Source organism: Tamandua tetradactyla, chromosome 2, assembly GCF_023851605.1.
Source record: "Tamandua tetradactyla isolate mTamTet1 chromosome 2, mTamTet1.pri, whole genome shotgun sequence".
Taxonomy (NCBI): domain Eukaryota; kingdom Metazoa; phylum Chordata; class Mammalia; order Pilosa; family Myrmecophagidae; genus Tamandua; species Tamandua tetradactyla.
Window position 1 is genome coordinate 4068330 of NC_135328.1, and position 72089 is coordinate 4140418.

The window sequence follows — 72089 nt, forward strand, 5'->3', positions numbered from 1 at the left end:
AGTGTTTTGCAAATGTTTTCTCCCAATGAGGGGCTTATACTTTCATTTTTAAAAGAGTCATTCACAGAGTGGAAAATTTTAATTTAGTAAGAGCCAGATTATTATTGTTTTTTTCCTCATTTATCATGCTTTTGAAGTTGTATATAAAGCCAACCACAAAGCTAAGTTCACATAAAATTTACCCTATATTTTCTTCTAAGTTTTTATTGTTTTGCATTTTCCACATAAGTCTTGAACTGTTTTTGTGAATTTATGTGTAAGGAGTAAAGTTTGTATCATTGTTCATTTTTCCCATATGGTCATACATTCGTGCTGTCACCATTTGTTTAACAGACTTTTCAACCAAGATAATTTTGCTTTATTTGCATGGACTCTATTCTGTCCCAATTATCTATGTATCTATTCTTTCTCCCATATTATGCTCTCTCAGTTACCGTAGATTTATATTGTATCTTGGAATTCGTAAGTGTGACTTCCTCAACTTTGTTCTTTAGTTGTGGAGACTACTCATGGTATAAAAAGCAGTTTGTCCATACGTACAGAATAGTTTGCTGAGATTTTTATTGGGATTATACTGAATTTATAAATCCAGTAGGAAGAATTTATATTTTAGCACATTGTGTCTTGATCATGTACAAGTAGCACATCTCCATTGTTTAGATTTTCTTTTGATTTATTTCAATAGCGTTTCCTAGATTTCTGCATACAGATTTGTACGTTTTGTTGGATTTATACCTGAGAATTTCTCTCTTTTTTTCCTTTCCTTCCCCTGAATTGCACATTGAGTTTGCACTCAGATTGTTCATTCCTGGTGTATGGGGAAGCAGCTGACTTTTGTATCCGGAGGCTTTGTGCTCTGCTCCTCGTTCTAACTTCATTGTCATCCGGACACAGGACCGTAGCTGCGTTTCGTTGTGAACGGAACCATGGCGCTGCGTGGTCTGGACGCGGCCTCTCAGCGGCTCCGCGGCCCCTGCGAAGAGGGCGGCTCCGCGGCTCTGGGACCCGCTGGGGCGAGCAGCCCGGCCCGCGTACCCGGGGCGAGAAGGCCCCGCCGCGGAGGGGGAGCCTCGCGCGGGCCGCTGCCCAGCGCCTGCTTAAGTAGAGAGCGCGAGAACCTGCATTTGTGGGCTGTGCCCGTGTGTTCTTTTCAACTTTCAATTTTGAAACACTTTGGAACTTACAGGACAGTTCCAAAAGCAGCACACCCCTAAACAGAGAGCTCCGACACCCCTTACTTCCCAGGTACCCAGATCCACCAGTTTGCGTGGTCGTTCTGTCGATCCATCCATCTATCCATCTGTCTTTCCGTATATTTTGATCAGTCCATTTCCTGAACACTTGAGTGAGAATTGAACAGGTCATGCTCCTTTAACAATTATGTACTGCTATGTACATTTCCTAAGAACAAGGGGATTTACTTATGTGGCTACCTTATGTGAAATCAAGTTCAGTAAATCTAAAATTGATTCAAAGCCACAATAATGTCCTTTTGAGCTTTTCTCCTCCTTCATTAGATCCCATCCAGGATCACAGATTGCATTTGGTTGTTGTCTATTCGTTTTTTTTTAAGTCAAGATTCTGTTTTTGCATCTATTAGAGGAATGACACAAGTGAGACCTTATTATGTGATTAAATGACTTTTGTCAGAATGTTTTATGACATGCAAGTAGACTTAATATTTTCACTTGTTGAAAGTATATTTCCCTCGTAGTGATGGCATCATCAGTATTCCATTTTTTATTGGCTTGAATTTTTTTATTAATATTTTTTATTAGTAGTGAAAAACCTTTTCACTACTAAAAGTAGTGCATAATCTTTTTTCTTTGTTGTGAGAACATATGTCTCATGTGTTTCTTTCTTAATTTAAGAAAGAAACCTCTCTCTGTACACTATTCTGGAAAATTGTGAAGCCTCCCTTCCCTCTGCCAGCTCTTGCTTCTGTTCAGTTGTGGAGTGCTCACCTGTGGGGACTCTTGTACGAGGGCTGTGCGCCAGCACCCTTTATGTGAACACAAACACACTCTGAGTATTTGTTTTCAGTTCTTTCCCTGCTTTCTAGTACTTTTTCCTCTCATCAGTGTTCTTGCTGGTTTGAAAGGATTCACGTACCCTAGAAAAGCAATGTTTTAATCCTAATCCCATTTTATAAATCCAGCCGTTTCTTCTAATCCCTATTCAGCACTATATGTTTGAATCTGTAATTAGATTATCTCCCTGGAGATGTGACTCAGTCAAGAGTGGTTGTTAAACTGGATTAGGTGAAGACATGTCAGCAACTCTTCTTCACTGATGCCAGGTACGACAGATGTTCCATCAACCGAAAACTTGCAAAAAGATGCAAATTCAGAGAGTTGGTGATGGATAGGCCTCCTGGGATGGTGATCTGTACTATTAAGTGGAAATGTTTTCACATTGGGCTCCAAAATCCTGTCTTTGAAGGCTGGGCCTCGTTTACTGCTTAAAGAAGTACTCTGTTAAGAAGTGCATATGAAGATAGGCTTTGGCCAAATGTGGCCGTTCTGGCAGGCTCATATGTGTATTTGCTTGTTTGTTTTTACTATGAAATTTAGGAAAGAAGAAGACATAAATTCGCCTATCTCCATCTTGGTATTTCTCTTGAAGACTGGTGATAACATAGGTGATAGCATGCATATATATATATATATATATATATATATATATATGTTCAAATTCAGAAGCATGGGGATGCTCACTCTCTTTTGTGTGAACTAGGGCTCACTCTGTTTTGATGTCTTGCAAGGACCATGTATTGGCAATGCTACATGAGCTGCTGTAGAAATCCTTACTGACAATGCTATATGAGCTTCATTAGAAGTCCTTACTAACTTCCCAGACATTAGTTCTTGCAAGTATTTGTTGGCAGAAATAATTCTTTAAGCATCTGAAGAAGGGAGGGCATAATAAAATTCCTTTTGAAATCCTGAGGATTATATCTAAGAAGTTCTTGGTATATGTGCATAAGTAGGATGTGGCCATGAGTGTTAAGTGTACCATAACTAATTCATGATAAAGATCTTCACACATAAAATCGTCCATAAGTACCCATTACTTGCAGAATATTATACCTGTTTTTCACGGAATCTTCCTAGAGTCCCAGCTTAGCATTGCTTTTGTATCATCCAGATTTCACCCCACACATCAATCCTCCTTCCTTCTGTCAGCATGATGGTATCTTGACAGTCGAAAAGAATCTTCCTGCATTTAATTTTCATTTTATTATGTTATGCTCTTCAAGTTAGATGGCTTCTACTGTCTTCTAGGAATTTTATAATCCTTTTCTTCTTCTAAATTTCATTTCATATACCATCTCCATGATATCTACCTTGATACTCTTAAAGAAGTTATCTCACTATTCTGTAAACTTTTATTTTTGCCTTTAAATATCATATTTTATTTTTTCTGCAATTTCCACATAGACATCCTTTGGCAAAAGTCATTACATCAAAGACTTTTTAACGTGACTGCTTATGTCAAAATCATAGCTCAACTACTTACTTGCTATGTGACGTTATTCAAGTTACTTAAGTTCCTCTTTTTGTGATCATTTTCTCTCTGAAGTTGGTGCTATCATTAACCAACTTTAGAGAAGAACTGGAGAATTTGAATTAATCCATGTCAAGCACTTATGGCAGTGTCTACCATATAGTAAGCAATCAATTTATTATTACATGAGCATAAGTATCCTGTTCATCTTTGTATTTCTCCCAGTGCTAACATATTACCCTGAACATGAAAATCACTGAATATATCTGAATATGTTTAAAAGTAGACATGGTTATGTATAGTTATAGATAGATAGATAGATAGATAGATGAGATAGATAGATAGATAGATAGATAGATAGATAGATAGATAGATAGATGATAGATAGAAGATAGATAGAAGATAGATAGAAGATAGATAGAAGATAGATAGAAGATAGATAGATGATAGATAGATGATAGATAGATGATACATGGATGGATGGATGGATGGATGGATGGATGGATGGATGGATTAGATAGATTCGATAGATTGATTACATATAATTTTTCTCACCAGGACAGGGCCTGCACATTTATCAGTAAATGGTGAGTAAACTAGCTTGGCAAAATAGTGTTTGTACTTATTACTTTTATTCATTAAGTCGGTGTACCTTGGGTCTTTTCATATATTGGTCTCACTCTTAAAGGTCTTATAAGGTCCTCTTACCCTCAATCTACTTATTAGTACCTTTCTCCCTCACAGGAGAGTTCTGAAATGGGAATGGAAAGGAGAGGATAAATGTCCATTATGTTCATGTTTTGAGTGAAGAGAATGTGGCTTGTGGTGGGGCAAAGGGTAAAAACTCATTCTGAGAAATTGGGGATAGTGATGAAGTTTAGGAAGAGTTGAATCAGTACTGAGATATTTCACAGTCATTTCCAAGAGAAGAAAAACCATCATTCTGTCAGTTGTATGTGTTTCCCTTCAAACTGACCTGGTTACCTAGTTGGAATGAATGACCTCAGAGGATTCCAGTGGTCCTGATTGTAAGACTCAAATTCACTGGCAGGGACAACAGTTTCTCCTCAGAGCTCTTTCCCACTCCTGTCATCCTCAAACTGGAACAGTCATAACGGGCTTAGGCACACCATGATACGAAATCAGAGCTTGGGAAGATCAGATGCCTAAGTGTGACCAGGGAGGGAACAAGCAGTTAGGGAACAGTCATGGCTGAGCGTCTTCCATTAGCCACGTCTGTGAACGAGTTCCCAACCCGGCTGCACAGAGCATATGGTGGAGATGACGGTGAAGGAAGAAAGGTGGGTTTACTAGTAAAATGAGAGCACGGAAGTTGGGAATGAGTTCCTGAGTCAGTGTATGAAATAGAGGGGAGTATCAGAAACCAAGCCTTTGGGAAGAAGAGGTAAAAGATCGGGAGAAGAGGACATCCAAATGGATGGAGAGTTTGGGTAACAAGGAAGGAAGGTTAAGAAAAGAGATCCAAAAAGGGGGAAATGTAAGATGGAAATCATGTAGGGGCTTTATTTTTCTCTAATGGTAAAATTTAACTATAATGACTGAGAGTTTTGAGCACTATGGAAATATAATAATTTCCAGATAACTGGAGCAGATAGATGTCAACAAAGGAAAAAGTGTGAAAGAGAGTGGAAGACCCAGAATCTGAAAGGTAGGTGGAAGTTAGGGGAGGGCATAGGTGTGTGATTACTGACCGAATCCTTATGAAAAAATGCCTTATGTTGTCATCTATTTCTGTACACAGTTTCCTCTATAGACTCCATTCCCCTGCCTGAGGCTTGTGGCTGTCAGAGGGACTGGGCAGCATCTTTCATGAAGGGGGCAGCCCCTGAATCTAAGGACAGCTGGGTCATGGAGGACATGATTGGTCTCCCAATGCAAGTGGAAAGAAAGCAGGCATCAGCTGTAGAGCCTGAGCATCATGAGGTCTTCAACAGGCTTCTTGGTAGGAAGAGGCCCCATATACCTAAAATGTTCTTTCTAAAATGAAGAAATGTCCAGTAACTCTACACAACCACTAAGGAATAGGGGTCTGTTTTAGATAATGAGCTCTCTGTTGCAGGGAATGTGCAAGCAGAGACAGCGTATTTATCATTTGTCAGGGACATTCAGAAAAGGATACAGGATAAGAGTAAACTGGAGAAGTATCTGCACTTTCTTTTATTTCTGAATCTAAGTGTTTTTTTCCTATACAATGGGAACAATTACACCTAATCTAATTATATCAGATTCTAAAGAGAAAAGGAATGCAAATTTACATTTTATCCTCTGAAATGTTACATTTCTGTATGAGGAACAGTCATTATCATCTATTCTGAAGTTTTTGCAAACACATACATTCTATGAGAGCACAACCCAACATATAATCACTCCACATGACTCCCCAAATAGAATTCACTCTGTGTTACACAGTGAATTTTTTTCTCCCTGTCCCCTCCTCTGCTAACAATTGGTCAGAACACGGAATCTTCTTTTTTTGTGGATTTCTGCAGGCTGTCTCTGTTCCTATTCTCAATCTTAACATGTGCCCTCTTTTAACAGAGGATCCTGTTGTTCAACGATTTCTGGCGTGGGACAGAAATCTGAGGGTATCTGACAAGGTAACATTTTTCATCAAACTGTTGCTGCCCCAGTCTGTGGGGGTTAGGTTTTTCAAAAGCGAAAGCTACCATTCTCTCTATCCTTATTTTGTCCTTTGTGTCTCAGAAACCTTGCTCCTTCTCTAACTGGCAACACCTCTGTCTAAAATCCTATTGCTTCCTTACAGGGTGGCAGGGTCTTCTGGAATCTTAAGTGCTAGTTCTGTATTTTGCCTCACTGGTGATTGACACTTTCATTTCACAGAAACTCTCCTCTCAGCCCTTCGAGACACCTTTTTGTTTATAAATTATCACAACCCATCCCAATCTCAACCATTCTGAGCACACTCTGTCAAACACCCACATCTTGTTATGTTCACACCATCCTGCACTTCCCCTCCCATATCTTCTGTAATATGGAGCTACCCTGTTAGTATACCTCTGTTGCTTTCACTGCTCCCCACTGATCACCCTACCCCAAGGAGTATTCTCCTCTCCAAGCTGTGATCTTGTTCCTCCAGCCTCTTCTTCCTTATTCCAATATTTTTCCTCTTCCAGGATGTAACCATTCTTTTATTGCTTTTTATCTCCTCATTAGTATCTCCTGTCCATGGTAATAGCTTATTTTAGCCGGGCTGGCCTCTTCTCTTGGCAGTACCAACAAATTCATTTTTTCCTGGCTCTGTGAGTACTTCCCTTAATCCCATTACTCAAACTTCAAGTTGCAGAGTGAATAAGAGTGGTAGAAGGGAGCCTCTCACTATTCATCTTTAAAAAAAAAGACTATTTGTAGTGTTTCTCTGTGTTCAAAAACAATGGGAGATATTTTGGTATGGAAATTATGGTCTGAGTTTGCTTTCACCTTATAATGTTCAGCAAAAACAAAATGAAACAGATCAAGACAAACACAGCATAAAACTCTTCTAAGTGGAGAAGAAAGACTTGACTTTACCATGCCCCAAGCAAATAGTTTTGAAACCTTAATAATTTCTGATCCCTATGTCAGTGCAAATCTAATCTGCTCTTTCTTCTCATTTCAGAACCTCCTTATACACTGCAATCTATTGCAGTGCACTCCCTGCTCGTCCTCATTACTTTAACATCTCCCATTCAAGTCTAAAACACAAAGACACAGATAAGATCCTATAAAATTGGCTCGCAGTTCCCCCTTAATCAAAACCAGAATTTCCAGTTTGAATTCACCAGTCTGTAATCTCTATGAACCTTGTTTGCTATCCTGATACATCTTTTTCTTTGTTTTTAAGGAATTCTTCTTTGTATAGAAACTGCAGTTATTTCCTTTCAGTTTTTCTTATATATGCTGTCTGGAAATATCTCAGTCATGTATAACTTAATAAAGATATTTTATCAATTAAGCCATTTCAGACACCAAGCCTTGCATGATGTTTTCCCTGAACTTCACAGTCAGATGAGACCAGATCTTCTGCATCTCAATAGCATTTCAGTGACATCGTAATATAATAAATCATTTTTAATTAAACTTGTTTGTTATCCCTTCCATTCCTCTTATACAACCCCATTAGTCTAAACACCACTCAAAGACAGGGTTGTTAGAAAATCACTGTGTCCTATAAAGCATTTAACAAAACAGTTTTTATTTTGTGTTTGCATGAGTTAAATAAAATCTGTAAGTTTTCATTCATTCATTCCATCAGTTATTAAATGCTTCCGAATCCCAGGGACTATGAGGGGATGGAAAGAAGCACAAAAGTGGAGATTAAGAAATGCTCATTAAATTAATGTAAACAGGGTACTGTATTACGCATTTGGTGATCTTGTGGATGGTGCAAAAATAAGGCAAAATCAGTTTTTGTCCTTGAGATTCTTACAGTGTAGTGAGGAGACAGTTATTAGCAAGTACCACAAGGAGGAGTGAAGGAGATGAGAGGATTGTGGTGGAAGATTGTAATGCAAACTGCCTGGCAGAATACAGCCTCAGGTTTCCTAGTGTGACCCTTGTCATCAGGTTATGACGGGGTCATTCAGAATGTTTCTGTCCAGAACCAAGCTTCCCAATTAACGGTTAGGTGTTCTGACAAATGAATAGGGCTGATAAAAGGTCATGTGCTGAAGGTGGTCAGTCTATAGTCCTTTCCGGTGAGATGACCTTAAACAGAGTTCTTTCTGGCTCTGCTTCTGAAAGCAAACCTGATTTCTTTCCCTAGCTATCTGGCCAATGACATGGAGGAGGACAACCAGGCCACAAAACAAGCCATATTTTCCTTCCTCTATGGAAAGAACTGTATCCAGCGTCCCATGTTCCATAAGCTACAAATTCAGTTCATTCGTTCCATGCGCTGGAACACTTGAGTTTTCCGGGAGGAGTGTGAGTAGGTACAGTAATGAGGATTTTGAAGAGTGGTTGGATATGGGACATTAAAGTTTGGATCTGAGAAGTGGAAGGGATTAAAGCTTAAGAAGAATTGAAAAGACTGTATCATTCTGAAGGGTCATTATCTTAGTTGTTGGACATTTTTCTTTCCAGATCCAAGCTTATGACCCAGAGCACTGGGTATGGGGAAGAGCTCGCACGCTCATTCCCTAGAACTCCCAAAGACATCAGAGACTGAAGACATTGGCCTGAGGAAACCAAAAGCTGCAAGTCTCTTCCATTCTGTGAACTTTGACCATCCCAAGACTAAGAAACAAGCAGTACTCTCGAAGAAGAGGTGGAGAAAATTAGTAGTGAGGGAACAATTATATTGCAGTTAATTAGGACATATAGAGAGGGGCCATTTTCCTTTGAGGTAGGATAATTTTACCTTACATATTCTCAATTATATTTTTTAAACATGCTTTAATTAAAAAGTGAGATATTATTGACTCAAATAGGCACTGAAAACCAAAAAGAAGAAAGTGAACACATAATGATAGAAATAGGTTACAGGTATAGGAGATTAGTAGGAATAATGGCACTTGGGACCAGATAGATAATAAACTGTCAGAAGTGTTTTATGTTGCAGTTGAAAATATTTACTTTTAACAAATTGCTGTGACAACCACATTAAAAGCAGGATTATGGAGAATCAATATATGTCAGATATTTCACTAATTTGTTTTGAAAATATTGGTCATGCACTTACTATATTTAATGCAAAAGTAAATTGTATTTTGAATTTATGTTATTCCTAAAAAATTTTTGTGATTGATGTTATACATGTTATGTGGTTATCTTATTTTCATCTAGGCAGTAATTCCCTAACGTTTTTGTAAACACACATGTTATATTTTATTTTCAGTAGTGAAGTGTTTGAATTTAACTGCTTTATCTTGCCTTGATGTGATTGCTGTATATTTTAGATTATGGTACAGGACAAGGTTTTGAAACGACTTGGAAAACTAATAAGAGGCATTATAAGAGTGTATTGTGTATCAATATAATAAAGAAGAAAAGTCTTATGACCTTCAATATTTGTGTGATATAACTTGCCTCAGTTACTTATTGCTAAGTTAAATTGGTGCTCAAAGGGGATGTTGTGGTTATTGCTGAGGAAGATTCCTTCTATTCCTAGCTTTCTAAATGTTTTTATCAAGAAGGGTGTTGGGTATTGTCAAGTGCCTTTCTGCATCAATTGCGATGATCATGTATGTTTTCCCTTCACTGTGTTATTGTGTTATTCATTATTATTTTCTTATGTTGAATTACCCTTACATACCTGGGATAAATACCACTTGATCATGGTGTATAATCCTTTTAATATGCTGCTGTTGGATTCAGTCTGCTAGTATATTGTGAAGTACTCTCGCATCCATGTTCATAAGGGATATTGCTCTGTAGTTTTCTTTTCTCATGGCATCTTTATTTGGCTTTCTATGAAGGTGGTGATGTCCTTATAGAATGAATGATGGAGTGTTTACCCTTCACATTTTTGGAAGAGTTTGAGCAAAAATAGAGTTATATCTTCTTTGAGTGTTTAGTAGACTCTACCTGTGAATCCATTTAGTTTTAACCTTTCCTTTGCTGGGAGATTTTTGATGATTGATTCAGCCTCTTTTCTTGTATTTTGAAAACAGCTTGTTTATGAACATAGACAATGGCAGGATAAAGAATATTTAACACATTTAACTAATATGACAATCAATTCTGCTTTAACTTCAGTTTGCAATTATTTTATAATGAATTTATTCCCAAGCAATAATTTCTTTTTCTCCAGTTTTTTCTCAGCTGTCTTTTTCTTCTGCGCAACTCCTCTTCTGGTTTATGAACAATTTGTTCTTTTCAGTAAGGATCAACTCAAGGTGGCAAAGGGAGCTCATGTATGGGTTAATCTGACCATGAGTTCTGTAAGTTCTGCCATGCATCTAGGGACTTTGTTCACCTGGATGTGCTCAGTGACCAGAGAATCTACATATAAACCCTTGAGTTCAACATAACTCGGCATTTTTAAGCACGTGCAACAAAAATTCAGCACTCTCTTTGGGCCGCTGACCAGCCCCCCTGTTTGGCTTGACCACATTTACCCACACCACCATTGTAATGAAGGAACGGCACACATTGCTTCTGTAAAGTGGCATCTTTCAGATCCTTGGTGACTTCAAATATGCATACCCTTGATGACCTGAGCAGCTTCTCGAGTGTTCTACAGCGAACATGAAGATTTGTACCTCTTGATTTGCATGATTTTGTAGGGTTTTTGGGTCAAGTGAATAGTGAGCTACTTTCAGAGGTCACCTCAGGCTGCTTACTGGAAGAGGAAGAGCGGTGGGAGAATCCATGGGAACTCAACTTCCTGCGAGACTTCCAGCTCCATTCTCTTTATTTATAATCGGTCTGTTGAGAGCTTCTATTCTTGAGGCACTGTACATAGTTTGTCTTTCTAAAGAATGTGTTTCATGTAGGTTATTTGTCTAATTTATTGGTATATAGATGTTCATGGTATCCTCTTATAGTCCTTTTTTATTTCATTAGGGTTGGTAGTAATGCCCCTTTTTTCATTTCTGGTTTTGTTATATGTATATTCTCTGTGTCTTTCTTTGTCAGTCTAGCTAAAAGTCTTGTCAATTTTATTGATCTTTTCAAGAAACCAACTTTTGATTTTGTTGAGTCTCTCTATTGTTTTTTGGTTTTCTATTTCATTTATCTCCACTCTGATTTTGGTGTTAGTTTTAGTTATATGTAGGGAGTTATGATTATGGATAAGGATAGATCTAAGGCTAAGTTAAGAGTTAGGGCTAGGGCTAAAGTTAGAGTTACAGATAGGGGTAATACCAGGTATACAGTTAGTCTTAATATTATGAATAGGAATAAGGCTAAAGTCATGGTTAGGGTTAAGGTTAAGTCTAAGGCTAAAGCTAAGGCTAGTGTTACGTTTTGGCTAAGGTTTGGTTGGGGTTTGGTTTAGGGATAGGGATAGATTAGGGTTGGTGGTAAGGCTTGGCCCTGGTTTATGGTTAAGATTATTGATGGGGTATAGTTAACATTAGGATTTAGGTTAGGTTTGACAAATTTTTAGGGTTAATGTTAGGACTATATGTAAGATTAGGTTTATGGGTAAGGGCAGGTCTAGTATTAAAGCTAGGGCTAGGGTTTGCTTGTGTTAAAGCTAGCAAGACATTAGGTTTAGTTTAACATTGGGTTGAGCAAAGTTCTTGAGTAAGTTTAGACATTGGTTTTTAGTTATGGGTTACAAAAGAAGTGTATCTAAGGCTATGGCTATGGTTTGGGTTAGTATTAAGTCTAAGACTACAGTTATGGATTGGACTAGTGTTAAGTTTAGAGGTAAGGTTAGGACTCTGTCTTGGTTACAGTTAATGATATAGCTATTCTTGAGATGGGCTAGGGTTAAGGTTAGATTTTTTTATAGGATCAGGGCAAATGCTACTGTATTAGTAAAGTTAAGATTAAGGCTAGGTTAGGATTAGGAATGAAGTTAGTGCTAGGATTAGTCTTATGATAGGGCTAAGACTAAGGGTAGGGTCAGGAGTACAACTTGTGCTAGGGCTAGGGCTAGGGTTACCTCTCAGGTTTATGTTTAGTTTTAGGTACAGGACTAAGGCTAACGTGGGCTTAGGGTAAGTGGCGGTAAAGGGTTAATGCTAAATCTAAGGCTAAGGTTAGAGTTAGGGTTAGGACTAGATATAATGTTAGATGTAGGGCTAGTGCTTGGTCTAGGTCTAAGTCTAGGGCTTGGACTTGTGTTAGGCCTAGAATTAGAGCTAATGTTACTGTTGGGTTAGAGGTAGGTATAGGTTTAGGTCGAGGGTTGGGATTAGGTTTAGATTTAGTGCTAGGGTTAGGATTAAGGCAAGTTCTAGACTTACGTCTAAAGTTAAAGTTAAGTTACAGCTAGGTCTGTGATTATGGTTAGGGCTATAGTTTGGGCTAGGGCAAATATTAGGGTTATGATTAGGGCTAGGTCTATGGTTATGGTTAGGGATAGGGTTTGGCTTAGCTTTCACCTAGGTTTAGTGGTAGGGGTAAAGGTAGCGTTAGGATTTGTGTTTGATGAAGGCCAGGGTTAGCATTAGGGCCAAATCTAGGGCAAGGGGTCTATCCATGAATAGGGCTTGGGGAAGAGTTAGTTTTAGGAGCAGGTTTTTTACTGTGTTTAGGGTTGGGGTTGGGGTTGGGTTTGGGTTATGAATGGGTTGCACTCAAGATTATAGTTAAGTTTATGGTTAGTTTTACAGTAGGGCTAGAGCTAAGATTATGGTTATGCTTAGGGTTTGATTTAGTGTTCAGGTTGGTTTATAATTAGTGTAAGGCTTAGGGTTAGGGTGAAAGCTAAGGATCTTTGTTTTAGGCTTAGGATTAGTATTAGAAGTAAGAATAGGACAGGATTTATGTTAAAGCTTAAGTTTAGAGCTAAAGTTAGTGTTTTATTTGGAGGTGTGGTTAAGGTTAGTTACTGGGATTGTGCTAGAATTAGGGCTACATTTAGTGTTAAGGCTAGGGGGTAATTTTGCTAAGGATTTGGCTTAGGTTTCAGTGTTTCAGTAATTCAGCCTTCTCCCTAATCTTAGCCTCAGCATTAGCCTTGGAACTAGGTCTAGGTTTAGTGATACAGTTTTGGCTAGGTCTGGTGTGAGAGTGAGGTCAATGTTTAGGATTAGGGGTTAAGATTATTATTTTGTGTATGTTTTGGTTATTTTGGGTTATGTTGGGGTTAAGTGTGAGGCTATGGTGAGTGTTAGATTTAGGTTCAGGTTAAGAATAAGTTAGGGTTAGAATTAGGCTTGGATATAGTGTTAAAGTGAATGTTATTAGATTTAGAGATAAGGGCTAGAGCTAAAATAAGGGCTAGGATTAGTATTAGGTTGAGGATTAGAATTAAGTTTAGGTTTAGCATTTAAATTATAGCTAGGTCTAAGTTTAAGTCTATGACTAGAGTTATGGCTAGGAGTAAGATCAGGCTTATGTCTAAATTGAAGGATAAGGTTATCCAGGGTCTGATTTATGATTTAGGCCAGGGCTGGGTTTATGGGTGGGAGCACAGTCAGGATTATGGTTAGGTCTAAGGTTAAGTTCAGGCTTAGAGCTAGGTTAGGTTGAGGATTGGGTTCGAGTTAGGGCTAGGTCTAAGGTTAAGTTAGGGTTGTTTAGATTTAGGTTTTGGGTTAGGGTTAGGATAAGGTTTTGGGTGGGGTTTTTGTGAGGGAAAATCCTACAAATATTTCTAGGACTAGGCCTAGGACTGGGTTGGCTTAGAGCTACAGCTAGGCTGTCAGTTAGGTCTAGGCTTAGGAATAAGAGAAGGGTTTGGGATAATATTTTGGCTTGGGATATGGCAAGGGGTATACCTAGACCTAGGATTAGGGCTCGGGAGTGCTCAGGATAGGTTCTAACTTATTTTTAGGCTTAGTGTTAGGGCTAGCATTAGGGTTAAGGTTATATGTTGGACTAAAGTTAGGGTTAAGTCTAGGGCCAGTGCTAGTGTTAAGGTTTAATTTAGGATAGGGTTAAGGTTAAGTTATGATTAAGTTATGGTTTAGAACTGTGACTAGTGCTAGGGATTGAGATATTGCTAGGGATAGGTTAAACATTAGAGGTGATTAGGACTAGGTCTAGAGCTAGGTTTAGGTTAATTCTAGGTGTAGGGTCAGGTTTAGATTTAGGAAAAGATGAGATTAGCACTCGATTTTGTGTTAGAGCTAGGGCTAGGTTTATGACTGAAGTTAGAGTTTGTGTTAGTGTTAGGTTTAGTTTTATATTTAGGGTCAGGTCACTCATTCTGGTGCCAAGTCTGGAAGGAACAGCCTGGTTTCTTCTTCTTGTCTATTGTGAAATGTGAAAGGAAGGGGTGTATTAGTTTGCAAGCTGCCAGAGTGCTATATACCAGAACTGGAGTTTAATAAGTTACAAGTTTACAGTTTTAAGGTAATGAAAATGTCCAAGTTAAGGCACAAAGATGAGGCTGCCTTAATTCAAGGAAGATCTGTGGGTCAGAAACATGTTGGTCATCTGGGAAGGTATGTGGCTGGCATCTGCTGATCGCTTGCTCCTGGGCTCCATTACTTTCAGCCTCTCTTCCTGTGGGGGTTCCTCACTTCACTTCTCCAGGGCTGGCTTTCATTTCTTGACTTCCCTTGGCTCTCTCCAGGTTCTGGCTTGCTTAACATCTCATGGTGACATCTACTGGACTCCAAGCATCTCTAAGCATCCGTGTCTCTATTCTCCAAGTGTTGGCATCTCGTGTCAGCTCTGCTCTGAAGTTTCTGTTGGCTCTCTCATTTCTGTCATCTCTTTTATTTCTGGCTCTCTCAAATGTTTCCTCTTCTAAACGATTCCAGTTAAACTAATCAACACCCATCTGAAATGGGTGGAGTCACATCTCCATCTAATCTAATGGTCATACTGTCTCTATGTGTGATAACTGTGTTCATGCAGATAATCTAATGTAAAGTTTCCAACCCACTGTATTGAATTAGGATTAAAAGAAACAGTTGCTCACATGAGATTGGGTCAGGATTAAAACATGGCTTTTCTGGGGTACATAATACTTTCAAACCAGCAGGAAGATACACTGAGAAATGAACTCAAAAGGACAAATAAGCCAGAAACTGATTGTTCTGAGCTTATGCAGAGAGTGTGCTCTGAGACCAGAGCCAAAAACGGCTCTATTGGGATGTCCCTGAGCTTCAAGAAAATGAATCTCTGGAAAATAGGGCTCTGTGTGATTGTTTAACTGAACATGGATCCAGTGGGCCATTTCGAAGGTTGTTAAGATTGGAGATGTATTTATGCAGGAAGGATCTATAGCTTTCTAAGGCAAACTCGTTTATCAACAGTGTTATTTAGTCAAGCAGTGCATAGAAGTGAGTGAAATGTGTTTTACTCAGATTCTAAAACTAAGTAACACAGTGATTCACACTTTTCTGATACAGTTTCAAGAAAAATATGTTAATGCAAATGAGCTTCACTCAATTTCTGAAGCTGTCACATAGCTAATTCACAACTAACAGAATCATGCATGCCAACAGTGTTAGAGAAATGTGCTACACTCAGTAGGAGAAACTTGGTCAAATAGGTGATTGACAGCTCTCTAAGAAAATTTTGCATGTCAACAGTTTCAGTAACTTAAGATAAGTGCATAGAAGTGAGTGATAAATTCCTTTCATTCAGTCTCCAAATCTAAATCACCTAGATGTTTCATAGATCTCTAGAATAAATTTGCATGTTAACAGCATTAATAACTCAAGATAAGTGCATAGAAATGAATGAAACATGCATTTCTCTCAGCTTCTGAAACTAACATAGGAGATTGGTAGCTTTCTAGGAAAACATTTAATCTACATAGTACTTTATAAGCCAAGATAAATGTGTAGAAGTGAGAGAAACACATGTTTCTCTAAGTTTCAGAAACAAAATAACATAGGTGATTCATACCTTCCTAACAGAAAATTCCATGCAAAGACTATTTGGAAAATGAGATAAGGGTACAGTAGTGAGTGAAAACACGTGTTTCATATATTTTCCAGAACTGAGTAACATACATGCTTACAGTTTTCTAAGATACTGTTTTATCTAAAGTGTTGTATAGGCCAAAATAAATGAATAAAAGAGAGTGAAACACGATTTCAGGTTCTAAAACTGAGTAACATATGTATTCACAGTCTTCTAAGAGAAATTTTCATGTAAAGAATGTCTAACAAGTTTGGATAAGTTCATAGTAGTTTGTGAAACATGTTTTCACTCAGTTTCTGAAACAAAGTAGCATAGGTGATGCATTGTTCTCCAAGGCAAAGTTTTATTTAGAACTGTATTGTACCAAGATAAATGCAGAAGTGTGTGAAACTTGAATATTCTTCAATTTTCAAATCTATGTACCAGGTGTTTCACACCTTTCTAAGCAAAATTTTGACATAAAGAGTATTTCAAAAACTGAGATAAATGCTTATTTGTGAATAAAATGTTTCACACATTTTCTGAAACAAAGTAACATAAGTGATAAACAGATTTCTGTTGAATTTCAGAAAAAGAATTCTAAGAAAAGGAACTCTTGATGTAGAGCCCCCTCCTCAGCATCCTTGGCAGGTCCAAGGACCCAGATATGAACCAAGTGCCATATTAGCTAGTATTGTATCCTCCAGATGGCGCTGCTGATAACACCCTCCCCTGCCAGCATCTTACCCTGCCTGATACATGCACCTGCACATCAAAAGAGAATACCTCAGCAATCTATCATGCCCTCAGTCAACAGGCCCCCATCCAATCATGGAACAACACACCACCTAGTGGGTACCCTCTCCTCCTGGCCTCTTTAAAACACAGCTCCAATAACAAAGCGTCAGAGCATTTTTCTAACTTCCACAAACCTTTGTGTCAGTGCCTCCCTTCTGCTTCTTCCTGCTTTCTCTTCCCCAATAAATCTATTAATCTTTAACTCGCTGTCTCATCCAGAATCCTTAACGACCCTGTACCTAACAATTTATAAGAGAAACTTGGATCAAACTGTATTATAGACTTCCAGGAAGATAGTGGAGCAGAGTGGATTGAATTCATTTCTGCTCCATGGAACAAAATAGGGGATGGGGAGATGACTGGATTGCAGTCCCAGGGTGTGAGTAACCAAAGAGAGTCTCTAGGTAGCTTTAGATCCTCACTGGGAGTGGGTTCTGGCATGAGCGGAGGTTTGGAACAGAGGAAACTGACCACCCTTCCACTCTGACATGCCCTACCCACTGGCTAGGAAAATTTCCCTGAGAAGCTTCATAGTCAGCAGCACCCATGGGGACCCCAGAAGTGGACCTAATCATCCACTGGGACTGATTGCCTCCCCAGGTGCCAGAATTAGCTGGCCCCATGCTAGCTGTGTCTGGCAGCTGCAGTGGGCCCGGGCGCTGCGAGTCAGCTGATCCCTCAGGTTCTGGTTGGCTGTCCCAGTCCTGCCCTGCCTTCATGAGACAGAAGCAGCCCCCATCCCCAAAGTGCATGCCCATCTTGCAGCAGCTACAGTCCAGGAGTGGGCCTGAGGGAGGTGCCTTAGGATCACCACCAGCTGGTGAGAAGGAGTAAGTGAAGGCAGGCTAATTCCCTATCTTCCTAGGTTTTAATTTTTTCCTAATATTATTTTTGCTTTTTCCCCTTATTTAAATATATTTTTCTATACAAAAATTTTTATTGGTAGTAGTACTGATATTTTAAAATTTTTTATTTTTATTACTTATATTTAATATATTTGTATTTTTATTGATTATTTTTTATTCCTTATATATATTTTTTTGGTATACTATTTTATTTTTATTTTTTTCTTAAATTTTTTCTCTCTTTGTTAGGAACCATCCTGAGTTCATTCCCAATATAATCTCCTTCTGACTTTGGGGCTTACTACTGTAGAAGTGTGTTTCATTGTTGTTGTTTTTCATGTTTTTATTATATTCTTATTTTATTTTCTTATTGTTATTTTTCTTTTTTGGTGGTGCATGGGGTGAGTTGAGCCTGGGTCTCAACCCACCTGAGATGGGTGGCTGTTCTACCACTGAAGTAAGTACCTATGCACCCTGGCCTAGCTTTTAATAGAACCTCAAGATGAAGTTTACATGAGAACCAAGCCTTGGCTTGGGGGAAATAACTGACAAACCAAGTGCAAAAGGAAACCTTCAACACGAAATCAAGTAAATGCAAAACTTTAGATGAGTGAAGAAAACCAACTTGCAAAATAACCTTATTAAGATAGTCAAATGCCTGAACACAACAGAAAATTACAAAACACATGAAGATCCAAGCAAAAATGGCCCAGCTAAATGACTAAATCAAAACTCCAGCATGGACACAGAATACGGAACAACTACTCAAGGATATTTAAAAGATATAAATTCAAAGAATAATTTGAATGATTTTGAGAAAAATGGTAGTTCTCACAGAAATGAAAGATACAGCAGACCAAATTAGAGATATGTTAGAGACAAGATAGGTTTGAAGAAGCAGAGGGAAGAATAAATGAGCTAGAAGACAACAACTGATCTAGAGGGCATAAAAGAACAAATGGGAAGAATATGGAAAAAAAACTGAAGTGGGTCATATGGAAATAATAGAGAACAAGAGGTGCAGAAATAGAATCATTGGTGTCCCAGAAGAAGAAGAGAAAAGGACTGGGAAAAGTAGTTGAGGATATACTTGGAGAAAACTTTCCAACCTTTATAAAAGACATAAATACACAAATCAAAGAATCCCAAAGAACTCAAAATAGAATAAATCTGAATAGGCCTACTCCAAGACATTATTCAAACTGTCAAACATTGAATAGAAAGAGAAAGTCTTGACGGCAGCATGAGAAAAGCAACCTACTAGATACAAGGGAAACCACATAAGACTGACTTCAGACTATGCAGCAGGCAAATTGGAAGCAAGAAGGCATTGGCATGATATAATCTAGATCCTGAATAGTAAAGGTTTTCAGCCAAGAATTTTTTATACAACATGCTATCCTTCAAAATTGAGGGAGAGATTGAAATCTTCAAAGACAAACAAAGATTGAGAGAACTAGTCAACAAGAGACCCACCCTACAAGAAATACTAAAAGGATTTCTATCAGCTGAAAAAAAAAAGAGGAGGATTGAAGGAGGGTACAGAATTGAAAAATACCAGTATTTTATCTCTTTTTAAAGGATAAAAAGAGAGCGAAGAAAAAGAATATATAGATCTGACAAATAAAATCCAAAGGATATGATGGTAGATTCAAGTACTGCTTTTACAGTGATTACTTTGTACAGTAATGACTACACTCACCAAGTAAAAGATACAGAATGGCAGAATGGATTAAAAAGTATAATCCATCTGTATGCTGTTTGTAACAGACACATCTTAGACTCAAGGACACCATTACATTGAAAGTGAAAGAATGGGAAAAGATCTATGAAAGCTGTAACCAAAAGAAAGCAGGAATAGTTTTTATTAATATCAGACAAAATAGACTTTAAATGTAAAGACATAAGAGACAAAGAAGGACACTACATATCAATAAAAGGGAAATGCGATCTTGTGGGAGCGAAACCAACGCCTGGCTCGGAGCAGCAGCACCAGCAACAGCAGCAGCCGCTGCGGCTGCCGAGGGGTTTCTCTGGCCAGTGTTGATTACACCAGTCTACACGCATGGGGAATATTTTTGCTAATCTCTTCAAGGGCCTTTTCGGCAAAAAAGAAATGCGCATTCTCATGGTTGGCCTGGACGCTGCAGGGAAGACTACTATTTTGTACAAATTGAAACTTGGTGAAATAGTAACTACTATTCCCACTACAGGTTTCAGTGTGGAAACTGTAGAGTACAAAAACATCAGCTTCACCGTGTGGGACGTGGGTGGCCAGGATAAGATTCGGCCTCTGCGGCGCCACTATTTCCAGAACACACAAGGTCTGATCTTTGTGGTCGACAGCAATGACCGAGAGCGTGTGACTGAGGTCCGCGAAGAGCTCATGAGGATGTTGGCGGAAGACGAGCTCAGGGATGCTGTCTTACTAGTGTTCGCTAACAAGCAGGATCTTCCCAATGCCATGAATGCTGCTGAAATCACAGATAACCTGGGATTGCGTTCTCTGCGCCACAGAAACTGGTACATTCAGGCCACCTGTGCCACCAGTGGGGATGGGCTTTACGAAGGACTGGACTGGCTGTCCAATCAGCTCCGAAACCAGAAGTGAACCGAGACCGTGTCCTCTTCCCTCTCCCTCCTCTCCCTCTTACTTCCTCCTCTTCGCCCTCCGCTTTACTCTCATGTGGCAAACTGTGCTACTCTGTGGTATTGAGTGCCAGAAGCTGTTTCCATGGGTTTTGGTCACAGTATGTATTGCACCATGCTGTAAATGTGGCAGACGCAGCCTGCAAACAGGTTTTTTATTTAATGTAAATAGTTTTTGTTTCCAATGAGGCAGTTTCTGGTACTCCTATGCAATATTACTCAGCTTTTTTTATTGTAAAAAAAAAAGGAAAATCAACTCACTGTTTAGTACTGAGAAGGGATTTCAGGCACTCTGGCACCTGGGCTTCCAGGGGTTACTGTGTTAGAAGAGCCAAGGGTGCCTCCTTTTGGCTTTAGGTCTGTGTTGAGATCTATTTTGGTGGTTTGTTTTTAACCCAAAAACTCAGTGCATTTTTTTAAATAGTTAAAAATAAAAGATAAGGAGAACACTTGAACACACAGAAGGGAGAAATATGCCTAATGTAGATTTTGCAGTAACGACCTGAATACTAGTCCATCTGATCGTCTGTATTTCCCTTTGGGAATGAGAGAAGGTGACACAAATCAAACCCACGATCAAATTTTGCATGGTCACAATAGAGATCCCTGTAATTACGCTTCGTCTTTGGATCATCCTGTATTTCATAGAGTTTGTGCTTGTACTTGTGCTCACACGGTTACCTAGGAAACAAGGTTTGAGGCTGTGGCGTGGCCCTGGCCACTATGAGACCAGCGTCCCTTCCATCGGGTCTTGGGCCCTAGACCCCCCACTGTGCCCAGACCACTGATGTTGGGCCTCTCGAGGCCCCACAGGAGGGCCTTTGCGCTGGCCTCGGGCATGGCCGCAGCCTCTGGCTCTCAGTTTAGAAGAAAGCAGGGAGCCACCAGCCTTTTATTTTGGTCAGATGTGTGGTGCTTTTGTTTGAAACCACTTGCCAGAGCAGAGAGCCTCTGTTATTCCCAGCGTTTACTCAGAGCAGATCTCGGGGCCCTACGGTCTCACCACCAGAAACGCATGCAAGTTTGGAAAGTCATTCCATTCTAGAACGCACAGCCCGTCTTGGAGCACCCCTGTCTGTATTTGTGTGAAGTAGCTTTCACTCCCTCCTCCTGCCAGAGTCAGATTTGCCGTCAGGAAAAGATGACCTCTATCCTTTTTTTCTTTTGTATTTTGATAAACACTGAAGAAGCTGGAGCTGTTAAACTTTATCTTGGGGAAAAACAACCTCAGAACTGGTTTATTTGGTGTTGTGGAACCTCTTACTGCTTTCAATACACAATTAGTAATCAACTGTTTTGTATACTTGTTTTCAGCTTTCATTTCGACAAACAAGCACTGTAATTATAGCTATTAGAATAAAATCTCAACTATTTCAAAAAAAACAAAAGGGAAATGCACCAAGAGGAAATAACAATCATAAATGTTTAGCTCCCAGTCAAGAAGCTCAAAAGCACATGAGGCAGACATTGGCAAAATTGAAGGGAGCAATTGATGTTTCAACAGTAATAGTGTGAGACTTCAATGTACCACTCTCCATGATAGATAGACTAACCAGACAGAGGATCAGCAAGGACATAGAGAACCTAAACAGTGGGGTAAATGAATTAGACCTAACGGACATATATAGGCCAATTAACTCCAAAACAGCAGGATATATGTTCTTCTCTAGCACACAAGGAACATTCACCAGGATAGATCATATGCTGGAACACAAACTGAGGTTTTATAAATTTAATAAGATTGAAATTATCCAAAGCACTTTCTCCAACCACAAGGGGATGGAAGCTTGAAATTAACAATCACCACAGAACCTGAGATTTCACAAATATATGGAGATTAAGCAACACCCTCTTGAATAATAGTGGGTCAAGGAAGAAATTGCTAGAGAAATCAGTTAATATCTGGAGACGAATGATAATGAGAATACAACACATCAAAACACATGGGATGCGGCAAGCAACAGTGGCTCAGTGGCAAGAGTTCTTGCCTGCCATGCCAGAGACCCGGGTTCGCTTCCTGGTGCCTGCCCATGTCAAAAAACAAAACATACAAACAAACAAACAAAAAGCACACATGGGATATAGCAAAGGCAGTGCTGAGAGGGAAATTTATTGCATTAAGTGCCTATATTAAAAATCAAGAAAGAACAAAACTGGAGGACTTAACTGCTCACAAGAAGAAGTTAGAGAAATAACAGCAAACTAACCCCAAAACAAATAAAAGAAGAGGAATAAAGATTAAAACATAGACAAACAAACTGGAAATAAATAGAACAATAGAAAGTCTCAGAGAAAAAAAAAGCAAATGTTCATCTATGAGAAAGTCAATAAAATTGATGGACCTTTAGCTAGAATAAAAAAGAAAAAAGTGAAGCTGCAAATAAAGAAAATCAGAAATGAGAGGGAGGTCATTACCACAGATCCTGAAGAAATTTTAAAAATCATGAGAAAAATATGTCCAACTACATGCCCACAAATTAAACAACTTAGATGAAATGGAAAAATTCCTAGAAATGCATGAAATTTCTATGCTGACTTGAGAAGAAATAGATCTCAACAAACTAATTACAAGTAAAAAGATTCAATCAGATTCCATTTTTCTTACCACTGTAAAAAGCCCAGGGCCAGATGGCTTCATAAGTGAATTTTATCAAACATTCCAAAAACAACTACCAATCCTTCTCAAACTCTTCTAAAATTTTTAGGGGAAGAAGAAAAGCTATCTAACTCATTTTATGAAGCTCTAATACCAAAACTGGGAGCTAGAAGGAAGAAAAATTACAGACCAATCTCCCTAATGAAAAAAAAAAGATGCAAAAATTCTTAACATTGAATCGAATTCAATGACACACAAAAAGAATTGTACATCATGACCAAGTGGGATTTGTACCAGGAATGAAAGGGTGGTTCAACACAAGAAAATCAATGTAATACAGTACATTAAAAAATCAAAAGGGAAAAGTTGACATGATCATGTCAATTGATGCTGGAAAAGCATTAGACAAAATCCATCATCCTTTCCTGATTAACAAAAATAGAAGGAAACCTTCTCAATATCATAAAGAGCATATGTGAAAAACCCATATCCAGCATGATGATGGGGAACAGGGTAAGACCAAGGGATTCCATGAGCATGTGCCCATTCCCACGCTTCATTTGCTGAGAAGTGGGGTCCTTGATCAGAAGCAATGCTGTGTGGAATAACATGATGATGGATAAGGCATTCTGTAAGTCCACGGATGGTAGTTTTGGCAGAAGCATTGTGTGCAGGGAAAGCAAACCCATATCCAGAGTATGTATCTATTCCGGTTAGAACAAATCACTGTCCCTTCCATGAAGGGAGTGGTCCAATGTAATCAACCTGCACCATGTAGCTGGCTGATCACCTCGGAATGGTGCCATATTGGGGACTGAGTATGGGTCTTTGTTGCTGGCAGATTGGGCACTCAGCAGTGTCTGTAGCCAGGTCAGCCTTGGTGAGTGGAAGTCCATGTTGCTGAGCCCATGCATAACCTCCATCCCTACAACCATGACCATTTTGTTCATGAGCACATTCAGCAATGACAGGAGTTGCTGGGGAAAGAGTCTGACTGGCATTTACAGAATGGGTCATCTTATCCACTTGATTATTAAAATCTTCCTTTGCTGATGAGCATTTACATGGGACATAAATATCTTCATATTTTTAGCCTGCTCAGAAAGATCTATCCACATACCTCTTCCCCAGAACTCTTTGTAACCAATTTTCCAATTATGGTCTTTCCAAGTCCCTGACCATCCAGCCAAACCATTAGCAATAGTCCAGGAATCAGTATACAAATACACCTCTGGCAAGTTCTCCTTCCAAGCAAAATGAACAACCAGGTGCACTGCTCAAAGTTCTGACCACTGGGAGGATTTCTGCTCACCACTGTCCTTCAGGGACATCCCAGAAAGGGGTTGGAGTGCTGCAGCTGTCCACTTTCAGATGGTATCTGCATAGTGTGCAGGGCCATTTGTAAACCAGGCCCAAGTTTTATCTTCCTCAGTCAATTCACTGTAAGGAACTCCCCAAGAGGCCATAGCTCTGGTCTGGGAAAGAGAAGGTAATGTGGCAGGAATGGGAATCATGGGCATTTGGGCTACTTCCTCATGTAACTTTCTTGTGCTTTCAGGACTGCTCTGGACCTATCTTGTATTTACCATTTCCATTTTATGATGGAATGCTGCTGTACATGCCCAGCTTTCTAGTTTGATGGGTCAGACAACACCCAACTCATGATAGGCAATTCAGGTCTCATGGTAACTTGGTGGCCCATGGTTAAGCATTAAGTCTCTGCTAAGGCCCAGTAGCAGGCCAAAAGCTGTTTCTCAAAAGGAGAGTAGTTATATGCAGCAGATGGTAAAACTTTGCTTCAAAATCTTAAGGGTTTGCATTGTGAATCTCCTATAGGGTCCTGCCAAATGCTCCAGAAAGCATCTCTATTTGCCACTGACACTTCCAGCACCATTGGATCTGCTGGATCATATGGTCCAAGTGGCAGAGCAGCTTGTACAGTGGCCTGAACCTGTCGCAGAGCCTCCTCTTGTTCAGGTCCCCACTCAGAGTTAGCAGCTTTTCTGCCACTCGATAAATGGGTCTGTGTAGCATGCCCAAATAAGGAATATGTTGTCACCAAAATCCAAAGAGACCAACTAGGCATTGTGCCTCTTTTTTTTTTGGTTGTGGGAGGGGCCAGATGCAGCAACTCATCCTTCACCTTAGAAAGAATATCTCAACACGCCCCATACCACTGGACACCTAGAAATTTCACTGAGGCAGAAGACTCCTGTGTTTTAGTTGGAATTATCTCCCATCTTCTGACAAGCAAATGCCTTACCAGTAAGTCTAGAGTAGTTGCTACTTCTTGCTCACAAGGTCCAATCAACATGATATCATTAATATAATGGACCAGTGTGATGTCTTGTGGGAGGGACAAATGATCAAGGTCCTTGTGGACAAGATTATAACATAGCACTGGAGGGTTGATATACCCCTGAGGTAGGACAGTGAAAGTATATTGCTGACCTTGCCAGTTGAAAGCAAACTTTCTGGTGATCCTTACTAACAGCTATTGAGAAAAAAGTGTTTGCAAAATCAATATAGCTGCATACCAGGTATGAGGAGATGTATTGATTTGCTAAGGCAATGATCACATCCAGAACAGTAGCTGCAATTGGAGTTACCTACCACCTGGTTGAGCTTATGATGATCCACTGTCATCCCCCAAGACCCATCTATTCTTCTATGTACTCCATGATCTACTAGCCAATGCCACAAGTCTCTGCGAGTTAGATTATTTTGACTCCTGCTTTGAGTCTGCTATTATGATAGCCACATCCACCTTGTCTTTGGCAATTAAGTTTGCTACACAGACCCCTGCCAACTCAGGATCTGGTCATCTCCATTGTGTTTAAGGATTCCAGCTCAGTGACAGCAGTTCCCACAGTAATACCTGACCTACAGAGCTCTTCAGGGATGATGGTGTTAATCTCACAAATTTGTTTCTTACAGTTCTGGTAAAAGGTGCATCCTCTGGACATTCCTGTGGTGTAAGAGCAGGCTTTCCATCACAAATTCACTCTAACATTCCAATCTCTCTAAGCCTCTGGATCTTCTCATCTACATTATACCAGAGCAGTTCTGGCATTTCAGCCTCAGGTAATGTCGTCCACCATTTGATCCATGTTTCAGCCAACCATCCAAACAGACTGTTAATGCTTTTTCTAACCCCTTGAGCTATAGCATTGCTTACAAAATCTCTGCTTAGTAGGTCCATATCAATAAATTCAACCTGATCCAGCTTTATATTCCTCCCACCATTATCCCACACTCTTAAAATCCATTGCCACACATATTCTCCTGATTTCTGTCTATATAAATTGGAAAACGCACACAGTTCTTTTGGAGTATAACATATCTCCTCATGGGTGATACTTCATACCTCACCTTTTGGCTCCTATTGGGACTTTTGTCTAGTTATAGTCCTAAAGAAATGAGGGTTGGTGGGGGTGGTTCATGAAAAGAATTAGAAGTAACTTCCATGCCCTTTGCTTCAGGGCATTCATTTGCAGTTTCATCTGGTGAAACATGATTAATCACTCTAGAGCTAATCCTTTCAGGTGGAGGTGGGGTGGCCAACTCTTCAGCGAAGGCTAGAGGTGGGGCGGCTATGACCTCAGGGCAAACTATTACAGGATTATCTAGAGAAGACTCAGCATGACCTAGGGTTTCAACCTCTCCACCAACATCATTATCAATCCATATGTCACCATTTTTTCAGGGTCCCTCACCTTTCCAATCAATGCCCTCACTTTAATGACAGACACCATGCAAAATTAAGATTTCAGTTTATGTTGTAAAGGTGCTACTCTAACAATAAGATTCTGAATCTGATTTTTGGAATTGCAAGTCTATGGCTATAAGAAATAAGATTTTTCCTTCAGGACACTCATAGAAACATTTATATCTGTCAGACAGCATGTAAGCTTCTCATTTGAAGACTTAAGCCCATTCCTTTCACTCATTAATGTATACAGTGTATCTAACAACAAGCAGCCAACATCTCTATGCCTCCTATTTCCACAAACTCCATAAAGGTGTCAAAAACATTATTCCCCAGAGCCTGGCTTCATACAAGTGAAGCATTAGAAGAATCGAATGGTGATATTTTGACTCTCTTTTGCCAACTCACCCCATGGATTGGCAGTATCATTCTGATTATGGGAATCAGAGTCCTTAGTGGCTTTGAGTCCAGTCAGAGTAGAAAACGATTCATAAAAAAACATTTCTAAGATCCGGTTTCTTAAGAACCACTCCTGGTACCAAGCTGTATTAGTTAGGGTTCTTCAGAGAAACAGAATCAGCAGGAAATATCCGCAGACACAAAATTTATAAAAGTGTCTCATGTAACCATGGGAATGTAGAGTCCAAAATCTGTAGGGCAGGCTGTGAAGCTGATGACTTTGATGAAGAGTCTGGATGGACTCTGCAGGAGAGGCTTGCTGGCCAAAGCAGGAAGAAAGATGGTCTCTTTTGAATCCTCCTTGAAAACCTTCCAGTGATTAGATTAAACATCACTCATTGCAAAAGACACTTCCCTTGGCTGATTACAAATGTGATCAGCTGTGGATGCAGTCAATGTGATCGTGATTTAATTCTATGAAATGACTTTATGACAACAGATGGGCCAGCATTTGCCCAACCAGACAAATGAGCACCACCACCTGGCTAAGTTAACACATGAACCTAACCATGACACATGCCATATTCATAGCAGCGTACTCACAATTGCCAAAAGATGGAAACAGTCCAAGTGCCCATCAACAGATGAGTGGATAAACAAAATGTGGTATATACATACGATGGAATTTTATGCAGCAGTAAGAAGAAATGAGGTCCTGAATCATACGACAATGTGGATGAACCTTGAAGACATAATGCAGAGTGAAACAAATCAGACACAGAAGGATAGATGCTATATGATTTCACCATTATGGCTTTGGTAAAGGTAATCTGAAAGGCTACACTGTAGAATAGAGCAGACATAGAGGTAAAGGAAAGATAGAGGAAAGGGTACTCAAATATGTTGAATCTAAATACAAGAAAACATTAAGGAATACAGATTGTGCAACAGGACTTATGATAAAAATTCAGAAATGGATAGCACCATACTACCTGATTGTAGCACGATAATGTAAGTACAGTGAATTAAGCTGAATGTTGATATAATTGAGGGAGAAGGGCTGGGACACTATGAAGCCAGAAGGAGAGAGAGAGAGGATAAAGGCTGAGATGGTATAACATAGGAATGCCTAGAGTTTTACATGAGGGAGAACAAATGAATGTCAACATTTCAAGTTTTGAAAGTGGATGATATACAGGAAAAAGCAAGCAATCTATAGTGAACAGTAACATTGCAGTATGCTTCCACTGAATGTAACAAGGGCATCATGCCAAAAGTAAATGTTAAGATTCAAGGTAGGAGTATGGATTCTTTGTAAACGCATGGGAATGGGTAGAAGTGATGGTAACTGATTAGCAGGTTTACAAGTAATGTTGACATATTGAAGGTGAATATGAGTGAAAGGGAATGTATAGTGCCGTGTGTCCCACTGATTAAATTTACAATTTAAAGTTCTCACATGACCTATTTCAATGGTTCAACAGTGGACAAAGAGTCAGTACTAGAGGGATATAGGGGAAAGTGAAAAATGCATGCTATGGTCAATAATTAACAGGAAGGCATCAACAAGACTATAGTATGACCAGGGGCAACTAATTGGGGGGATAGGGACAAGTGATAAAGGATAGTTTTAATTTGATATTTAGTGATGCTATGTTTGCAGATCTTTGTTTCTATGGAACAATGAAAATTTCCTAAAATTTAGAGTGCTGCTGATTGTTCAACCAAGTGAGGATACTGTAAGACATGGCTTATTTTGGACATTATCCATGATCCCCAATAGATAGAGGGAGCCAAAGGATATAATGATTGAGAAGAGTAATGACAAATAGTGATACATTTAATGATAGCATATGGTGTGGCTACAAAAAGGAAGGCTGCTGAGAGGCACACAATGAACTGAATAAACCTTGGGGACGATGTGCTGTGCAAAATAAGCCAGGAAAAAAATAACAAATGTGCTAAGGTCTTTCTCAGAAAATACCTGTAATAATATGGGATCCTAGACTGTAAGCCTTTATAGCAGCTAAATTTAGCCTGAAATTGTAAATGTATTTCTAGATTCTGGGACATTGAGCTATATGGTTATCAGCTGGTATTTCTCTGGAACTTTGGGTAAGTCTGTGACACCTGAGGCCCAGAAATGCAGTGTGCATCCCTGAAGGTTGGTGTAACTACTTACAATAACAGTTAAAGTAACTGAAAAAGAGATAAGATCACAATTAGAGTTAAAAATAAATTCAACCAGCTGGGACTAAGGTAAATCAGAGTACAGGGTAAAAGATGATAGTGCATGTACTCTAAACCTCTACCTACATATGAGACCAAAGGCAGAAAGGTTTGTTATGTCTAGAACCCAAATACTCTGTAACACACAATCTAAATCAACCTTTCTGAATAGCTCGTTTAAACAACCCAAACTCCTGGAATCCAGAATGGTAACAAGAGCTTGTAATTCTGTATAGCTTAATGCAATGCCTGGATAGCTCTTTAACTATAGTAGGCAGATAATTAAAAGTATTGGTAAAGTCCCTTGAAGGTCTGAAAAGGAAAAAAAAAAAAATATATATATATATATATATATATGGAGCTACTACACTCTCCCATCTGGGAAACCCTGGGTACCTCTCAACCATTGGGGACTCCCAAGAAAATAGGCCAAGCCCTGGATTTTGAGGCTTGCCCTTATCTGTAGAGAAGAAGATAAGACTACCCATATCAAGGCCTAAGAGTTGCTTCTGGGAAGCCTCTTTGTTCCTCAGATCTGGCCTCCCTCTTTCTAAGCCCAACTCTGCAAGGAAAATTGTTGCCCTCCACCCTTACATGGTATAAGTCATTCGGGGAAAAAACTTCCCTGACAACAGGGGCATGACTCCCTGTGATGAGTCTGGCTGTGGCACCATGGGATCAACAACAACCTCCAGAACAAAAGGGGAAAAGAAGTTTAGTAACATAAGGCATCAGTAGCTAACAGAGATCAAATAGAGTCAAGAGGCTACTCTGGAGGCTACTCTTATACTAGCTTCATTAGATAATTGCCACGGTTTGCTAAACCCAATCAACACCACTCCTGTTAAATGTTAAGAACACCTAGGGATCAAACTATAAATGTTTCATGCACTATTAGCCTTCCTGGAACATATAATTCCCAGAGGATTCATAGATCGGATAAATCCTGAAACTCAGAGGGATCAACCTCTCCAAGATTATCAATTTATTTTATCCTACCATACAGTCAGAATGAGCATTGCCCAAAGATTCCTATAGATTGGGAAAAGGATTAAAGGAGAAAGAGGAGGTATAACAGAGAAAATGTGATTTAACAATTGAGTATGGCTGCTGAATCACTATATTAATATTCCTTCTAGCCTCTGTGTTTGGGAGCAGCTAAAGATACCTCTCAAACTATGGTGATAATTAAAAGGATTGGTACAGTCCCTTGAAGGTCTGAAGAGGAGATATATATATATATATATATGGAGGTACTACACTCTCCCATCTGGGAAACCCTGCATAAATCAGAGATGGTGGAATGGTAGCCCACGACAAACTCTGGTATCTGTTCTGTAAAAACTTGTTGAAGTATGCTTTGAAAATTATTGCTTTTTTCTTTCTTTGCTTTGCATATATGTTATATTTTTACAATTAAAAATGTTTAAAAACCTGCATTATAGGCCAATTATAGGCAATTATATTGCCATTATTATAGGCAATAAGTGCAAAAATGAGTGAAACCTGTGTTTCACTCAGTTTCATATCCTAAGAAGTGTAGATGATTCACAGTTTTCTAACAGAAAATTTCATTAGAGCTTGCTTAGCAAACCATGACAAGAACATATAAGTGAATGAAGTACATTTCATTCTGCTTTGAAACTCAGTAATATCGGTGATTCACATCTTTCTAAGACAAAATTTGATGTAAAGATTGTTTAGAAAACCAAGATTACTGTTTGGAAGTGACTGACATTTTCCAAAACCATGCAAGAGAGATGAATCACAGCTTTCTAAGAAAATATTTTACCTGAGCAGTGTTTTCAGGACAATATAAGTGTGTAGAAGTGAGTGAAACATGCATCTCATCCATTTTTCAATTTACTAAGTGACACAGGTGACTTACGGTTGTCTAAGAGAAAGCTTCAGGTAAAAAATTTTAATAGCCATGTTAAGTGCAAAGAAATGAGTAAACGTGTTTTATCTAGTTTCCAAAATGAAGTAACATAAGGATTCATACCTTTCTGAGAAAATGTCATTTAAAGAGTGTTTAGAAAAAGACAAATACATAGAAGTGAGCAAAAGATGTGCTTAATTCATTTTCCAAAGCTAAGTGAGATAGGAGATTCTCAGCTTTCTAAAGAGAACATTTTAAAAATATTTTTATTGAGACATCTTCGCACACATACAATCCATCCATAGTATGCAATCAGCAGCTCACAATATCATCACATAGTTGTGTATTCATTACCATGATCGTTTTCAGAATATTTGCATCACTCCAGAAAAAAAAAAAAGAAAAAAGAGAAACCTCATATATGCCATATCCCACACTCCTCATTGACCACTAGTGTTTCATTTTTTACCCCTTCTTCCCCCTATTATTTATTTATTTATTATCCTTATTCTCATCTGTCCATATCCTGGATAAAAGGAGCATCAGATACAAGGTTTTCACAATCACACAGTCACATTGTAAAAGCTATACAGTTATGCAATCATCTTCAAGAATCAAGACTACTGGAATATACTTCAACAGTTTCAGGCACTTCCCTTATCCACTCCAATACAGCATAAACTAAAAAGGGATATCTATATAATGCATAAGAATAACCTCCAGGATAACCTAACAACTCTGTTTTAAATCTCTCAACCACCGAATTTTATTTTATCTCACTTCTCTCTTCCTCACTCTTAGTCAAGAAAGCTTTCACAATCCCGTGATACTTGGTCCTGGCACATCACAGAAGTCATGTCCCACATTACCAGGGAGATTTACACTGCTGGGAGTCATGTCCCATACAGGAGAGGGGACAGTGAGTTCACCTGCTGATTTGGCTTAGAGTGTGAGGCCACATCTAAACAACAAAAGAGGTTCTCTGGGGGGTGACTTTTAGGTATCATTATAAGTAGGCTTAGCTTCTCCTTTGCAGGAATAAGTTTCATAGGGGCAAAACCTAAGATTGAGGGCTCAACCTATTTCATGGCCTGATTGCATTGATTGTCCCCACTGCTTGAGAAAACATCAAGATTCCCAGATGGAGAAGTTTAATATTTCCTCCTTTCTCCCTGGTCTCCCAAGGAGACTTTGCAAATAAGTTTTTATAATCTGCCCAGATCACTCTGGGATATGTTGGGGCATCACAGTAACTTGTACAAACTAGCAAGATCTCAAGCCCTATTCAAGATTCCAGGTAATTATGGTGTCTGAATAAACTGACCATGCAAGTTAAATTAGATAATTTGCTATCTGAAATATCAATTTTGCAGCTAATAAACATCTCTCACTTTGGTCACACACAGGAGTTGAAGTTTTAAGAAGTTTTAAAATACGGACCATATCATTCTTTACCGTGTATTCTGATTTCCTTAGTCCTACCCAGATCAACTTCATTCATTCTCTAGTCAAAGTCTGATCACTTTTTCAACTTTTTAAACTGTTTCTGTATGGGGTGATGCTGACGTTCATAGTTTCAGAGCCCTAATCCCAAGTTTCAGGTGTCACATAAATACCTGAAGTTTCAGGGAATGACCAAGATATGCACAAAGAGCTTAGTATCTCAACAATTAAAAATAACAGTTATGACTGCAGAGTAGATGTGACTGCCCTAAAAGTTTGCAATCTAGGAACTTTTACAGTAGACCCCAACCTGATAATCCATGCTCTTGACTTCAATGCTTCAAGCTTGTATGCTTAGTTAGTCCATACGGGTGATGCATGACAATATTTGTCTCTTTGTTTCTGACATTTCATTCAACGTAATGTCCTCAAGGTTCATTTACCTAGTTATAAGCCTCAAAAATTAATTCCTTCTTGCAGCCTTTCAGTAGACTGTTGTATGTATAAACCACAGTTGCCACTTCCATACCCTATTGTACCCTTAGGCCACATCCATCAATTGTGAATTGCAAACATTGCTGCCATAAACCCCGTGTGCAAATGTTTGTCCATGTCCCCACTCAGTTCCTCCAAGTTTATACCTTGCAGTGCGGTTGCAGGATCATATGGCAGCCTCACCCCTAGCTTCCTGTGGAACCACCACACTGACCTTCAGAGGGATTGCACCTCTCAGTCTCCCCACTAACAGTGAATAGGTACTCTGCTTGTTGTCTAGCCGTTGTTTCTCTCTGCTAATTTTTAAAAGTTTTATTCACACATCATACAATCCAACCTAAGCAATCAACCATGCCTTCACTGCTACTATCTATATAAAGACATTTCCTTTCCCTCCAGAAAGAATCCCAGAATCCTCCCCCAAATTCCTCACTTGTCAACATTTAGTTTGCCAGGAATGCCTTTGTTACTCAGTGGAAACATATTACAATGTTACTGTTGACTATAGACCCTTGTTTTCATTGATTGTGTTTTTTCCTGTATACATCCCATTTTCAACAACTTGTAATGTGACATTCATTTGTTCTCCACCATGCAAAAACCTTCTTATATTTGTACATTTAATCACCATCATTGTCCACTTTAGGCATTCCCATTATACCATCTCAGTCTTTATCCTCTGTCTTTCCTTTTGGTGTCATACATGCCCTCAGCCCTTCTCCCTCAACCATAATCACATTCAGCTTCATTCAGTGTTTTTATATTATTGTGCTACTATCAGATAATATTGTGCTATCCACTTCTAAATTTTTGCAATCAGTCCTGTTGCACATTTTGTACTCCTTCAGCACTAAATGCCCAATCTCCATCCTCTTTCTATCTCTTAATAACCTGTGTTCTTGACTTTAACTCTCAAACTTCACTCATTAATATTAATCTATATTGGTGAGGCCATACAGAATTTATCTTTGGGTTTCTGGCTGATTTCATTCAACATAATGTCCTCAAGGCTCATCCACGTTGTTACATGGTGCATGACATCATTCTGTCTTACAGCTGCCTAATATTCCATCGTATGTATATGCCAGAGATTAAGCCATGCTTCTGTTGATGGACATTTGGGCTGTTTCCATTTCTTGGCAATCATGAATAATGCTGCTATAAACATTGGTGTGCAAATGCCCATTTGTGTCCTTAACTACATTTTCTCTGAATATATACCTAGTAATAGGATTGCTGGATCATATGGCAATTCTATATTTAGCTTCCTAAGGAACCACCAAACCACCTTCCAGAGCAGTTGCACCATTTTGCATTCCTATAAACGATGGATAAGTATGCCTCTTTCTCCCCATCCTCCAGAACTTGTCATTTTTCTGTTTTTTTATAATGGCCATTCTAGTGGGTGAGATGATATCCCGTTGTGATTTTGATGCGTTTTTCTAATAGCCAGTGAAGTTGAGCATCTTTTAATGTGCATTTTAGTCATTTGTATTTACTCTTATGAAAAGTGCCTGTTCATGTCTTCAGCCAGTTTTTAAATTGGGTTGTTTGTCTTTTTGTTGTTGAGTTGTAGAATTTCTTTATGTATTCTGGATATTAAAACTTATCTGTTATGTGGTTTCCAAATATTGTCTCCTATTGCGTAGGCTGCCTTTTTAATTTCCTGACAAATTCTTTGATACAAAAAAGTGTTTAATTTTAGGGAGATCTCATTTATCCCATTCCTCTTTTGCCTGTCTTTTCCTGTCTGCCTGTAGTGCTCCCTTTAGTATTTCTTATAGAGGCGGTCTTGTAGTCACAAACTCTATCAGGGAGTGTTTATCTGAAAATATTTTGCATTTATTTATTTATTTATTTATTTATTTATGCATGGGCAGGCACTGGGAATTGAACCTGGGTCTGTGGCATGGCAGGCGAGAATTCTGCTACCGAGCCACTGTCGCATCACTTTTGATTAGCAGTTTTCCTCTTTCCGAATCTTTAATATATCATAGCACTGCCTTCTTGCCTCCATGGTTTCTGGGGAGAAATTCACACAGTCTTACTGATCTTCCCTTGTATGTGATGGATTGCTTTTCTCCTGGTGTTTTCAAAATTCTCTGTCTTTGACATTTGATAATCTGATTAGTAAGTGTCTTAACTCCAAGACACTTGGAGTCTATTTGTATTTATTCCATTTTCAGTGCCCTGCACTTCTTGAATCTGTAATTTTATGTCTTTCATAAGCCATGGGGAATTTTCAGTGATTATTTCCTCCATGAGCCGTTCTTCTCCTTTTCCCTTTTCTTCTCCTTCTGGGACACACATAACATGTACATTTGTGTGCTTTATTTTGGAATTCAATTCCCTGAGACCCTGCTCATATTTATCCATCCTTTTCCCTATATTTTCTTTTGTGTGTTGGATTTCAGATGTCCTGTTCTCTGGTTCACTAATTGTTTCTTCTGCCTCTTCAAATCTATTCTTATAGGTCTCCATTGTGTTTTTCATATTTTCTATCATGTCTTTCATTCACTTATGTTCTGTAATTTGTTTCTTCAAACTTTTGAGTTCGTCTTTATGTTCACCCGATGTCTTCTTTATGTCCTCCCTCAATTAATTGATTTGAATTTTGATGAGATTTTGCATGTCTGTTGGAACATCCTGAATTTGTTGTTTCAATTTCTGTATCTTATTTGAAATGTTGGTTTTTCCTTTAACTGGGCCATACCTTCAATTTTCCTAATATGACTTGCTATTTTTTGCTGTTGTCTAGCATTTGATTTTGCTAGTTTACTCTAGAGGTTGTTTTCACTCTTTTACCTAGGGTTTTCTTGTTGGATGGCTTTGTCCTCTATCCTTTGGCATTGTACAGCTTATTCTAGACCTTCAGCATAGGTTCTATTTAAGTGATCAGAATTTTTCTGTCCTTGTTGTTCTGTTTCTTATCCTGCCTATATGAAGCCTTTAGGCCCCAGTCATATTTTCCCAGATCAGACACACCTACATCTCAGGAGGAGACAGTAGTTAGTATCAGGTTTCTTTGAGGGTGAGACCCAGCAAATTTTCAAACTTTCCTATGAAGGCTCTAGATTCTGTGATTTTCCCATTCTGCCCAGCATGCAGTGCTTGTCTGCCCACAGATTCCCATCAGTGTAAACTGATGTGATGCCTTCAATTTCAGCAGCCTCTCCTTGCCAGGAGCGTGGTTGAGAGGGACGCTGAGGATCCAGATGAACTTTGGTTGCTTCTGTTTTCCAGCCCCTGGGGCCTGAATTCTCTGATGGAGGGCCTCCTCTTGAGCTCAGATCTACCCTCTTTTCTTGGAATTATCTCCATCTTCCTATTTATTTTGTCTGTCAGACATGCCTTAATTCCGCCCTTGCCTGGGGCAGTGCTGGAGCCTGAGTGTGTTCACACTTATCTAATAATTGCTTAAGAAGATTAAAAAAGTTATTTTCAGAGCACAACCCCTGCTCCTGGTTTTGCTAATTAAGAGCTGGAGTTGGTACATGGCTCTATATATGTCCCTAGGCTCCATGTGCCCCCTTTTCTTAGGGTTCAGCACTTTTCCAGTATTTTGCACTGCCCATCTCAAAAACCCTCTTTTTTCTTATCTTTTGTTTCTATCAGCCCCACCCCTTCTCTGCTGGGGCAAAATCTTCTATGTCCTTCAGTGTTTACTCCAGGTTTATCTGTGCTTGGGGCCTGTTTTCAATAGTCAGAACTTGTTAATTAATTCTGCAGCTGGAGCTCGATTGAGGCAACTCCTTGATACTAGTAAAGTCTGTTTTCTTTCCCCTTGGGGAACCAGCCTGCCATGCCCATGAAGGAGGAGTGCCAGCCTCCAATGACTGAGAGACTTACATTGCTGTGTGGGATCTCAGCCATTCTACCCATTCCAGACTGGTGTACAGTGTATGTCTTTTCACCTATGTACCCCAGCAGTTGTTCCACACAGTTTCTGGCTGCTATTTACTAGCTTCTCTGGAAGACAAACTAAATTCCACAACTCATTATGCCACCCTCTTACCCTGCCTAGAGAGAACATTTTATCTTGTAGTGTTTTGTAGGCCTTGGTAAGTGCCTTGCACTTAGGTACTGAATCTAATTAACATAAAAGATTCACATTTTTCTAAGAGAATACTACATGTGAAGAATATTTTAACAAATCAAGATAATGGTATAGTTGTGAATGATATGTATGTTTTACTCAGTATGTGAAACTAAGTAACATTGTTGAATCACAAGTTTCTAAGGGAAGATTTGATCCAAGGAGTAATTTGTTGGAAAATAATATTTCAGAGTAAATAAAACCACTCTTTAGCAAGATAAAATGTCATGTAAAGAGTGTTTTCACAGGCCAAGATACAGTTCTAGAAGTGAGAAAAGCATGCACTTCACTCAATTTCTGAAACCAAGTTACATAGATGATTTGCCACTTTCTAAGAGTGTTGCATGTAAATAGTGTTTAGAATACCAATATAATTGCATAGATGTGAGTGAAATATTCCATTTACTCAATCCCCAAAATAAGTAACATATGTTATTCAGTTTTCTAAGAGAACATCTTATCTATACAATGTTTTATAAGCTGAGATAATGAATATAAGTGAGATCATCATAAATTTTCTAATTTCTGAAAGAAAGTAACATAAGTGATTCACAGTTCTCCATGACAAAGTTTTATCTAACGATTGATAATCTGAGAATATTTCACATCAAAACATGATCTCACTGACTGAATTTACAACTACAAACAACTGTTTTATTGGCCAAGATACAGAAGTGTATACAGTTTCCAAAACTAAGTAACATTAGGGAGTCACACTTTTGTAATAGAAATTTTAATGTAAAGAGTATTTAGAAAACTGAGAGCCATGCAAAAATTTGAGTAAATCACATTTCTCATATTTTATGAAACTGTTACATAGAGGATTAAAGGTTTCTAAGCAAGTTTGATCTAAACAGTGTACTGTGTAGGCCAAGATAAGTACAGAAATGAATTTCAGATTAAGGAGTATAGGTGATTATGTTTTCTAAGAGAAAGTTTCATGTAAAGAAAGTTTAGAAAACTGGGATAAGAATGTAGAAGTAAATGTGTTTCACATATTTTTCAAAATTAAGTAAGAGAACTTATTCACAGGATTTCCAAGAAAATTTTTTATCTTAGTGGTTTCAGGCCAATATCAATGCATAGAATTGAGTGAAACATGTTTCACTGATTTTCTAAAACTAAGGGACATTGGTGACCCAGTTTTCTAACAAATTTTTAATATGAAGACTGTTTAACAGCCATGATATGTACTTGGAAGTGTGTTGCAGTGGTTTGAAACTGTTATTTGTTTCCAGAAAAGGCTGTGTTCTTTTAATCCACTACTGTAGGTGATTAGGTTGTTTCAATTGAAGAGTTACACCAAGGTGGTCCTTTGTCATTTAAGATGAAATTAAGAAAAGTTCGTAGAGAAAAGCCCTGGAGAATCTATGAGAGGACCCATAGAAGCTCGCAGAGGAAGTCACTGGAACAAGACGCTATAAGAAATGAAACCCAGGAGTGAAAGAGCAGCAGATGATGGTCATATGCCATCTCATGTGACAGATGCATCCTGGAGGCCAGAAGCATGTCTTCAGAATCTGGGAATTGCCTTGTTGATACCATTAGTTGAACATTTTCATGGTATAAAAATTACAAATTGTAAGTTAATAAATCCCCATTGTAAAAGACAATTCATTTTGGTATATTGCATTCCAGCAGCTTTAGGAAGGGAACACATGTGAACATGTGCTTGGCCCAATTTACCAAAATGAAGTATAGTATGTGCATAATAGCTCTATAAGCAAAGATAAGTTAATATAATTGAGTGACATATGATTTTCACACATTTTCTGAAATGAAGTAACATAGGTGATTTACAACTTTCTAAGAGAACTTCATGTAAAGAGTGTTTAGAAAGCCAAGAGAAGTAGTGAAATGTGTTACCCTCCTTTTCCAAAGCTAAGTAACATGGGTAATCCATAGATTTCTTAGGGGATGTTTGATCTAATCAGTGTTTTTTGTTTGTTTGTTTGTTTTTTTGTTTTTGGCCAAGAGAAGTGCATAGAAGTGAGTGAAAAAAATTGCATTTCATCTAGTGTCTGAATCTAGGTATCATATGTGATTCACAGCTTTCTAAGAGAGAGGTTTTTTAAAGGAGTTTTTAGTACCTCAAGTTAATTGTATACAAGTTATTGAGTTGAGTTCTGAAACTAAATAAGATGTGATCACTGCTTTCTTGGACAAAATTTCATTTAAAAGTGTTTAGTTACTCAAGATGTGCATGAAATTTAATTAACTTATATGATTCACAGCTAAGTTCAAGATTCATTTAAACATTTTTATTGTCAAGATAAATGCATAGAACTGAGTGAGAAGTGTTTTTCTTACTTTCTGAAACTAATATATGTTTCACAGTATTCTAAGTGAAAATTTCCTTCAAACTGTGTTGTGTTAGTCAAGATAATTGTATAAGTATAAACACGCAAATACCTGAGATACTCAAATTATGTAACATAATTGAAAATTTCTAAAAACAATTTTCTTTTAATCACTTCTTACTTAGTCAAGATAAATGCATAGAAGTGAGTGAAACTGAATTTCAAAGAGTTTTTGAAACTGAACATCGTATGTGTTTCACAGTATCTAAGAGTTTCATTTGCAGTTTTTATTAAGTCACAATAAGTGACTTAGAATAATAAGTGTATAGAATTCAAGGCAATGTATACTTCGCTCAGTTTCTGAAAATAACTATGTGCTGATTTGAAAGGATGTATATCCCCTAGAAAAAGCCATGTTTTAATCTAAATCCCATTTCATAATGGTATAATAATCCTTAAATACTAAATGTTTGAAACTGTAATCACATCAGCTCTCTGGATGATGTGATTTAGTTAAGAGTGGTTGTTAAACTGGATTAGGTGATGACATATCTCCACCCATTTGGGTGGATCTTAATGTTTCTGGAGTCCTATAAAAGAAGAAACATTTTGGAGAAAGAAGGAGATTCAGAGAGCAGAGAAGAACGACACAGCCATGAGAAGCAGAGAGTCCACAAACCAGTGACCTTTGGAGATGGAGAAGGAAAACGCCTCCCAGGGAGCTTCCTGAAACAGGAAGCCAGGAGAGAAAGTAGCAGATGATGCCTTGCTCGCCATGTGCCCTTCCAGCTGAGAGAGAAACTGTGAATGTGTTCACCATGTGCCTTTTCAGATGAGAGAGAAATCCTGAATATCATCAGCCTTCTTGAACCAAGGTATCTTTTCCTGGATGCCTTTGATTGGACATTTCTATAGACTTGTTTTGATTGGACATTTTCTTGGCCTTAGAACTGTAAACTAGCAGCTTATTAAATTCCCCATTTTAAAAGCCATTCTGATTCTGGTATATTGCATTCCAGCAGCTAGCAAACTAGAACAAAGTATCAGAAGTGTTTCACTTCTTTCTAAGAGAATGACTCATTTAAACATTTTAGTTAGTCTGGATAAATCCATAGAGGTAGTGAAAGATGAGTTCCACTCAGTTTATGCAACTAAGTATCATATGTGATTACACAGCTTTCTAACCAAGAATTTTATTGAAGAAAGGTTTTCTAGTGCTGAAAAGTACCACATATTTCCACTCAGTTTTCATAACTAAGTCACATGTGTGATTTTTAGGTATCTAAGGAATATTTCATTAATCAGTATTTTGTAACTGCAGAAAAATAAATTGAATTGAATGAATTATATATTTTTCTCAGATTTAAAAAAACATGAGTCATGACATGCTAAGAGAAAGTTTACATTAAATAGTCCTTGTAAGTTCAGATACATGCATAGAAGTGGGTGAAGCATGTGTTTTACTTAGTTTTCAAAAGTTACATAACATTATTTATTGCTTTGTAAGGGAAAGGTACATTTATACCGTTTTGTGATTGAATATCAATTAATAAAAAATGAGTGAAATATGCATTTCACCCGATTTTTTAACTTAAGTGCCTGTTCTAGTTTGTTAGCTGCCAGAATGCAACACACCCAAGATGGATTGGCTTTTAATAAAAGGGGATTTATTTCATTAGTTCTTCAGAGGAAAGGCAGAAAACTTTCATCTGAGGTTCTTTCTTATGTGGGAAAGCTCAGGGTGATCTCTGCTGGCCTTCTCTCCAGGTCTCTGGGTTCCAACAACTTTCACCAGGGTGTTTTCTTTCTGCATCTCCCAAGGCCTGGGCTGAGCTGCAAGTGCTGAGATGAGGTATGCTGAGCTGCTTTGGCTGTGCTACATTGAGCTCTCTCATTTAGGCACCAGTCAATTAAATCAAACATCATTCATTGCAGCAGGCACGCCTCCTAGCTGACTGCAGATGTAATCAGCAACAGATGAGGTTCACATGTCATTGGCTCATGTCCACAGCAATATATCAGGCACTTTCATCTGGCCAAGTTGACAACTGAATCTAACTACCACAGTGCTGTATGTGTTTCACAGCTTTCCAAGACAAAGTTTCATTTAACCGGTATTATAAAGGTAAAAGGTGAAGATTTTTTGCATTAGATTTGGCTGTTTTTCAATGTAAAGACACAAACAGTGTGCTTTTGTGAGAATAATTACACATAGCTAAGATAATTATGCTTTTCAGATGTTTGTAAAACCAAGAAACACTTGATTTTCAGCAAAAAGAAAATTTCATTTCAATAGTGTTTTGTATATGATGATTAGTACATATATGTGAATGAAATATTTGTTTAACATAGCACCTCATTAGTAGCTTATAGGAATTAGAGTTTTCTAGCAGGATGGGTCATTTAAACAGTGTTGTATATGTGAAATAAAGTATGTAGAAATTAGTAAAGCAAATGTATATCTAAACTTTCTAGGAGAACTTTTTGAATAATATCATTATTTAGGTGAGTAATAGTTCTCAGAAATTGGTGAAAGATGGTTTAACTCAGTTTTCAAAACTAAGTAAGGGAAGATTGTGGATAATAGTGGAGTAGAGAACTCCAAAACTCAGTACTTTCACCAGGACCAGTGTTAAACAGGTAGAAACTGTCTGAAACAACTATATTGAAACTTTGGAGGTCAGAAGAACATTATACAGCACTCAGGATAGATCAGGAAGAGGAAACTGAAAATTTTCAGTAAATTGCTCTCTACATATTGTGTCTACAGGCACCCATTCTCCACTATCACAAGAGAGCAACTGCAGGGTACAGCCACTAATGAGATTGTTTGTCACAGTGCAACATAAAATTCCTAAAAAAAAAAAAAATCCTCATCACCAAGTCCAGGGGGTGAACATAGCAATCACTGCCTTTGATTAGTGACTTCAGATGCCTGGGGGCTAAGCTCTGACTGTGGTCATTTTTTTCAACATGCTCCAGACAAAATCTATTTCTTCAACTCACTTTAGAGGTGTAGGAAAATTAAAGGTATGACATGCCCTCAAGGCTGTGGGGAACCGTTAGTTGAAGGGCTTCATTGAAGGGCAGATCAAGAAAGCTCAGATTTGGAGAACTGTGGGTGATAGTCCTGGTGTTCTTATCGATCCCATCCCCAAGGCACTTTGCAGCTGGTCTGCGCCCCTTCTTGGGTCCATGGCACTGTTTTAGCTCGGAAAGATTGACTTTGTAAAGTCATATCTGGGTGACACTCTTTCCAGGCAATAGCAAGTTGAAACAACAAGAGTAGTATAAGGAACTACAGAAGTGGACAGTCTGGAGTAAAGGTGTGCCTACTTCAAACACCAAGAAGAGAGGGAAGTATGTCTTTTGGGAAACACAGGGGACAATCAACATGCTGTAAACAAGGCAACTCAAAGACAACTATAAAGCAAAAGTCCAGGAAAAGACAGGCCCAGAAAGGCAGGGAAATCCTGCAGAGTGTATGCCTCTTTGGCAGAACTTCCTGATAGGAGTTGTTCTAGTTTGCTAGCTGCCAGAATGCAGTATACCAGAAATAGAATGGCTTTTAAAGGGAGGAATTTAATAAGTTGCTAGTTTAAAGTTCTAAGGCAGAGAAAATGTCCCAATTACATGTCTATAAAAATGTCCAATCAAAAGCATCCAGGGAAAGGTACCTTGGTTCAAGAAGGCTGATGAAGTTCAGGGTGTCGCTGTCTCTGTCAAGTGAGAAGGCACATGGCAAACACAGAGTGTCTCTCTCATCTGGAAAGGCACATGGTGACCACAGTCAGGGTTCCTTTCTCAGCTGTAAGGGCACATGGCAAACATGGCATCATCTCTTCTCCTGGCTTCCTGTTTCATAAGCTCCCTGGTCGGCGTTTTCCTTCATCATCTCCAAAGGTCGCTGGCTAGTGGACTCTGCTTCTTGTGGCTATGTCGTTCTGCTCTGCGCTCTCTGAATCTCACATTTTCCAAAATGTTTCCTCTTTTATAGAACTTCAGAAACTTATCAATACCCACCCAAATGAGTGGAGACATGCATCTACCTAATCCAGTTTAACAACCACTCTTGACTAAATCACATCTCCAGGGAGATGATCTAATTACATTTTCAAACATACAATACTGAATAGGGATTAGAAGAAATGGTTGCCTTCACAAAATGGGATTGGGATTAAAACATGGCTTTTCAGTTTGAAAACATCATTTCAAACCAGCACAGGAGGGATGAAGCTCAAGAAACTCCCTAAGAACCAATGGTTACACAATCAAGAAGCAGACATCTAGAGTATAAATTCAAGATTTATCATTTTGAACCATTAGAATCTATTGCATGCAACAAAAGGGTACAAGACAACCAAAGAAACAGGATATGATGGCTCATCAAAGAAAAAGATAAAAATCCAGAAAATACCAATGAAGAAGATAAAAATATGGAATTCCTAGAAGAAAGTCTTTCTTAAAATGCTCTTAACAATGCTTAAAAAGATGAATGAAAAAAATCAAGGTATATCAGGAAAACAAAGAATAAGTAAAAAAAATAATCTTAGTAAAGAGAGAAATTTTAAAAAGGAAATACCTGGCACTACTGGAGTTGAAGATTAGACTAACTGGAATGAAAAATTCCCAGGACTGTTTCAAGAGCAGACTGGTGCTGGCAGCAATAAGAATCAGTGAACATGAAGATAGGACACTTGAACTAAGCAAAGGTGAGGGGAAGAAAGGAAAAAATAAGTAAAAATAGGCTAAGACACCACTAGGACACCATCAAGAGTACCAATATACATATATAGGAGTCTTAGTAGGAGAAGAGTGAGATTTCTCATGATAGTTATGAGATTTATGCAAATGCATGAAATGAAATGATAGATAAATGTTTTCTTTACATACAGTGTGCTAAGATATAGAAATGTAGCAAATACAAAAAAAGTTTGGGAGCAGAGGAGCATAAAAATTTTATATATGTATACTAATGAGGATAAATTGTTATTTTGGTTTGCTAAAGCTGTCAGAATGCACTATATAAAAAATGAAATGCCATTTTGAAAAGGAATTTAATAAGTCTCAAGCTTACAGTTCTAAGGCTGTGAAAATGTCCAAATTAAGGCTTCGACAAGAGGTTACTTTCACTCAAGAAAGGTTGCTGCCATCTGGAACACCTCTGTCAGCTGGGAAGGAACCTAACTGGCATCCGCTTGTCCCTTGCTCCTGGGCTCCCTTGCTTTCAGCTTCTGTTTCCTCACTTGGACATTCCTCACTTGGCTTTTCCAGGGCTGGGTTTCAGTTCTTGGCTTTCCTTGGCTGTCTGCCAGCTCTGGCTTGCTTAGCATCTCATGGGGAGGCACATGGTGATGCCCGTTAGGCCCTGCATTTCCAAGCATTGGAGTTTCATGTTGGCTGTTTTCCAAGCATTGGCATCTGAGATTTCTCCAAAGTGCTTCCTTTTTTAAAGGATTCCAGTAAACTAATCAAGACCCACTTTGAATGGGCACAGTCACATTTCCATCTAATGAAAAATTCCCACCCACGATTTCATGTGTAACATCTCCATGGAAGTAATCCAGCCACAACTGGGTGTGTCACATCTCCATGGAAACAATCCAATCAATGTTTGAACCTGAAACAATAAATCTGGTCCCACAAGATTGGATCAGGATTAAAATATGGCTTTTCGGGGGTACATAATAGTTTCAAACTGGCACAGTTGTTAGCAAACCAAATATGGTTATTATATATGTAGGATGCTAATGCACGAAATGCATGGTAACCGCAAGAAAAATAGATGATGAAAAATATATCCAGATAGAAAAGAGAAGACACTCAATATGGTAAAACACAAGGAATAAAATAATATCAAAGTAAGCATTAATGGAAGAATTGAGGGACAAAAATAGTGCCAAATAGAAGGGCAGAAGAAAGACCTGCATTATCAGTAGTAACTTTAATATTAACTGTATTAAACTTTCAAGTCAAAAGGCAGAGATTGGCAGAATGGATAAAAAAGGATGACCCAACTATATGCTGTCTGCAAGAGATTCACATTAAATTCACAGGTATAGGTAGGTTGAAAGTGAAAAGGTGGCAAAAATTACACAATGAAAGAAATGAATAAAAGAGAGCTGGCATTGCTATATGAATATCAAATAAAATAGACTAAGTCAAAACATTTATGCAGAACAGAGATGGTAACTATATGCTGAAAAAGGGGACAATTCAATAAGAAGATATAACAATTATAAATACATATGCACCTAACAGCAGAGCCCCCAGATATATTAAGCAATGGCTGGTAAATTTGAAGGGACCAATTGATGGTTCTACATTAATAGTAGGTGGTTGTATACATTATACACCACTTTCAATAATGTTTTGAATTCTTGTCAGAAGATCAATATGGAAATAAAGGACTCAAACAATAATCAAAAAAAAAAACCCAACAACTAAATCTCACAGACATATCTAGGACACTTCATCCAACGAAAGAGAATACACATTTGATTCAAGTGCACATGGATCAGTCTCCAGCATAGACCATATGTTAGGTCACAAAACAATTCTCAATAAATTCAAAAATACTGAAACCATACAATGTATTGACCACAACAGAATGAAGTTAGAAATCAATAGCAGAGGAAGAAATGGAAAATTCATGAATATGTTGAAATTACACACTCTTAAACAACAAATACATTAAAGAGAAAATTACAAGCAAAATTAGGAAATCTTTTGAAGAGCATGAAAATGAAAATACAATGTACCAAACCTTTTGGGATGCAGCTGGGAGGGAGATTTATTAGCTTTAAATGCTGACATTTAAAAAGAAGAAAGATTCTAAATCAGAAACCTAACTTCAAAACTGGAAGAACTAGTAAAAGAGTTGCAAACTGAGCCCAAAACAAGCAGAATGAAGGAAATGACAAAAATTAGGGCAGAGTTAAATGTAATAGGAAAAAAAAATAGATACAATCAGAAAATCCAAAAATTTGGTTCTTTGAAAAGACAAATAAAACTGACAAACCTTTACCTAGAATGATAAAGAAAAAGAAAAGATATGAATAACAGAAATCAGGCATGAGAAGGTGGGTGTTAAAAGTGACTCTGCTGAAATTAAAATGAATATAAGAACAGACTAGGAACAACTGCATGTCAATATATTGATAACCTAGATGAAGTAGCCAAATTTCTAGAAACACACAAAATACCAACATTTACTCAAGAAACAATAGATCTCAACAAAGCAATTACTAGTAAAGAGATTGAATCAGCAATCAAAAAGATCCCACTAAAGAAAAGCTCAGGACTATAAGGGTTCTCTGAGGAATTTTACCAAACATTTGAAGAACATTTAATTCCAATTCTGCTCAAACTTTTCCAGAAAACTGAAGAGTGGGGATTACTCCCTAATTCATTACAGGAAGCCAACATCACTCTCACCACTGCAGAGAGATACCATGAGAAAAGAAATCTAAAGACCAATATCTCTTATGAATATAGATGCAAAAATCATCACTGAAATATTATAGATCTGAATCCCACAGCATATTAAAAGAATCATTCACCTTAATCAAATGGGATTTATCCTTGGTATGCAATGGTGATTCAATATAAGAAAATGTATTACTGTAATACACCAAATAAACATAATGAAGAAAAAAACCAAATGATCATCTCAATTGATGAAGAAAAGACACTTAACAAAATTCAGCACCCCTTATTGATTAAAAAAAAAAAGTTAGAAGGATTTCTGGGAAGATTGCCAAATAGAGTAGCTTGAGATTAGCCCTGCTCCACGTAAAAGTCAGAGAAGGGACAGGCGTGTGACTGAGGCAGCAATTCAGGAGTGCAGCTGACCTGGGAGAGCTTTCTGCACCACATGGGGCAGCCCTGGTTGCAGAGGCTGAGGAACTGAGAGGCAAAGTTCTGGAGCTTGGCACGGAGCTGCAGAGCCTGCAAGAGTGCACAGATGGGAGCCAGGGTCTAGGAAGTAAGCTGGGCCACATTCCTTGGGTGCACTACCCTCACCAACACAGCCCCATGACTGGTGAGTCACTTCACACCCCACGCACTTGAACTGCACCACCCACTCCAAATCCACGTGCTCTGGGCACCCTCATACCACCAGCCCCCAGTGAATGTACCTGCCCCACACTCCCACCCCAAGTGCGGCCCAACCCACCTCTCCTGCACCCCTCCGGAACACTACCTCCCCCTCCCTGTTCCCTGGAGGCTGTTGCCCGCACATAAAGGCTGTGGGCACTAACCTCCATACCTAGGCTACCACTGACCCCCTGCCCATAGTGTTGCACAGCCTCACCCTGCATCTCTTGAGTTCTATGCATCATTTTATGGCAGTCCTAAGCCCACGCATGTGTACAGCACCCAATCACATCATTCAGCTCTGGGAACCACACTTTACAGCAGTCCTAGAAATGCACATGCACATGGCCCTCAGCCACACTTCCCAGCCCTGAGAAAGTGCCCACCTGTGCAGCTGGATTACATCTGCCCGAAATCCATGAAGGCATAACACCAACCTGATGCCATAGCTCTACAGATGCCCACAAAAGGGCCCCTTAGACCAGTGCACACCAGGGTTATACCTCCCAGACTGTTGCACTTGCACTGCTAAACCCTCCCTGGCTACTGGGCATCCATGTTCACAAGCATTAGTATAACATCCCCAACCTGTGCCTATACCTGCCCTTAAACAAATCACTGCACTGAGTGCCCCACCCTGTACCCTGCTCCCTGCTGTACAACCATCCTGGAAACACAAAGCTTTAGACTACTGAAAGAAATCAACTCCCAAAGTAAATCAATCAAGATATTTATATGCCACAAAGACAGCAGAAGATCATTAAGCATATCACAAGGCAGACAAATATAGCCCTACCTGATGACCAAATTAAAACACCAGGGGAGATACAGACATTGGAATAACCAATCGAAGATGTTCATACAACTCTACTTGATAAAATAAGTGGGATAGCAAATGACATAAAGGAGATCAAGAAGACAGTATAACAGCATAAAGAGGAATTTGGAAGAATAAATAGAAAAATAGCAGATATCACAGAGATTAAAGACTCTGTTGACCAAATAAAAAACTTACTAGAGGCACACAACAACATATTTGAAGAGACAGAAGAAAGAATAAGTGATATAGAGACAGGATAACTGACTTTGAAGACTCAAAACAGCAAATGCCAAAAAAGATGGAAAAATTTGAATTGGATCTCAGGGAAATGATAGACAAAACAAAGCATGCAAATATAAGAATCACTGGTGTCCCAGAAGGAGAAGAGAGAAACAAAGGGCTAGGAAGAGTAGTTGAGGATATAATGGTGGCAAAACTTCCAAACCTTTGTAAAGCACATAAATATACAAGCCAAAGAAGCCCAATGAAGTCCAAGCAGAATAAATCCAAATAGGCCTCCCCCAAGGCACATACTAATCAGTTTGTCAAATGTTGAAGAGAAGCAGAAAATTCTGAAAGCAAAAAGAGAAAAGCAATCTACATACAAAGGAAACCACATAAGACTGAGTTCAGACTACTCAACTAGCACTACCAAGGGTAGAAGGCAGTGGTATATTTAAGATCCTGAAAGAGAAAGACTTCCAGCCAAGAATTCTGTATCCAGCCAAATTGTCCTTCAAAACTGATGGAGAGATTAAAGTTTTCATAGACAAACAAGTACTGAAAGAAGTTGTCAACAAGAGACTGGCCCTACAAGAAATACTAAAAAGAGTTCTGCCATCTGCAAAAAAAGAGACTGGAGTGGGAAGTCTGGAAGAGGGCACAGAATTGAAGAGTACCAGTGAGTGTAATTTAAGAATGAAAACAGGAGGGAAAGAATATATAGATCTGAAAAATAAAATAAAAAAGGTAAGATGGTGGATTCAAGAAATGCATTTTCAGTAATAAGTTTGAATGTTAATGGGCTAAACTTACCAATTAAAAGAGACTGATTGGCAGAATGGATTAAGAAGGATAATCAAGCTATATGCTGCTTATAAGAGACTCATCTTAGACACAAGGATACATATGGATTGAAAGTGAAAGGATGAAAAAAATTTTCATGCAAGTTGTAACCAAAAGAAAGCAGTATCAGCTATACTAATATCAGATAGAACAGACTTTAAATATAAAGGCATCATAAGAGACAAAGAAAGACACTATACCCTAATGAAAGGGTCAATTCACCAAGAAGATATGACAATCATAAATGTTTATACTCCAAATTAAGGAGCTCCAAAGTTCATGAGACAGACATTGGCAAAACTGAAGGGAGTGATAGATGTTTCAACAATAATAGTAGAAGTCTTCAATACACTACTCTCCTCTATGGATAGAATGACCAGACAGAAGCTCAACAAGGAAATAGAAAAGTTAAATAACTTGATAAATGAATTAGACCTAGCAGACACATATAGGTCATTGCACCCCAAAGCACAAGGATGTACCTTCTTTTCTAGTGGTCATTGAACATCCTCCAGGATAGATCACATGCTGGGGCACAAAACAAGTCTTTACAAATTTAAAAACATTGAAATTATTCAAGCCACTTTCTCTGATCACAATGGGATGAAGTTGGAAATCAATAACCACCAAAGAATGACAACATTCACAAATACATGGAGATTAAATAACACATTCTTAAAGAGCCAATGGATCAAAGAAGAAATTGCTAGAAAAATCAGTATCTATCTGGAGATGAATGAAAATAAGAATACAACTTATCAGAACTTATGGGATGTGGCAAAGTCTGTGCTGAGAGAGAAATTTATTACCCTGAATGCCTATATTTAAAAAACAAGAAAGAGCAAAAATCAAGGACTTAACAGCACACAATCTTAAATAACAAAGATTAAAGCAAAGATAAATGAATGGGAGAACAAAAGAACAATGAAAAGTAATAAAAATTGATTGCAACCTGGAATTTTACATGAGGCTGGTCTTTCTCTTCCTCCTCTTCCTCACCTTGGACACAATCATCACCATAGTCCTTAACACGGAGGCATGAAAGCAATCCGGGTGGCTCCTCCAATCACATATTTACTTGGCCGCACCTCCACTTTTGGGTTATTGAAAAGAGGGTGAAGCTGATATAATGGGGACTTGGGTGGTTTCTCAAGTGTTCAGCTGCTGCCCTTTGGTTCAACATGCAGCTTCTTAGGAGGCCATGAAAGCTACTCATGAAACATTTTAATGAACAACTAATAATGGCCATTCCCAGAGAAAAGAAGAGACAATAACACATGTTAGTTAATTCTCTGAAACCATAGGAGAGCAGTAAGGGTGAGGAAAATGTAATAATCAGTGAACAGTGTATTACATGAAGGCACTAAAGAAGTAAGAGTTTGTTTCAAACACCAGTGTTGGAAATTTTTCTAATGAATTAATCCAGTTTTTTTGCCTTAGAAATATGGTATAATTGAGGCTTTGTTGGATGATGGAGGATCTTTGAGAAACTCAAGGATTCTCAGTAACTGTTTCATTGCTATTGTTAATTACCCAGGGCTGCAAATATAGCATGTGTATAAGCTTGGGCTAAGCATATATCAACTTATACCAGTCAGTCACGTGGCAGGAAATATCTGCACATTTGAATGGAATAATTCTAGGAGTTCAACAAAGAGATTGTTCACAAAGCCATGGGTACAGTTTAGGGAAACTAATAAGGGGTAGGGATGATGGGAAAAGAAAAATAAAGGCTTTTTGAGTTGGACAGCATAGAATACTGGATCACCTGTTTGAAAGGATTTATGTACCCTAGAAAAGCCATGATTTAATCCTGATCCAATCTTGGAGAAACCATTTCTTCTAAACCCTATTCAATACTGCATGTTGGAGATTTGATCAGATTATCCCAGCAGAGATGTGACTCCACCCATTCCAGGCGGGTCTTGATGAGTTTACTGGGATCCTTTAAAAGAGGAAGCAGTTTGGAGAGAGAGAGAGTGACAGAATGATGAGAGAGCCACAAGAATGATGGGAGATCCACGAGAATGATGGGAGGGCCATGAGAACCACACAGAGCCCACCGGCCAGTGACCTTTGGAGATGAAGAAGGAAAACACCTCCTGGGAAGGCCTGGAGAGAAAGCTAGTAGATATTGCCATGTTCCCCTTGAGCCTTTCCAGTTGATTGAGAAATGCTGAACTCATCAGCCTTTCTTGAGTGAAAGTAACCTCTTGATGGTGCATTGGTTTGGACATTTATATAGACTTGCTTTAATTTGGAAATTTTGACAGCCTTAGAACTGTAGACTTGGAACTTAGTAAATTCCCCTTTTTAAAAATTAAGCATTCCATTTCTGGTGCATTGCATTCTGGCAGCTAGCAAGCTAATGAACTTGTTTGAAAAGGGCTGGACTCCATGGAAAAGGGGCACAGAAAGCCTAGAGATACATAGAGCAACAAACCAACTCAAGCTCTTGATTGACAAACCAAGGAGAAGGGGTCCCGCTCTGAAAAGGTGTTTTTGCTATTTTTTTTTTACTCTTTAAACAGCTCATTAGATAGAATTGGCAGCACACTCAGGCTCCAGAACTGTCCCAGGCAAGGACAGAATTAAACTTGTCTGAAAGACAAGGTAACTAGGTCAAGTGAAAGGGGCTAATTCCTTAAAGGGTGTATCTTCCATAAGAAATGGGAGGTAGGGCCAAGTTCAAGTGGAATCTCTCCTTCAAGGAATTCAAGTCCCCAAGGACTGTAAAACTGAAGCAATCAAAGCCATCCTACTAGCTCACCTCTGCCTCAGCTATGCCCTGGTAGGGAGAGTCTGCTGAAATTAAAGGCATCTCATCACTTTAAGCTGGTGGGAAGCTATGGCTGACAAGCACCATGTACTGGGCAGGAAAGGAAAGAGTCTAAAGGCTTTATAGGAAACTGACAACCTGCTGGGTCTCATGCTCAGGGAAAACTAATGCTGGCTACTTTCCTCCTGAGATGTCAGCCTGTCTGGTCGGGGAAAATTCAACCAAGGTCTATAATATCTGAGGAGACCCTCCTCAAGAAGAGGCTCCATAAATGCAGGGCAGAAAAAAAAAACACACAGAAAAACAAGAACTGAAAAATTCTGATCAGTTACACAGAACCTATGTTAGAGGTCTAGAATAAGTTGAACTGAATGTTGAAGAACTGATAGAGAACAAAGCCATCAAGCAAGAAAACCCTAGGTAAAAGAGTGAAAACAAACGCCAGAATAAACTAATTAAGGACATAAAATACCTAGACACAAGCAAAAAATAAGGAGTCATACTAGGAAAGTTAAAAGATATGGCCTAGTCAAAGGAACAAACCAACACCTCAAATAAGATACAGGAGTTGAAACAACTAATTCATGATGTTCAAACAGATGTAGAAAATCTCATCAAAAATCAAATCAATGAATTGAGGGAAAATAGAAAGAAGATATTGGGTGAAAAAAAAGAACTCAAAAATTGAAAAAACAAATCACAGAACTTATGGGAATGAAAGCCACAATAGAAGAAATGAAAAACAAACCAAACCAAAACAACAACAATAAAAAACAATGGAAACCTACCACGATGGATTTGAAGTGGCAGAGGAAAGCATTAGTGAGCTAGAAGACTGGACATCTGAAATGAGATGCACAAAAAATTTGTAGGGAAAAGAATGGAAAAATATGAATGGGATCTTAGGAAATTGAATGACAACATGAAGCACATGAATATACATGTTGTGGGTGTCCCAGAAGGAGAAGAGAATGGAAAAGGAGGAGAAAGACTAATGGAGGAAATTATCATTGAAAAATTTCCATCTCTTATGAAAGACATAAAATTACAGATCCAAGACATGCAGTGTACCCCAAACAGAATAGATCCAAATAGACATACTCCAAGACACTTACTAATCAGATTGTCAAATAACAAAGACAAAGAAAGAATTTTGAAAGGAGCAAGAGGAAAGCAATCCAGCACATACAAGGGAAGTTCAGTAAGACTATGTGTGGCTTTCTCAGTAGAAACCATGGAGGCAAGAAGGCAGTAGTATGATATATTTAAGATTCCAAAAGAGAAAAACTGCCAACCAGGAATTCTATACCCAGGAAAAAATGTCCTTCAAAAATGAAGGGGAGATTAAAATATTTTCAAAAAATCACTGAGAGAATTTGTGACTAAGAGACCAGCTGTACAAGAAAAACTGAAGGGAGCACTATAGGCAGATAGTAAAAGGCAGGAGAGAGAGGTCTGGAGAACACTGTAGAAATGAAGACTATCGGTAAAGTTAAAAAGTGAAAAAAAAATAGATATGACATATAAAACCCAAGAGACAAAATGGTAGAAGAAAGTACTACTTTACCATAATAACATTTAGATGTCAATCGATCAAACTCTCCAATCAAAAGACATAGACTGGCAGGTTTAAAAAACAGGACCCATCTATATGCTGTCTACAGGAGACTCATATTAGACCTAAGGACAAAAATAGGCTGAAAGCAAAAGGTTGGAAAACGATATTTCAAGCAAACAGCACTCAGAAAAGAGCAGGAGTACCTATACCAATATCCAACAAATTAGACTTCAAGTGTAAAACATTTAAAAGAGACAAAGAAGGACACTATGTATTAATAAAAGGAACAATTCAGCAAGAAGAAATAACAATATTTATATATTTCTGCACTGATCCAGAGTGCTCCAAAATAGATGAGACAAACACTGACAACACTGGAGGGAGAAGTAGACACCTGTACCATAATAGTTGGAGACTTAAATTCCCCACGCTCATCTATGAACAGAACATTTAGACAGGTGATCAGTAAGGAAACAGAGATTTTACATAATACAATAAATGACTAAATACCACTTGATCATGCAGCATACTACATGATCAAGTGGTATTTATCCTAGGTATACAAGCGTGGATCAACATGAGAAAAACAATGTAATACACAATTTCAACAGAATGAAAGGAGGAAAAAACATGATCCTTTCAATTGATACTTAAAAGGAATTTGACAGAATTCAGCACCACTTCATGCAAAATATACTTAGAAAACTTAGAAGGAAAACTTCCACAACATGATAAGAGGCATATATGATAAAACCCAAGGCTAGCATCATACTTTGAAATCTTTCCCTCTAAGATCAGGATAATCAAGAATGCCCAGTGTTATCACTGTTGTTCAACATTTTACTGGAATTTTTAGTGAAAGTAATTAGGCAAGACAAAGAAATAAGTGGGATCCAAAGTGGAAAGGAAGAACTAAAACTTTTTCTATTTGCAAATGACACATCCTGTATCAGAAAATTCTGGAAAATCCACAACAAAGACATTGGAGCTAAGTAAATTCAGCAAAATGGTAGGCACAAGATCCATAATCAAACATCAGTAGTATTTTTATACAACAGTAATAAAGAATTTGAAGAAATAAAGAAAAAGCCACTTATGGTAGTCATCTAAAGAATCAAATCTCCAGAAATAAAACAAACAAAGGATATAAATGACTTATACAAAGAAAATTTAAAAATTGTTGAAAGAAATCAAGGAATACCTACATATATGGAAAGACATTTCATGTTTATGGATTAGGAGATTGTATATTAAGATATCATTCTACCTTAAGTGATTTACAGATTCATTACATTCCCAATAAAAATTCCAAAAACCTTCTTTGCTGACATGGAAGAGCCAGTTATTTATATGGAAATGTAAGAAGCCTTGAATGGCCACATCCGTCTTGAAAAAGACAAATGAAGTTTGAGGACTCACAAATTCCTGTCTTAAAACTTACTGTGAAGCAACAGTAGTTAAAACAGAATGATATTGGTAGAAGGAAAGATAGAAAAACTAATAGAATAAAATCAAGAGCTCAGGAATCATCCCTCACATTAATGACCACCTGATTTTCAACAAGGAGGCAAAGACCACTCACCTAGGAAAAAATAATCTCTTTAACAAATGGTGTTGGGAAAAGTGTATGTCCATTTACAAAAGAATGAAGGTAAACCCTTACCTTGTGTCATACACAAAAATCAATTCAAAGTGGATCAAAGACCTAAATATAAGAAGCATATCCGTCAAACTCCTGGAAGAAAAAGTAGGGAGAGCTCATCAGGACCTTGTGGTAGGTAATGTTTCTTACACTTTAAACCCAAAGCACGAGCAACAAAAAAGACAAATAGGACCTCATCAAAATTAAAATCTTTTGTGCCTCAAAGGACTTTTTCATGAAAGTAAAATAACCTACAAAATGGGAGAAAAAATTTGGAATGACATATCTGATAAGTTTAATAACCAGAACATATAAACAAATCCTCAATTTAACAAAAAGACAAACAACCCAATTTTTAAAAGGGCAAAAGACTTGTATAGACATTGCTGTAAAGAAGACATATAGGTGGCCAGAAAGTATATGAAAAAATGTGCAACACCATTAGCCATCAGGGAAATACAAATCAAAACAACACTGATACTATTGTACACCCACTAGAATGGATACTAATCACTCACTGCTGTAGGCAATATAAAATGGTGTAACTGCTTTTATAGGTATACTCAACTATTGGGTATAGAATTAATATATTAGCAAGGTTTTAATAATAGGGTGAATTTTATAAATGATTGTTCTGTAAATCTACAACTTCAAAATAAAGGAAAAAATATTTCTATATGACCTGAAAACCCAGTTAGGTAAATAACCAAAATAATTGAAAGCAGGGACTTGAACAGATATTTGCACACCAATGTTCATAAGAGTCTTATTCACAATTACCAAAAGATGGAAGAAACCCTACTGTCTATAAACCTATGAATGGGTAAATAAAATGTGGTATATACAAAAAAAAGAATATTATTTAGATGTAAAAAGGAATGAGGTCCTGATACATGCAACGTCAATGAACCAGAGAAGTATTTCATGGTCTCACTGATTTGAAACAATCAGAATAAGTGAACTCATAAAGTGAATCTAGAATATAGGCCAACAGGTGAGTAGGTGTGGATAGGGAATGGGAAGTTAAGGCTTAAAATGTATAGGATTCCAAAAATACAAAAATAAATAAAATGTATAGGATTCATATTTGGTATGGTAGAAATGTTTTGGTAATGGATGGTGGTGATGGCAACATAACACTGTGAATGTAATTTAAAACACTAAAATATGTATCTGAATGTGATTCAAAGGGGAAATATGACATTGTATACATGATAGCAGAATAAAAGCTTTTGAAAATTCTTGGAACTACACTACACAAACAGTGTACCTTAAGTTAAACCCAGGCTATAGTTAGTAGTACAATTATAAAAGTGTGCTATCAATTGTAACAAATTTTCCACACCAATGGAAGATGATTAATGATAAGATGGTATATGGAATCCTGTGTTTTATGTATGATTGCTCTGTGAATTCACAACTTCTCTAATGAAGAAAAAAATGATAGGAAAAAAGTAATGTTAATAGCCCTATATCTACTGAAGAAAATTAATCTGCAGATAAAAACCTTCCCTCAAGGAAAGTACCAGGCACAGATGCTGTTAATAGTGAATTTATTCAAACATTTAAGAAATCTTACACAAACTTTTCCAAAAATAATGATGAATATGAAGCCCTTCTTGTTCTAGTTTGCTAGCTGCTGGAATGCAATATACCAGAAACAGAATGGCTTTTAACATAGGGGATTTAATAAGTTGCTGGTTTACAGTTCTAAGGCCAAGAAAATGTCCCAATTAAAACAAGTCTATAGAAATTTCCAATCAAAGGCATCCAGGGAAAAATACCTTGGTTCAAGAAGGCCAATGAAGTTCAGGGTTTCTCTCTCAAGTGAGAAGGCACATGGTGAACACAGTCATGGTTTCTCTCTCACCTGGAAGGGCACATGGTGAACATGGCATCATCTGCTAGCTTTCTCTTCCGGCTTCCTGTTTCATGAAGCTCCCCAGGAGGCATTTTCCTTCTTCATCTCCAAGGTTCACTGGCTGGTTGACTCTGCTTCTCATGGTTATATCATTCTCTCCTCTCTCAGAGATCTCTCATTCTCCAAAATGTTTCCTTTTTTATCAGACATCAATAAACCAATCAAGACCCACATCTCCCCCAATCCAGCTTAACAATCACTCTTGATTGGGTTACATCTCCAGGGAGATGATCTAATTACATACAGTATTGAATAGGGATTATTCTGCCTTTATAAAATGGGATTTTGATTAAAACATGGCTTTTCAAGGGTACATACATCCTTTCAAGCCAGCACACTTCTCAACTCTTTTTTTCACATGGGCAGGCACCGGGAATCAAACCCGGGCCTCTGGCATGGCAGGCAAGAACTCTGCCTGCTGAACCATCATGGCCCACACTCGACTCATTTTGAGGGTAACATTACTTGGTACCGAAAGCTGACAAGGGCATTACAAGAAAAGAAACTCACTGAAAAAAAATTGTTCACGATCATAGGCATAAATTTTCTCAACAAAATAGTAGCAACTCCAATACAGCAATATGTAAAAAGATTTAAACACCATACCAAATGTTGTAAGATTTATCCCAGAAATGTAAATATGATTATACATTTAAAAAAATCAAAAGAATGACATTAACAAAATAATGGAGAAAAATCTTGATTATCTCAGTAGATGCAAGAGAAGCATTGATAAATTCAATCCTCATTTATAATAAAAAGTCAGAAAACTAGGAATAGGGGGAAATTTCTACAACCTAGAAATATGTGTGTATGAAAACCTATAGCTAACATCACACTGAAAGGTAAAATTTTGAACCTTTACCCTAAGGTGGGGAGCTAGGCAAGTAAATCCACTTTCACCACTTTTATTCAACATTTTCTAGAGGTCCTAGCTAAGACACTAAGATAACAAAAAGTTATCTTTTTTGTAAAAAAAAAAAAAAAGGAGATGTAAAAAAGAAGTAAAAAGTATAAAGATCAGATAGGAAGAAGTAAAACTGCCTTTATATTTAGATGACAGGTTTGTGTTGCAAAAAATTCCAAAATATTTACTACAAGCATATGCAAATTTTTCAACCTGTACAATTAAAAGTCAGTATATAAATTTGATTGTTTTTATATGGACTATCAACAAACAATTGAAAAGAAATTTTTAAAACTAATAGTTTTCATAAAAGTATAAAAAAATCAAATACCTGAAAATAAACACATAAAGGACGTGTGTATTAGTTTACACACTGCCATAAAACTATATACCAGAACTGGAATGGTTTTTAAAAAGGAGAATTTAATAAATTGCAAGTTTACAGTTCTGAGCTTCTAAAAATGTCCAAACCAAGGCATTCAGGAAAAGGTACCTTAATTCAAGGAGGGTTGATGGTCAGGAACACCTCTGTCAGTTGGGAAGGCATGTGGCTGGCATCTGCTCATCTCTTGCTCCTGGGATCCACTGCTTTCAGCCTCTGTTCCTGTGGGGGCTACCTACCTTGCTCCTCTGAGAATGGCCTTCATCTCTTGGCTCCCCTTGGTTCTGTCCAGGTTCTGGCTTGCTTAACATCTCATGGTGATGTCTACTGAACTCCAAACATCTCCAAACATCCATGTCTCCATGTTTTTCAAGTGTCAGCATCTATGTCAGCTCTGCTCTGAAGTTCCTGTCAGCTCTGTTTCTGACTCTCTCCAAAATGTTTCCTCCTTTAAAGGATTCCAGTAAACTAACCAAGACCCACCTGGAATGGCAGGAGTCATATCTCCATCTTACCAAAGTTCACACCCACAATTGGGTGTGCCACATCTCTGTGGAGATAACATAATAAAAAAATTCTAACCTACAGTACTGAATCAGGATTAAAGGAAAAGTCTACCCCCACAAGATTGGGTCAGGATTAAAATATGGCTTTCTGGGGTACATAATAGACTCAAACCAGCACAACATGCAAGGCATGTACACCAAAAAAAAAAAAAAAATTTCTATGAGAAATTAAAGAAGACCCAACTAAATGGAGAGATATGCCATGCTAATGAACAGGAAAACTTAATATTATTATGATTTAAAGTCTTCCAAAATTTATTTCTAGATATAATGCAATCTTAGTAAAAATCCCAGCACACTCTTTATAGAACTTGAAAAACTGAAAATATCTGGAAATGTAAATGTAAATGTAAATGAACTCAAATATCTGAAAGAAAGAATCTTGAAAAAGAAAAAATTCTGAGGACTTGTTCTAATTAATTTCAATAACTGTTATAGGTTACAGTACATAAGGCAGTAAAGTATTGACATATGGATAAAAAAATAGATCACAGGACTACAACAAGTCAATCACAATTATATGCTCAATTGATTTGACAAAGGTAACTGAATGGTGAAAACTTTACCAGTGGAAAGCTGTCAACTCTAAACTTAGCCCCCTATTTCTGAAAATTAGCCAATAAGGATTTGCCTAAATCTTGACCCCTAACTCCTTAATCCGAAACCTTAAAAACCCCTATCCCCTGCCACTGTGGGGCAGCCATTTTTCTCTTTCTCTTGAAATGCTGCCTTGCTGGCTCTTTTTCCCTGAAATAAAGCCTTGCCTAAACTTTTATCCCACCTCCTTCTCGGTGAGTTTGCTGAGTTTGCCTTCAATCAGTTACATTCACTATGAATTTGATGGTTTGTTGTGTCCCCATTTGGAACATTATGATGAGTATATTATTATCATTTTTAAAGTGGACCTCAGAGCCCTCATCTGTCTTCCTTAGGTAAGACTTTCCTTTGGCCAGGGTCACTTTTAAATATGTTAGATTAAAGTACAGAATCCAAATTCTAAATCCAAAAACTCCTTTTACCCTCCCAACAATTGTCTACTTAACATAATTTTAAAGATTCTGAAGTTGGAGTTATTTCCAGGAATTTGACTGTGTTGTTGGGTACTTGTCTGGCTCAGGTATTGGTCCTTTCACTTGGATGTAGTGAGTCCAGCCTTTTTCTCCAATCTAGATGCCATTTCAGTTGTCAACGTCCCTCCCAGTTTGGCTGGAGTCTGGACTCTTTCTACAATTTGATGAGGACCCAGCTGCTGGGTTGATGTTGATGGACAGGAAATTCAAGAGGTACAGTCTGCACCAGCAAGCCAATGTGCCTGAGGGGTGACAAAGTAGAGGACAAAACCAGTACATAATTCTTAAAGAAGAGGTCCTTTACAAAGTCACCTACTGGCATGGTCTGTCCTAAGGCAAAAGTCTCCTCTTGCTTTGGACCTGTAAAACTTCAGAATAAGTTATTTGCTGTTGACATACAAGTTATTTGCTGTTGACAGTCATAGGACATATTCTTCTTTACATAAGGGGAAATTGGAAGGAACACAGGAGTCACCAGACCCAAGCAGTTTTGAAAACCCACAGAGCAAACTCCATTAGATTTCAAAGTCTAAGAGTTATTTATCTTTGGGGCTTTAGAAAGCAGCAGTCCCACCCTTTCCAAGGGCCTTTACAGTGGCCCACCTCTTTTCAAATGCAACCCTGGGGAACACTGGGGAGGCCACACCCCTCTCAACTCCACCCACTGCAAGCATTGGGGCCACACCTAGGCTCTCTGCCATTTCCAGAGCACACCCCTCCACGTGGTGGCAACCAAGCTCTCCCTAATTCCCAAGGAGCATGCACATCCTCTGTATTTAGGGCAAATTCACCCTCTCCACATGCTTGAGTGAGTCCATTTTCCAAGCCCAGGACCTTCCAACTTCAGACCCCAGCCTCCACAGTTCCATCTCCAAAGTCTTTTTCCTCCAGTATTTCCCTTTCCTGGCCCTCCCAGTCCTGACTGGCAGTGGCTTTCTTTTTAAATACAGATGCTGTAACACTCTCACTGCCCTTCTATGTAACAGTTTTGCATCATACCCATTAGCTAGTTCCATGGGTATTATTAGGTTCTTCCCCAACAAGCTACTCCCAGCTCCTGGAATACATAATAGGGGCTTATAATTTGATTATATACCCAATAGATATCAGTACGTTTGAAACTGGGGACTTTAAATCTTTTTGCTTTTACCCCTGAAACTGTGACGGAGCTACCAAGAATTCAATCCCCTTTGCGATATGGGTCACAGAAGATCGAGCAGCCCTAGTGTCCACCAAAAATGTAATTTCTCCTTGATATGGGCCCACCTTTAGATTTACCAAAGGTTCTTGGTGGGCTCTTGAGATGAGGAAGGTTTAACCTCCCTAATTTTCAAAATTCAGCAGGGGTATCCCAAACATTGTTTCTTTAAATTCAGGCATTCCCCCTTTGAAATAACCAGGTTTCCCACAGTGATAACACCCTGCTGAATCTTCTGCCCCCCTCACTTTTTTATTCCCTTTCACCCAGACTCTATCTCGCCTCTGCTTGTCTCCTTCCTGCTTTATCTCTAGTCCCTTCTTGACCATGTGGTTGACCATGTGCAACATGAATTTAACTTGTTGTTTCTGCTTTTCTCTTCCCTTCTCACAACTCACTATCACCAATGGCATGGCAGGGGAAGCCATTCAGCTAAGTGAATTGGTTTTTGGCACTTTGTGGGCAGTCTGGAGAACACCCAGCCAGCATTTGCACTGGCCCCTTGGCCAGGCTTATCCCTGGCCCATCTCTGGCACTGGTCCCACACCCAGAGAGGCCAGGAGCTGTGCAGTTCTGGGAGCCTGGAGGTGGGTCATGCATGGCAGTGGGGTTTGGGGCTTAGAGGAGGGAGCCAGGTGGGTGCTGAGCCCACGCTCTCAGGACCAACTGACCCATGTTCAACTGCTGTTCACATGGAACCCTTCTGAACTTTTGCCTTCAAAGTTCTCATTTAAATATTTGCTATTATCACCAACATCTGCACCTGAGGTGGCTCCACCCAGGGCCCACACCCTAGGTTTCAAGTCTCACTGCAGTGGCCCTCTTACTCATTGCAGTGTAGTGTCTGCAGGGTTGGGGGATCTGGGTGGTGCCACAAGGTGGTGGTGGTCTGTCCCACTTCTGTCCCTCTCACACATGTCCCAATGCTCCAGCACCATCCATTTTCACAGCCCTTACACTGAGAAGTTCTCAACAGCTCCCTCTGACCTGCTCCCTACCTTCCTCTTATATAACACATCAGAGCAGACAAACAAAAAACAAAAGCCCACTCCTGTGCCAAAGAAAGAACAGGTGATCTTGCATCTAAAATAAAATGTGGAAGTGAAAAAATGTGCCCGATTGGGTCTTAAAGGCTGCCATCAACAATAAAGTTGAATACAACAAAACATTACAATTAAAATACACTCTGAGACTTTCTTAATAACTCTCCTAGTGGCTTATCCTTCCATCTATCTATTTTCTGGATCTTTTTCTGAATGCTAGCCCAAGACTCCTTTACATCCTTGGGCCACAGGACTATCAGAGTGTGTCCCTGAATATTTACTTACCTGGTGCCTCAACTTTTGCAGGTAAAACAGAGAGAGGTTTGTTGAAGTTCATCCCTCCAAAAAAAAAATACCCAACAAGATTTTGCTGGAAAACATGCACCTTTAGTTTAACTTTAATCATCTAACCTCTCTTGGCTCAGCTACTTGCCTAAATAAATTAGAAAGCAAACATCTTTTCTGCCACCTCAAATAATGCCAACATTATTGCTCATAAGTACTTGGCAGATTCTGTTAGGAGACACCATAACCCTCCTAGGAATCCAATTCCTACACTGAAATTTTTATCAAGACTAAACTCCTATAAGAAAATGCTCCCACATCAAGATAGTTTTATTCACCCATTTGCTTCATTCTTATTAGTAGTAAGTCTGCAATTCCTGCATTTGGCAAATGGATTTATTATAGAGAAACCCTCTATAATAACCATGGTGCATCAAGTGGTCACATACCACTTTAAAACAGTCCTATTGAAGCAAAAGAGACAAAACTAGAAAATTACCAAACTATCAGAAACTCTGGGTAGCTTCTTCAAGTCCCTTTTAAGGACTAAAAATTATGGACAGTTTAAGCTGTTTTTTTTGTTTGTTTGTTTGTTTGTTTGTTTTACTTGAGACCCCTCAAAGGCTTTATTTAAATTTTGAGATTTGGGTATAGCCAATTTTACCCCCTGTATAGTGAGGCCTTAAAGATCTCACATAAAGCCAATCTTTATCTGCCCTGTATTTTGGCCAGAATACATTGAGTGACACAATGCTTTCTTTTGTCCAAATGTACATTTTTCTTTCCTGTGGTCTGCCAGTGTTCCAACATTCTCCCTATGGACTATTTAGGGGAATGTTCCCAGGAGGGGATTTTATAGGTACTCCCTCCTTTTTTCCCTGGTTGGCCAACTGCCTCTACCCATTCTGAATCTTGCCTGGATTCCTTTGTTTTGGCACCATCTCACGTCATCAGACTTCAGTCATATCCCTTGTGGGAGAAGGGAACTGTGGATTGGAACTCCACACTTGCTTACCACCAGGCTTATCAGAATTCATCCTGACATGAAGGCAATACTTCATAGCCTTTTTCTTACCTTGGTCTGTGCACAGAGTTGTCTGGTCATTTGAGGTGAATTTTCCCTCTTTCTTCTTCACAGTCAGTGGATTTAGGCATCTGGTCTTTGGGGGTCCTGGCTGCTGGACATGGGGTCCCATGGCAAAGTCTGAGACTGCTTAATCAGTGGGGCATGCCTTCCCTTTGTCCTCCCTGGGGGTCCTCCTCTGAAGCCTCAGCTCCCAGATGAGCCCCCAAATTGTTAGAAAGAACAAGGTACTTGAAAGCAAATAAGTACTCACCCAGTTGTGGAGAAGAAAAGAATTTATTCATGATCTTGCAAGAATGAGTACCCACCAAAAAAATGGTGTCCAGTGCACTGAGCAACTAAAAGCAGCAATATTTATCCAACCTGTGAGTACCTCCACTGTTCTCTGCTGATTGGGTACTCCATAGGTTACAGCCTATCCCAGTAATCTAACTAATTTGAACTTCCCACTGAAGGTTCTCTCTTTGTTGCTGGCCATTAAGGATTTGGCACCAGTTCTAGCTTGCATCAGAGGCCTTCCTTTTCCCTGCTTGCTGTCATCTTTTGTGAAAGTTAAACTTAGTTTGATTCTTACACAATGACTATTGAGCATTTCCCTGGAGTTCCTAGATTTCACAGTGAAGCCACCAAAAGAAAAAATAAATAACCCAGGATTGGAAAGGCAGAAAAAATAACCCTTATGGTTCATGGTCTTTTGGTCACATAAAGAGTGTACAGACTTATTGAGACAATTTAGCAAGGTATCTGGATGCCAAATTGATACATAAAAATCAAGAACCCTCCATACCCCAAACAATACAATTTAGGAAAAGATTTACATTATAGGGCCATTTCTAATTAGTGCTCAAACAGACCTCTGTCATAAATATCACAGAGGGGGACTTAAAACCTAAATGTAGGAAATGAAACTATAGCAGTATTTCAACAAGTACAGTAAACTATTTTTATAGTAAACTGAGGTACAAGAAGACTTCTTAGGAAGAAATAAAACTCAGAAACTATAATGAAAAAGATTAATGATGGCCCAACTAAAAATAAGGCACTTTAGAAAAGAAAGTGACCACCTATGAGAAACATGTGGATTCAGTTAAAGGAGAACTGATGACTAGTAAAAATATGTTAAGTGCTCCCACTAGTCAATTAGAAAACAAAAACACAAAATAATGGGTGAAGTAAGTGCAAATTGCAAAATTAAAATACAAATGATTAATACACATATTAAAAAGATGCTCAAAACACAAGTCATTATGAAATGCAATTAAAATTATATATTTAAAACTGATTAGGTTGGCCACATTTGAAATTAATCTTTTGGAATTATATATGCCCATGGTAAACACACAAATACACAGGCACACCCACAAAATTTACAAAGTAGAAGAGGATCATTTTTGCTGAGATAGGAAAACCAATCACCAAATGTATATGGAAGAGTAAGAGGCTATGAATAGCCAAAGCCATTTTGTAAAAAAAGGATGAAGTTGGAGGACTCATACTTCCTGATCTTAAAACTTAAAGCAAAGTAAGATTAATCAAAACAACATGGAGTAATGTCATCAACATGGCCAAGTAAGATGTCCCATAAGAAAAGTTTCCCAGAGATTCAGCAAATAGATGGTAAATTCCACTTAGCACTATGGAAAATAGTAAAGGCTCCAAAAACACTGAATTGAAGAAAAGAAAATCAGGTAGGAAATTTCTGTCCTGGACCTGCTGGCCACTTCTCTTCCCATAACATGGTTCAATGCAGCTAGGGAGTTATTCAGAGGCAGTGAAACAGGTCCCTCACACTGGGAACAAAAACTTTAAATCCACTCACAGAAGTCAGTTAGAACTCCATGAATTACCAGGCACAGAGACCCAAGTCAGTAGAGACCCAGGGAAGAACACAAGCCAGCTGAGGAGTGCTGCAATACAAAAGGGCCCTCAGGGGGCAGAAGAAAGGGACTGTGGGAAAAATGTGGTGCACAACCCAGTTTTTGTTGCCTGGACCACCTAAATGTAAAATGGACTTTTTGGAGTGACAGCTCTTTCTGAACTGAACCAACCTGGATCCCTAGAGCAGGATATCCTAATGAAGGAGAAATTGAAGGCAGAAAATACTCACACAGAGGGAAAAAAAAAGGGAGGTTAAACTGAACTGCTCTCAGACAAGAGGATCCCAGAAGTTAAAAGGAAAGGGAAACAGGGCACTGAGTAACAGAGACCATTTAAACACATTTCAAGGTCTAGAATAAGCTGGACAAAGCATCAGAGAAAAGTCTTAGCACAAAGCCAATTAATTATAAAATCCAGACAAGTAGAAAGTGCCCATCAGACTTAACTCATCACTATAATCAATTTGATATGAGCATAAAATTATGAAGTATAAAAAGAAACAGGAAGATACGGCTAAGTCCAGGGAACAAATTAAAACTTCAGAGGAGACACAGAATTTGGAACAACTAATCAAAGGAGTTCTAACAGATCTAAATCATTTCAAGGAGAGGAAGGAAAATATGGCTGAAAGGATAAAGGGTATTAAGAAGAAAATGTGTGAGCATAAAGAATTTGAAAGTATAAAAAGAAACAAAACAAATTATGGGGATAAAAAGCACGATTGTAGAGATTAAAAATACGAAGCATACAAAGAAGATTTGAAAAGGCTTAAGAAATAATTAGCAAACTAGAAGACAAGACATTCAAAAACATACAGTCAGAAGAACAGAGAGAGAAAAAATTGAGCAGCACCTCAGGGATTTGAGTGACAACATGAAGTGCATAAACGTATGTGTCAGGGTGTCCCAGAACAAAAGAAGGGGAAAAGGGCAGAGATGATATTTGAGAAAATAATGGCTGTCAAGTTGTGGTACCTGTTTGTCTGGTTGGGCAAATGCTGGCCTGTCTGTTGCAATGAGGACATTTCATAGAATTAGATAATGATCACATCAGTTGCATCCACAGCTGATTCCACTTGTAATCAACCAAGGGGAGTGTCTTCTGCAATGAGTGATGCTTAATCTAATCACCGGAAGCCTTTTAAGGAGGATTCAGAAGAGACAGGTGCTATTCCTGCTTTGGCTGGTGAGCCTCTCTTATGGAGTTCATCCAGACCTTTCATCGGAGTCATCAGCTTCACAGCTTGCCCTGTGGATTTTGAACTCTGTGTTCTCATGGTCACATGAGACACTTTTACGAATTTTATATTTGTGAGTGTTCCCTGTTGATTCTGTTTCTCTAGAGAACCCTAACTAATACAATGGCATAAAAATTTCCAATTCTTGACATATGTCCAAGAAGTGCAATAGACTCAAGCAGAATGTATCCTATTAGACCTACTCCAAGACACATAGCAATGACAAATGACAAAATAGAATTCTGAAAGCAGCAAGAGAATAGTGATTCATCACATACAAGGGAACCACAATAAGATTAAGTTTTGAATAAGTTCCAATTTCTCAATTGGAGAAATTTCTCAGAAACCATGGAGGCAGGAAATGATATGATACATATAAGGTACTGAAAGAGAAAACTACAAGGCAAAAATTCATTATCCAGGAAAAGCAACCTTCAAAAATGAAGGCAAATTAAAAATATTCACAGGTAAACAGAAAGTGTTCGAATTAGTCAACAAAGACTTGCCCTGCAAGAATTACCAAAGGGAATTCTTCAGGTTGAAAGGAAAATATAGGAGAGTGTGCTTTAGAATAGCATAAAGAAATGAAGATTAACAGTAAGTTTCCATGGAGTTGTGTTTCCATGGAGTTGTGTTTCCACCAATTCACGGTTGGGCTGCTTACTGGAGCCCTTTAAGAGGCAACCATTTTGGAAAATGCGTCAGGGCCCAAGCAGTCAGAAACCTTTGGGTATGAAGAAGGAAAATGCCCTAGAGGAGCTTCTTGAAACAAGAAACCAGAAGGGAAAGCTAGCAGAATTTGCCATGTGTCTTTTCAGCTGAAAGAAACCCCGAACTTCACTGACCCTCTTTGAATGAAGGCAATCTTTAGCTCATACCTTAATTTGGACATTTTCATAGCCTTGTTTTAATTTGGACATTTTCATGGCCTTAGAACTATAAATTTGCAACTTACAAAATTCCCCCCTTTTAAAAGCCATTCCGTTTCTGGTATATCACATTCCAGCAGCTTGCAAACTAGAACAATTGACTTCAATGCACTTCTTAGCCAAAAAAACATTTAAACAGAACATTTACCTAGTACTCTGCAAATCTACTATGTTCAGTTTTGAAAACTGAGTGAAATACTTACTTCACGGCATCCATGAACTTCCTATGGCCCCAAAACACCATTTTCATTGAATATTTTTCCGCTGCTATGTGAAATTTGTATGTTGTTTAGTTTTGAAAACTGAGTTTAATACTTGTTTCTATGACTTCCATGCACTCCTTATGGCCAAAGAACACCATTACACATTAACCTGGTATTGTGAAAAAGTATAATGTTCTTCTGTTTTGATTACTGTGTGAATTACTTGCTTCCCCAGTTTCCATGTACTTCTTATGGGCCAAAAACAACATTTTCACAAAATATTCATCTCTGTGAAACAATTGTTCAGTTTTAAAAATTGATGAAGTGCTTGCTTCATTGACTTCCATGCACAACTTATGGGCCAAAACACACGATTTCACAACATTCACCTCGTGCTCTGCAATGCTAGCATAACATTCAGTTTTGAAAACTGAGTGAATACCTACTTCATTGATTTCCATGCCCTTATGGCACAAAAGCACAGATTTCACAGGACGTTCCACTAGTACTCTATAAATCTAGTATGTTTAGTTCTGAAATCCAAATGAAATACTTCCTTCCTGACTTCCATGCACTTCTTATGGTCCAAAAACACCATTTTCACAGAGCATTCAGCTAGTGCTCTACAAACAAACTGCACTCAGTTCTGAAAACTAATGAAATATTTGCTTCATGAGTCCCATGTGCTTCTTATGGCCCCAAAACACCCTTTTCACAGCACATTCCTAGTGCTCTGTGGAACTATTGCGCTATTCAGTTTTGAAAACTGATGAAACACTTGCTTCATTGACTCCAGGCACAATTTATGGGCCCAAAACACCATTTTCAGAGCATTTCATCCAGTTCTCTGTGAAATTAGTATGTTTTTCAGTTTTGAAAACCGAGTGAAATATCTGCTTCATTGATTTCCACACAGTTCTTATCATCTAAAAATATCATTTTCAAAGAATATTCCCTAATGATCTGGAGAACTAGATGTTGTTCAGTTTTGAAAACTGTGTGAAATACTTGTTTCATTGACTTTCATGTCCTCTTATAGCTCCCAAAACACCATTTTCACAGAACACTGGCTTAGTGCTCTGCAAAACCTGTATGTTCTTCGGTTTTGTAAAATGTGTGAAATACATACTTCATTGCCTTCCATGCCATCTTCTGAGTCATAAACATCATTTTACCTGAACATCCTTTTAGTGCTCAGTAAAATTATTACGTTGTTATTTTTAAAACTGAGTGAAATACTTCATTGACTGTTATGCAATTCTTTTGAGATAAAACATCATTTTCACAGAACATTCAACTAGAGGTCAGCGAATCTAGTATGTTGAACAGTTTTGAAAAATGCCTGCAATACTAGCTTTATGACTTTCATGCACTTGTTATGGCCCCCAAACCCCATTTTCACAGAATATTCTCCTAGCCCTCCTCAAATCAATCAACTTGTTCCATTTTGAAAACTGAGTGAAATACTTGCTTCATGGCAAAAGGAAATGAAAATGGATAAAAAGGATATTAAAAAGATGCTCATCCTCATTAAGTATTAGGGAAATGCAAATTAAAACCATGAGATTTCATCTCTCATCTATAATAATGGCTACTATTAGACATATAAGAAACCAAAAATGTTGGAGACGATGTGGAGAAAATGGAACACTTATCCACTGCTGGTGGGAATGTAAAATGGTACATCTGCTGTGGAAGACAGTTTAGCAGTTCCTGAAAAGCTAAATATAGAGTTGCCCTATGACACAACAATTGTGCCACATGGTATATATATCCAGATATGAAACTAGTGACATGAATAGACATTTGCACACCAATGTTCATAATAGCATTAGTCACAGTTGCCAGAAGATTGAATCAATCCAAGTGTTCATCAACAAAAGAGTGGATAAACAATATGTGGCATATACATATGATGGAATATTATGCAGCAGTAAGAAGGAAGGTGGTCCTGAAGCATGGATGAAACTTGAAGACATAATGCTGAGTGATAAAAGCCAAGAAAAATAGGATAGATATTTTATACTGTCACCAATATGAATCATCTATGGAATGTAAACTCAGAGTCTTAAAATGTAGACTAGGGGACTAAAAGATAGATAGAAGCTAGAGACAGGAAGCAGATACCTAATATGTAGACATATTTTTTACTGAGGTTGAACATAAGTGTTTGGAAATGGATACAGGTAATGGCAGTTTCTTATTGAGATTACAAGAGATAGTGCTTATTGAAGGTGACTATGATTGAAAGGGGTTGTCTAAACTTATGTATCTAACCAATTAACACTATACATATAAATAAATCCTTGCTTGATCTAATTCAAATGTAAGACACTTGTACAAAGAGTTAAAATTAAAGTGGTGTGAGTGGGCCACGGTGGCTCAGCAGGCAGAGTTCTCACCTGTCATGTTGGAGACCTGGGTTTGGTTCCCAGTGCCTGCCCATATAAATAAATAAACAAATAAAATAAAATGGTGTGATGGTTAGGTTTTGGTGTCAACTTGGCCAAGTGATGATGCCCAGTGGTCTGGCAAGAAAAGCACTCGCCTGACCATTGCTGAAATGATATTTCATGGTTGGTTGATAAACTGGAAAGCTGGTGTATTAAATCATCAGTGAGTTGATTGCATCTGTGGCTGATCACATCTGTGATCAACTAAGGTGTGTCTCCCACCAATGAGATGGTCTGACCAGTCGAAGACTTTTAAGGGAGACTTTTTTCATGATTACTTCAGCCAGTGAGCCTCTCTTGTGGAATTTGTCCAGACCCTTCATCAGAGCTGCCAGCTTCACAGCCTGCCCTATAGATTTTGGACTCTTCCATACCCACAGTTGTGTGAGACATCTTTATAAATCTCATATTTACAGATATCTCCTGTTGATTCTGTTTCTCTAGAGAACTCTGACTACTACAGCTTGGAATCGAGAGCGGAGAATTGAAGGATGCAGTGGTGGTGATTCCCATCACATCCCCATTCAACTCTTCTATTTGACCTGTGAAGAAGACAGATGGATCTTGGAGAATGACAGTGGATTATCATAAACTTAACCAGGTGGTGACTCTAATCTCAGCTGCTGTTCCAGATTTGGTATCATTGCTTAAGCAAATCAACACATTGCCTGGTACCTGGTATGCAGCTATTGATCTGGCAAATGTTTTTTTTCAATAGTTGTCAGGAAGGAACACTAGGAACAATTTGCACTCAGCTGGCAAGTCCAGCAGGTTACTTTCACTGTCCCACCTCAGGGGTATATCAGCTCTCCAGTGCTATGTCACAATCTTGTCCCCAGGGACCTTATCATTTTTCCCTCCCACAAGCCATCACACTGGTCCATTATATTGATGATATCATGATGATTGGACCTAGTAAGCAACTACTCTAGAGTTATTGGCAAGGCATTTTCGTGTCAGAGGATGGGAGATAAATCCAACAAAAATATAAGGGCCTTCCACCTCAGTGAAAATTCTAGGTGTCCAGTGGTATGGGATATGTCAAGATATCCCCTCTAAGGTGAAGGATAAACTGTTGAATCTGACCCCTCCTATGACCAAAAAAAAAAAGGCACACACTTAGTTGGCCTATTGGGATTTTGGAGACAACATATTCCTCATTTGGGTGTGCTACTCTGGCCAATTTACCAAATGACCAGAAAAACTGCTAGTTTTGAGTGGGGGCCAGAACGAGGGGAAGTTCTGTGACAAGTCCAGGCTGCTGTGCAAGCTGCTCTGCCACTTGGACCATATGATCCAGCATATCCAATGGTGCTGGAAATGTTACTGGCAAATACAGATGCTGTCTAGAGCATTTGGCAGGTCCCTGTAGGAGAACCACAATGCAGACTCTTATGATTTTGGCAAAGCCTTACCATCGACTACAGATGGTAAGTAACTAAGACTACTCTCCATTTGAGAAACAACTTTTAGCCTGATACAGGGACCTAGTAGAGACTTAATGCTTAACTATGAGCCACCAAGTTACTGTGAGACCTGAGTGGCACATCATGAACTGAGTGTTATCTGAGCCATCAAGCCAT

The 72089-nt window shown here is 38.4% G+C and overlaps 1 protein-coding gene and 1 pseudogene across 1 annotated transcript; both read left to right on the forward strand.

The window, feature by feature from the left end:
* Nucleotides 1–4534: 4534 nt before the first annotated feature.
* LOC143658872 (speedy protein E4-like) lies at nucleotides 4535–9527 on the forward strand. Its single transcript, XM_077131259.1, has 7 exons — nucleotides 4535–4808; nucleotides 5107–5176; nucleotides 5270–5470; nucleotides 6067–6125; nucleotides 6703–6788; nucleotides 8291–8459; nucleotides 8611–9527. Exons 1-6 carry the CDS (start codon nucleotides 4716–4718, stop codon nucleotides 8433–8435), a joined length of 654 nt encoding a protein of 217 aa, XP_076987374.1. The 5' UTR covers nucleotides 4535–4715; the 3' UTR covers nucleotides 8436–8459; nucleotides 8611–9527.
* A 10016-nt stretch (nucleotides 9528–19543) lies between these two features.
* Nucleotides 19544–21532, forward strand: LOC143665542 (ADP-ribosylation factor 1 pseudogene; annotated as a pseudogene).
* The last annotated feature ends 50557 nt before the right edge of the window (nucleotides 21533–72089 follow it).

Excerpts from the sequence above, each read along its gene's own strand:
- LOC143658872 (XM_077131259.1), top strand. The coding sequence starts at position 4,716 with ATGGCTGAGCGTCTTCCATTAGCCACGTCTGTGAACGAGTTCCCAACC. Across the intron at positions 5,177-5,269 it reads GAAGACCCAGAATCTGAAAG|TTTCCTCTATAGACTCCATT; the intron begins GTAGGTGGAAGT and ends TTCTGTACACAG. Across the intron at positions 6,789-8,290 it reads ATTCATTTTTTCCTGGCTCT|CTATCTGGCCAATGACATGG; the intron begins GTGAGTACTTCC and ends TTCTTTCCCTAG.